Source organism: Lygodium microphyllum, chromosome 5 (genome assembly GCF_053477565.2).
Source record: "Lygodium microphyllum isolate KBCC chromosome 5, Lygodium_microphyllum_v1.1.10, whole genome shotgun sequence".
NCBI classification, from domain to species: Eukaryota; Viridiplantae; Streptophyta; class Polypodiopsida; order Schizaeales; family Lygodiaceae; genus Lygodium; species Lygodium microphyllum.
In genome coordinates this window covers 141,505,283-141,577,371 of record NC_141139.1, presented here as the reverse complement: position 1 = coordinate 141,577,371, position 72,089 = coordinate 141,505,283, and the positions used below count along the sequence as shown (strand labels likewise).

The 72,089-nt window shown below is 44.2% G+C and overlaps 1 protein-coding gene across 1 annotated transcript; it reads left to right on the top strand.

The window, feature by feature from the left end:
- Positions 1–38,696: 38,696 nt before the first annotated feature.
- Positions 38,697–49,848, top strand: LOC148036467 (uncharacterized). The gene is made up of 5 exons (XM_087678453.1): positions 38,697–39,469; positions 39,579–39,642; positions 48,250–48,414; positions 48,505–48,585; positions 48,722–49,848. The coding sequence occupies exons 1-5, from the start codon at positions 39,096–39,098 to the stop codon at positions 48,938–48,940; spliced, it is 903 nt and encodes a 300-aa protein (XP_087534579.1). The 5' UTR covers positions 38,697–39,095; the 3' UTR covers positions 48,941–49,848.
- Positions 49,849–72,089: the final 22,241 nt, after the last annotated feature.

The window sequence follows — 72,089 nt, the reverse complement described above, 5'->3', positions numbered from 1 at the left end:
TTCTTCCTTCTCTTCGTTTTCTTCTTCTTCTTTGACTGCGACTAGATAGGCCTTTTGGGACCTCTTTCTGGCATGGCAGAACTTCTCGGTGTGTTCGGTCCTTTTGCAGAAATCACAGAAGAGTTGATCCTTCTTGCCTTTGTACCTGTTGCCAACATATAATGCATGCTCATCTCTAGAGGTACTTGGTTCTTCCTTAGTTTTTAGCTTCTTTTTCTCCTCTAACAGTGATGCCTGGATATCAAGAAGTTCAAGGTTTGGCATATTAATTAGAGTTGTTGATACATTATTATATTCAGGAGGCAAACTCTTAAGTAGAACATCGATGCAAACATCTTCTTCCATTTTAACGTTGATTCCTGCAAGTTGGGTTAGAAGTCCTTCCATGTAATTTAGATGTGTGTCAAGTGATGTGGTGGACTTCATTTCAAGCTTGAAAAACTCAATCAGGAGACCATACTTTGATGATTTAGATTGTGCACCGAATAAAGTGTCAAGTCTCTTCCATGTATCTTGTGAAGTCTCACAATTATCCACATGGTGGTCTAGCTCCAGTTTGATAATGGCATGAGCCTTATCATCATTCTTTTGCCAAGTGATAGCAAGATCCACATCACGAGGCTTCTTTTCTTTTCCAGTGGTAATGGCCCAGAGGCCCTTCTTCATCAGGATCAATTTGATGCGGGTCTGCCAGGTATGAAATCCGACTCCTTTGAAACAGGAAGTTGGAGAATCTTTGCCCATGTTTGACTTGAGGGACTAGCAGAAAATCAGATTTAGACTTATCAAATTTAAGCAGCAGAAGAGTTGGTTAAGATGTGTCAAGAGACACAAGTGTTTAGATCACTAAAAATGAGTGTCAATAGACACTATGTTTCTTCCATGAGTCTTTCAAACCTGCAAAAATCCTTCAAGTTCTTTGAGATCTAGATCTTCCCCTTATTGATTTGATGCTGGGACTTTCAGGTTTGAGTGGCAGTGGGTTGTTCTAGTGGCAGAAGAGAGAAAATGATGAGATTTTTGAGCTTGGTGAAGTTTGGCTATGGCTGTCTTGTCAAAACAGGGACCAGCGATTGGTAAATGAGCTCCCACGAGCTCCATAGGTTGAATATGCTCAAACCCTTTGAGATGCAAGACCCTCACTAATGGATCTAACTCCCCCTAAGAGGGTTTGTACTTGTCTTGCTCGAGTTGAGAGATCTAAGCCTTCAAAGTGGTTGCTGTCAAAACTATATCTAGATTTGGAAAAATGCAAATGCCGATCATGGTGTGCATCAATATCCTTGATTTTTGTGCCAAGAAGTTGTGTCTTGAACTGAAAAACAACTCTCGAGAAGAAATCTTGAAGAGATATGGCCTGGTTGATGAGATATGGCTGCTCCAACAAAGGTAGGTAGGTGCTGTCCATAGACATAGTTATGGCAGCGACTCTGAAAAGAGGAAATGGTGAAGCTATAGTTACCCAATCACAATGATTGAGGTGCCAACAAGGATCTGTGGAAGTAGAGAAACACTTATCTAGAAGGAAGTTTAGAGAGATTTGGCCTGTGGAGAGAGATATGAAAGCTTCAAGTTGACAGGGTGCTGCTAGCTATGGCTGCTATGGAAGCTTCATTAAAGGTAGGAATGCAAATGAAGTTGGAGATAGGGTCCAGTACTCAAACTAAGCTAAGCAGAGATGCAAAGGAGCTGAGATGAGTGAAAGGAGAGTTGGGCCATGCTCAGTTGAGCTCTGATACCATGTGAAATATGCGAGATATAGAGGATGGCAGATGCGAAAGCTATGGAGGTTGAAAGAGGAAAAAGAAACTCATGAAGACATTGACCCTGACTAGGAAAAATTGTTACACAAGTGAATTAGGTTCCAAGATTGCAAATATCTCAACACTTAAGTGCCACAATCACTCCACCTAGGGTTTCCATACCTAGCCCTGCCCCGCATGACACATGCTTAGGGCACATCAAGGATAGGACATACCTAGCAAGGTAATTCTTGCCTATGGTTCGACCTATCACCCTAATCCCCCTGCACTGCACCTCCCTTAGGCACAAGCTAGGTCCTCAAGTGTGGGACACCACTGAGGGCTTAGGTTAGATCCATCTCCCAATTCTACAAACACGGGCACCATGCACTCCATGGTAAGGCTGAGACACCCCCAGGTAGTGCACCTTCTTTTCTTTCCAGGTACAACCAACGGCCCTGACCACCAGGTTTAGAGGCCCCATCATCCATGCAATGAACTCCCTATCTTATGCGACATGTCATCATGTAGGCACAACAAAGCAAGGGGTGGACGCAATAGCTCCAGTCAAAAAGTGAATGAGGAAGCTCATTTGGAACATCATAGAAGAAGGCAGCCATGGAGGGCCAAATGATGGATCTGTCCAACTATATCTTCAATTTTAAAGATGGATCCGCACATCCACCTCTCCCCACGCAAGGATTCATCCAAATTTATCTTCAATTTCAAAGGCATAAATCCCTCCAACACACCTTTCAACAAGGCTTGTATACAAACTCAAAACACCACCTGGCTACCCCAACAACATCGCCTGACTCACTACCTAGTAGTGCCATGGAAATGACACTCAACTAGGAGGGGGGTAATGTTTACTGCAAAGCAAAGAAAGTGGAAAACAAGGCATCAACAGGAAAAGCGCAAGGTGGAAAAAATAAAAAGATGCCCTACTAGAGAGTGGGCCCAGAAGAAATCTAAAAGAATGGGAATAACCACCAGGAGTGCAAGACTCAACCATGGATGCCGCAAAGTAAGAACGTACACCTTTAAATATAAAGGCGCATCCAAAACCTCTGTAAAAGAGCACCAGGGGCTCTCGCCCGTGCAAATTGTAAAGGTAGATAGGTAGTAGGAAAGAAGCTAGGAAGATAGGAGAACAATGGAAAAAAGGGCTTAAAGGCTATGGCCGGCCATGTAAAAAGGGGATGACTGCCCAAGGGAAAGAGGGTGTTGTATATAAAGTTCAAAAAGTGAATGAGAGCTCATTCTTGTGTGTAGCCAAAAGTAGCTCTTCTTCTTCTTCTTCTTCTTCTTCTTCTTCTTCTTCTTCTTCTTCTTCTTCTTCTTCTTCTTGCTTGCTTCCTTGAGCTTGTGTTTGAGAGTGGAAGTGTGAGAGTGTGAGGGAGTGAGTGTGTGAGGGCGAGGGACCATGGGGGAGAAGCTCTCCATCTTCTCCTCTCTTATTCTCTTCTCTTCTCTTGCTTGTGGCGATGGAGCTTGGAGCGTGGAGCTTGAGGATTGCACTTGCTTGAAGCTTGCACTTGGATCGTGGAGCTACCGGAGTGCTCAGAAGAGGAGGCAACTCGATCGGGCATGGAGGTAAGCTCACTACACTCGTAGAGATGGATAGCACGTTGGCTATGTGAGAGGTAGCCATTAGTGCTCACCTTGGAATGCTCGAAACAGTAAGCGGGGTCCGTGGGTCGTCTTGGCAGTTAGCTTGTGTTCGGCTCTACAAAAGGGGTTCCCACGTCTTGTCTCTTGTAAGGAGAAAGCTCCCATTATAGTCAGTGCGCACTTTTGTTGAAGAAGGCCTGAGCAAAACAATGGCTACAAAGCGAGGGAAGGTTTAAGTGAATGTTAATCCCACATTAGATGATGGAGCTACGGGTCAACGAATCGCAACACTTAGTAGCCATGTGCATTCAATTAATTTTACTCTAGTAGAAATCATCTTAAAGGAATAGTAAATGCAGATTGATAACGTTAAGTAGGAAAAAATTATTCATGCTAAAATTCATGATAATAAGCCACCAATTATGTTGCATTAAAAATCATGTTGGAGATTGTATTTATATTCAGTTAGCAAAAAAAAAAGAGGATTTTATTACACTAAAGGCATGTTATAGAATGTAACAATTTGCATAATAAACTTCACATTAATGCACACAAAAATTAGGAAATTTTGTATTGGTTTTTGTTCTTGGAGCATTAAATTTTATGCGCTAGCATTGACATGCATGATAGATAAAAGGAATTGATAGATGTTTGCACTCGAGTGCGTAGAAAAATGATACAGACTGTCAGGGATTGACGTTTTACATAAAAAATATCACGAAGGAGACTTGAATCTAGGAAAGTTGCATCTTATGATGGCTTGCTTCATTGCATGTGCAAAGAGTTAAGTTCTTTTTCTCTTGCATAACTAGTGTATTCAATTTTCACCTCACTTTTGCAGAGAGGAAGGAGTTGAATGAGATAAAAGTATTGTTCTTTTTTTTTCACAAAATTACATTTACAACCCATGATTGCAATGTGCAAGAATTAGGTTACTTGCATTCACTGAAGTATAGAAAATGTATCTACAATAAGGAATACTTGAAAGACATACAAGCTCTGATCTGCTTGAGATAATGACATAGATAATTAGGCTATTTAAAATTTTCCAAGTAAGAAGGTCAACTCACTTAGAGACTAGTGATTTCTCTTTCCACACTTATTGGTGAGAGCATAAATGCCCACAAACGTGCGAATATTCATAGCAAACTAGGGTTTGCTATCGTAGAAAAATAAAACCCCATGATAGTGGTGGTCATCCAAACTACGGTAGAGTTATTCTTATCGTACAAAAGAGTGAGATAAAGAGAAGAGGAGTGACCCTAAATAGGGCCTAGAGTGATCTAGGATGACTTAATTCGACTTATGCAAAAAATCTAAATCTTAGAGGATTAGGGTAGGGTTTCATGGGGATAATAATAAGGATGGTAGCATCTACTAAAGGCAATTTGCAATTCCTATTGCAAAGATAATCAAGGGATGAAGCATAGATTACTTATCCAGGAGTAAGAGGACTTGTACCTAGAATACCTCAGTCACATGAGAGATATGGATGATAACATCGAGGATTTGATGCAAACACATCATGGCCAATCTCAACAAGGCAAGAAAAATCTGACGATTGAATGCTAAGCGTTCAAAAAGAAACTCCACCTTAGTAGGTGTTTTGAGCCACAACCCACATTATTGTTTGTGCTTGTAAATTTTAGGAGCATTATTTGTGAAAGGATTGTTAGACCAAAGCGCTCATAAGAATCTTGTATAATGAATCAGGTTAAATTCCTAGAGGGCATGCCAAGCCACCCTTAGCTAGCTGCCAACCCTATTCAAGGGGGTTCTGAATAACCATGATGGGAATGTGGACCATACCTGTCATGAGAGGTCTCTCCATGGATTAGTTTGAATCGTAGGAGGATACTTGGATGCCAGGGGGGGCTCTGGTTGTAAATTCCCTGCCTCTGGGTCCTACTCAAACGGTCTACATGACTCTAGATGGATTCTCAAGGCCCTATTACTAGTACAAGGACGTAAACTTGGAGGATAATAAGACAAATCCTTACGGATTGCGGGAATCATCCTATGGATGGGATTTGTATCTCGGTTGAAGTTTTAATATAAAGATTACTTTTCAATAAATTTGTCTAAGGTATTTTCGTATCACTGCATAAAATTACGTAAAGAAACATGTGACTAATAGGTCAATTAAGGAAGCTGCTTGAATGTGTTACCACTAATGTGCCTTAGGTAAGTAGAAAAGTAAAGCTATCAAGGGAAGCGGGTGGGTGGAACCTCCGACGGGTCCATCCTACGACAAGGTGGTCCCAAAAAACTAAGAGGCTTCTTAACATTAAAATCGTGATGATGTATTGACCTTAGATAATGTAGGGTCAAACTCGGAGCTCATAATCATTTTAGGGGATCAGAATGGGACTTTACCCTGCGGGTAGAGAGGTTGAGAGATGCATCCCTCTCATTTCCACTCTTTGAACCAAGTGTGATATGAGTCCGCCTTGGTTTAGATGCTTTGCACAAAAGTAGATCACTCGTTCAAAGACGAGGCTAGAAGATTGTAGTATGACTTGACCATTAGAAACCCACAAAGATTTAGGTCAATCCTAACAGGGTTGGCCGATACGCTTCGTTGCGGAGTAGACTTGGGATTCGCTATCTGACAAACACTGTGACATTCTGTGGGAGTGCCAGGCAATGTCTTTTAGATCAGAGTCCCGATGGACTACTAAAACATGTCGTGACCCCCAGACACGTTACAATTGGTATCAAAGCAAACCAACAAATAACACAATCAAGATAAGAATAAATCAGGAAGAGTGATGTGATGTTTTCACTAGAAAACATTTTTCTTTTACTCACTTCTGGATTGTTGTTGCTTCCAGACCTACAAGGCATGGAGTTGGTTCCTGATATTTCATATCATGTTCAGGATTGGTATGAATTCTTCAAGTTATCATAGAAGAACCAACATGATGGGAATCCTTGATTGGCTCTGCAACCCTTCACCGTTGTATGTGGAAAGGCATTGGACTTGGAGTGGAGGTTACTGCTACATAGATGCCAACTGGTTTGCCTATCTTGAAAACAATCTGAAGAGGCCAAAATGGTTTGAGGACTTGAATATTGTCAAGTTATTCATCTTCCATGAGGCGCGTGTGAACTCGATCCTACACATCGGGCACCGACAAGTAGAACTAACTTGCTACATCTATGAGGAGGTGGTCAAAGTCTTACCACCAGATAGAGTTACAGTAATGGGGCGAAACGAACGTCGTGGCTATCAAAAATAGGGATTTCATGAACTTCCCATGACTTACCACTTCCTGAGAATCCATTCCCCAAACCCATATTACTATTTTGTCCCTATAGCTGAATCAAATAAGGAATTATTAACCTGGCACTGATGTATCTCTTGAAAGAAAAATCATCCCAACCTATCTCTATCTATCCCCAAATAATTGTACTTAAGGCTTATGACTCTTTATGGATAAATGAGAATTTTATGATTATCTGTCTTGTTGCATAGTATTGATGATAAATAATATGCGCATTGAGATAAGTTGTGAAGAGATGTATAAATGCAATCTTAATGCGAAAGTTTAAATTGAAACCAAATACAACCCCAAACTCAGAATCAGAATCCTGTTCCCTATGGTAGAGGCACAAGAGAATAGGTTTCTTCTCAAACAAATCAAGCCATCGGAATTTGATGGGAGAGGGAAGATTGCTAAAGCCGATGTCGAAGTATGGATTGAATCCATGGAGGATTACTTTAGTGCAGCAGGAACAACACCTGCAAACTAGGCTATGATTACTAAGATTAAACTCACCGGCGAAGCTAGGCTCTAGTGGAAGCAGTGGTGTAAAGACCAAGTGGTCAAGCACAATAACTTGGGATAAGCTAAAAGAAGCAGCGCAAGGAAGGTACATGCCACCTGCATATAGAACTTAGAAGATGAATGAGTTCTTTAATTTGAAACAATTGGGCCTGCCTTTGGAGGCATACTACTCAAAATTTGTCTCCTTGTTAAAATACGCCTCGACAATGAGTATTTTCCAACAAGTCTCTAAGTTTTGTGATGGGCTGAATCCACCAATGAACACTCGATTGGAATCAATGTGTCCTTTGACTTTACAAGATGCACTGATAAGAGCGGGACCCATTGCCCAAGAAGTCTAGCCAAAATCTAGGAATAATAGACCATGGTCTCACAAAGACCAGAATCTAGGGATGTTGAAGGCTCAATTTAAAAGGGTGCAAAAACAGAGTCAAGGAGGCCAACGAAAGAAGTTGAAGACAAATGCAGTTAGTGACTTTGTCCCCACTCAAAGAAATGAGCAAAATCTGTGATATTTTTACTACAAGGAACTTGGGCACTTCAAAAGAGAGTGTCCCAAACTTAGCAAAGATCATTGTCAAGGGAAATTCTGTGGGAAGCCAGGGCTACTTGTGGCCGCGATTGTGCACCAATGGGAAATGAAAAAATTTCCAATATCACCATTAAGGAAATCAATGAAGGAGAAGACCCGTCCATGGAAGCTGAGATTGAGAGGGCATGAGTTCATGCCACACTCCATAAAAAGGGACCAAATCACCAATTTTTGGTGATCCAAACTCCATTGTATTACGAAGGAAAAAAATTCAAAACCCTGATTGACTGTGGCAATACTCATTCTTTCATTTCACCAGCTTGTGCAAGAAGGTTACGGATAGCCACTGTAGCTGCACCTACTTTGCTTGTCAAACTAGCAAATGGGTATGAAATTACTTACACTAGACAAACTGCTAAGGTGGAATTCCTACTCGAAAAAGAGCCCACATTTGTTAAGATCAAGGTAATGAATCTAGGAGTCCATGAGTGTTTACTGGGGATGGATTGGCTAGTTTCCAACGATGCTCACATCCATTGTGGGAAGGGCCAAGTTTCCTTTCAGAATCCTAAAGGTGAGTTAGTTACAACTCAATGAGAAGCTGGTTAACCAAATATCCAACTAGCTAAGGCAACGCGAATAGCTCAAGGGATAAGGAAAGGATTACCTATCTATCTGATCAAGCTAAACAAGCTGGAACAGGTAGAGGACTCCAATGAAGAACCTTCATGGTTAAAAGAGTATACGGGTGTATTCCTGGAAGAATTGACAGAATTACCACCACCTAGGGAAGTTGATGATGAGATTAACTTGATGCCAAATGTTGCACCAATTGCAAAAAGGCCCTACAAGATGTCCCTTCTTGAAGCTATTGAGCTATGGACCAAGGATACACATGCCCCAGTAGTTCTCCTTGGAGGGCTCCAGTCTTGTTCCAGAAGAAGAAGGATGGTACACTTCGCCTTTGCATCGATTATAGAGGCCTGAACCAAGTAACAATCAAGAATAAATATCTTATCCCAAGGATAGACAAATTACTTGATCGATTGCAGGGAGCAAAAATCTTCTCCAAAATATCCTATCCCAAGGATAGATGAATTACTTGATCAATTGCAGGGAGCAAAAATCTTCTCCAAAATTTATTTGAGGTCAAGATACTACCAGATCCACATCAAGGATGAGGATATTCCTAAGATGGCATTCAATACCAGATATGGTCATTTTGAATTCACATTAATGTCCTTTGGATTGACTAATGCCCTTGCCATATTTAATAGCCTAATGCATGGCATTTTTAGACCATATCTCGATGATTTTGTACTTGTCTTCTTTGATGACACCTTGGTTTATTAAGAAAGCAGGCTGCCATAGTGTGGACGCCCACCGAACAATCAAGTTTTGATCAACTCAAGTATAGCTTAGTGATAGCACCAATTTTGAAACTCCTTAACTTGAGCAAGGAGTTCGAAGTGGTCATGGATGCTAGCTCACTTGCAGTAGGCTGTGTACTAATGCAAGAAGGTCATCCTATAGCATATTCTTCGTGAAAAGCTAAAAACCCATGAAAATAATTATGCTACTCATGACCTCGAGTTGTTAGTAGTTATTCATGTGCTCAAACTTTGGTGACACTATTTGGTTGGCAACAAGTTCTCTTTGGTCATTCACAGACCACAAGAGCCTCAAATGGATCTTCACCCAGGCTGACCTCAATATGAGGCAACATCATTGGATTGAGGTTCTGCAAGGATATGACTTTGAGATCAGGTATAGACCTGGTAAGGAGAATGTGGTCACTGATGCCTTAAGTTGCAAGGCGTTCCTCAACTCTCTTATTATGGAGGAACCTTCAATGGTAGAATCATTAGTAACTATGGTGTCAATGCCTAGTAACCCTATCCTTGAATTAGCTAAGGAGGAAGCTAGCCATGACCCAAAATATCTGAATATGTTAAAGGAGATTTTGGAAAAGGACCAAAACCCCAGACTTAAGATCAAGTATCAAGAATTATCTATCAACGGGGGACTTGTCTATTTTGGGACAAGATTATGCATTCTCTCAAGCAAGAAACTCAAACAGAGAATACTCTGGGAAACACATGACTCCCCCTTTTCACATCATGCCGAATATGTTAAGACCCTCAACATGGCTAGAAAGAGCTATCATTGGGAAAGACTGAAGGGAGATATACTCAAATATGTCACGGAATGTTTGTCTTGCCAGCACATTAAGGCAGAGCATGTCAAGATGCCTGGGAAGTTGGAACCTCTTGACATTCCTCAAATGAAGTGGGAATTTATCAACATGGACTTTTTTCTTAGGTTACCTTCAGTTCAAGGAGGATACAATTCAATTATGGTTATAGTAGATATGCTCACCAAGGTTGCACATCTCATTCCAGTCAAGACAAACTATATGTGATAATGCATGGATCTTGAGCATGGCTGCAACTATGGAGGTTGGAAAGTGGTAACCAGAATCGTTGCAACATGGATAAGTGACACTAACTATTACTTGAGTGAATTAGGTTCCAAGATTGAATGCTTAGACTCATAAACACAATCTCAAGTAGGATGTGACAGTGGCATAGAGTGTAGTACAAAGTACAATCGCATTGCATTGAAAGATGAACCAAGTACATGCTTTTATAGCTTTTCCAGCTTCTCCACTCTCCTCACTATGATTATGGGATACAAGTCTCCTCATCATGCAACATACTACATTTGACCTATTTTCCAAAAGCCCCCCCACCTAAACCCCCCCCTCAAATGATGATTTCCTAAACTTGCTAGCTTTTGCCCCCCCTACATGATAACATGGACCAGGGGACTAGCTCTTCGGTAGCCTAGTCAAGTCAAGCTTGAAATTTTACATTTTTGGCAAGGGTTTTTTCAATACAAATCCACTAAGGAAAAGAAAGCATCCACTATGGGAAAAACATGATCCACTATGAGAAAGATACGATGAAAATTTCTTTAGAATGATCTGTCAGAGTTATTGATGGTGGGGGAAGCACCTTCTTCTTCTTCTCCTTCATTCATAAATTGACCTTGATGGTGATCATCTTGCACCTATTGTGCTCTCTTCTTCTTGTGGAAATATTCATTGGCTACATGGCCAGTGTTGCCACAATAATGACAAACAATTCAGTCCTTATTGCTATTGGTGGTGAATCCTCGACCACGGCCTTTTGCTGCATAAGTACGCTTGGTGTACAAGAGATTATCCCTTGAGTCGGTTTCTTTTACATCCTTGCTTTTAAATTTTCTTTCTCCATCAAGCAATGAGTGCTCAATGTCTTTGAGGGAGAGACTGGGAACATTACTTAGTGTTGAAACAAAGTTCTCATATGGTTCATGATTAACATTGGCAAGTAGCATTGCTATTGCCTTATCCTCATTGATGTTCTTTTTAAGAGTTGCAGGATGAGTTTTAAGGCTCTTGAACTTATTAATGTGCACAATCATAGAGGAACTATCTTTTACATCAAACTTATAAAATTGCATGAGTAATTTTACCTTTGAGTTCTTTGCTTTGGTGTGCCAAAGATCCTATCAAGCTCTTCCCATGCCTTCTTTGCATCCCCAATGCAAAAAATATGATATAATAAATCATCAAATAGACCCATGCAATAATACCTAGAGCTTTGTTGTTCATCTTCTTCCATGCCTCTTCTTAGGCTAAACTTCTACAGCACCTTCATCTTTAGCATCTTCCTTCTTGTCATCAGCATCTTCTTCCTCGTCTTCTATCAAGTCCCACAAGTCTTTGCGCATGAGGTGGTACATGGTCTTTTCCTTCCAGGCATGAAAGCCTTCCCCATTAAACTTTACTATCTGCTCTAGTTTAGTCATTTTAGAAGGAGGTCTTACCACAAGAATTCTTGGGAAGTGTCTATCCTTTTACAAGAAGATTGAGATTTACAAGGGATTTGATCAATGCGACTTTAAACCATTACACAAACTGAGAATAATCTTCGAAGTAGGAATCAGAAGGTGAGTTACTGTGAGTAAGCTGAAAACTCAAGTGCAAAGAAGCACTATTTGAGTATCGATAGATACTATGTATTGAATAAAGACCTTGATGTTAAACTTGATGTTGATGCTTATGCTTCTCAAACCTTCCTCTTACTAAATTTTAAGACTACACTTACCAAAGACTGAGAAAATCTAAGTGGCAAAGACTTCAATAGGATGAAGTGAGAGAAAATTTTGAACTATTGTAGCTATGGAGTTCTTCTTCAGTTCTTTTGTTAGGGTTTTCTAGCGACTGGTTTTTTCATTTTGGTAGCATGACCTCTAGACAATCTGAGATGAGATTTTGTCTAAAGGTAGCCTAGAACATGGGCTACAAAAGTCCTAATGTCATAGGAGTAATGGCAGTGGCCTTCATCAACACAAACTATATGACTATTGTCAGGCGTAGATCTAGACAAATTGACAAATTCCTACAATGCTGCTTAAACAAGCGACCAATGTCTGCCTGCCGTTTGTGATGTGACAGGAACTTGCGCAGGGAGTCATGGAAGAGATTCCTAGAAGGATGCTAGTGAAGATATGGCTTAGTTTCTTCTCCCTGAGTCTTCCAGCAGAGAACAGTATAGGCTGGCTATGGCAGACCAAAGGAATAGAATAAAAAAGGGAGTAAGAGATGAAGTTATGTGCTTGGACTAACTTTGCCAGAGGTTGTGAGAGATTAAGAGAGTAGTGAGGAGAGTTAGCCTATGCTCACCATGGCTCTGATACCATGTGAGAATGCATGGATCTTGAGCATGGCTGCAGCTGTGGAGGTTGGAAAGGGGTGACTAGAATCATTGCAACATGGACAAATGACACTAATTGTTACTTGAGTGAATTAGGCTCCAAGATTGAATACTTGGACTCATAAACACAATCTCAAGTAGGAGGTGACAATGACACAGAGTGTAGTACAAAGTATGATAACATTGCATTGAAAGATGAACCAAGTACATGCTTTTATTAGCTTTTCTAGCTTCTCCACTCTCCTCACTGTGCTTATGGGATACAAGTCTCCTCATTATGCAACATACCTCATTTGACCTGTTTTCCAACACTATAAAGCTTCAAATATTGCCAAATTATTCATTAAGGAGATATTCAGACTCCATGGATTGCCCAAAAGGATCATTAGTGACCACGACTCCCTCTTCACATCTCAGTTCTAGAGAGGGATATTTGAGGCCATTGGGACTAACTCTGTTTCAGTATGGCCTATCACCCTCAAACTGATGGCCAAATGTAGAGAGTCAACCAAGTCATTGAAGATATTCTTAGAGCATATTGATACCCCAAACCCAAGAAATGGATCCAGTATCTACCATTGATAGAGTTTTCCTATAATGCTTCTTACCAGCAAATCATTCAAATGACACCTTTTCAAGTATTGTATGGGCATGACTGACATACTCCATTGAATTTTTCAGATCCTACCTTAAGGTTAGAAGCTTCCAAGGAAATGCTAGAGGATATGGATGAGCAGGTCAAGGCCATTAGAGCCGCAAAGGATAGGCAAAAGGCCTATGAAGATCTAAATAGACAAGAGCATCTCTTCAAAGAAGGAGATATGGTTTTTATTCATGTACGACCCAAGAAGAGCTCCTTATCATTGGGAGAGTTTAAAAAGCTAAATCCAAGGTATTGCGGGCCCTACAAGATCCTCAAGTGCCTAGGGCCCAATGCCTACAAACTCCAACTCCCTGAGAATGTAAAGGTTCACAATGTATTTCATGTTAGCCTACTAAAGAAATATGTATCCAGTCCTAGCCATGTACTCAATGATCAACAAGTTGTAATGCCAAGCCAAGGAGTCCTTGAGCTTTGGCCAGATAGAATCCTAAACATTCCGGAGAAGCGATTGCAGAGTAGAACTCTCAGAGAGTACCTCATCCAGTGAAGGACTATCCAGAAGAAGATGCCACATGGATTGATGAGAGTACTCTCAACCAACAATACCCCCCCATTCCTTTTGAGATGGGGGCATCTCGATCTCTTAAGGGGGGAAGGATGTAATAACCCCCCTTCCACGTGTCCCATGGGGATCCCCCCTAAAATAATTAAAATTATTCAAAAAAAATTACTCCCCCTATCGAAGCCACCAATTGGCAAGAGGGAGGGGAAGTAAAAGTAGAAGACGACAATGATGACGATCAGGAGGAGGGGCACACGTGTGCCACCTCCCTCTCCCCCACCTCAGGATGAAACGATACCTGCCAACCCCCTGTCAAGCTATGAAGAGAGAGAGAAAGAGAGAGAAAGAGTCTTTGAGAGAGAGAGAGAGAGAGAAAACTTCTAGAAGTTTCCAAGTTTCCCCCCTTAGAGAGGGGTTCCCACGCCCTGTCTCTCGTAAGAAGCAAGCTCCCATAATAGTCCATGTGCACTTATGTTGAAGAAGGCCCGAGCTAAACAATGGTTCCAAAGTGAGGAAAGGTTCAAGGAACACTAATCCTGCATCAAATGATGGAGCTATGGGTCAAGGAACTGCAATAGTTAGTAGCCATGTGCATTCAATTAATTTTACTCCAGTGGAAATCATCTTAAAGGAACAATAAACACAGATCGATTACGTTAAGTAGGAAAAAATTATTCATGCTAAAATTCATGATAATAAGCCACCAATTATGTTGCATTAAAAATCATGTTGGAGATTGTATTTATATTCAATTAGCCAAAAAAATAAATTTATGGATTTTATTGCACTAAAGGCATGTTATAGAACAAATTCTCATCACAAATTTTCTAAAATAGATTTGAGTTGATTTACAGCAAAAAAATGTCATTATCTTAGCTTATGTGATGCTCTCTAGGCTTGGTATTTGATGCCTAGATGCTTTGGGGATGTTTGCCCAATGTTTTGAGATGGTTTGGGACTTGGTTTGAGCTTCCATAGCTCGATTTATGCAGAGATTTACTGCTGTACATTATTTGCAGCAAGGTTTTATCAGGGACGACTTATGCATAATGCTCTTTGTTGACATTTTGGTGTCATGTTGGATGTATTGATGCTTGGTTATCATGGTTTATGCCCGAATATGCTATTTGAGAGCTAGTGAGCCTTGATTTGGATGCAGATACTCCGTTGTTGGTTGGGATTTACGCTACCTTGGTTGACATGTTATTTTACCTCCAGTTTGGTTATGTATGGTCTACGGATGCTCCCGACTACTCGGGATGATATGCTGATATATTTGGATGATGCCACTTTGATGTTTATGCTCTTGGATGCTTCTTCAGCAAAGAGTAGAGCTCAATTCTTGGTTCACTGTCATTATCTTTGCAGTTGGCATTTCATTTGACAAGGTTTATGCCCTGTGCTACCCATTATGGGATTGATGTCTGATGTGGACGCTTTTGGGTTCACTGCAGTATGGTAGATGTTTGGGCCTGAATTGACTTGCATTTGAGAATTTTGTGGAGTAGTTTGAATTTGGTCGGCTTATCACTTATGCAGCTTGGATACTATTTGGCCCTTAATGCCTCCATTATGGATCTTGGATTTACTTGGATGCAGATACATGTTTGAGCAGTGCTTGCTCCATTGTCTTGGCAGTTGATTACTGAGCTTTCATTGCTCATTGATGCTTGGTTCTTTGGGGGTTACTCCTTGATCAGTGGACTTCTTGACAGTACTTGGGTTTAGCAATTATGGCTTTGTTGCTTGGGTTTAGCAATTATGGCTTTGTTGCTTCTGTGTTGCCTAGCTTCTATGCTAGTTGGGTTGCTTTTGCTTCTGTGATGCCACTTTGATGTTTATGCTCTTGGATGCTTCTTGAGCAAAGAGTAGAGCTCAATTCTTGGTTCACTATCATTTTCTTTGCAGCTGGCATTTCATTTGACAAGGTTTATGCCCTGTGCTACCCATTATGGGATTGATGTCCGATGTGGATGCTTTTGGGTTCGGCTGTAGTATGGTAGATGTTTGGGCCTGAATTGACTTGCATTTGAGAATTTTTTGGAGTAGTTTGAATTTGGTCGGCTTATCACTTATGCAACTTGGATGCTATTTGGCCCTTAATGCCTCGATTATGGATCTTGGATTTACTTGGATGCAGATACATGTTGTGCTTGCTCCATTGTCTTGGCAGTTGGTTACTAAGATTTCATTGCTCATTGATGCTTGGTTCTTTGGGGGTTACTCCTGATTAGTGGACTTCTTGATAGTACTTGGTTTTAGCAATTATGGCTTTGTTGCTTCTGTGTTGCCTAGCTTCTATGCTAGTTGGGTTGCTTTTGCCCATACAGGTTAGAGAGTAGTTGCTCTTGATGCTTACCTAGCTATGCACTTTGTCTACTGTCATGTACTTTACAGAGGCACTTATTTGGATGTTGTTGTACAGATACTTGGGCTTTTCTTGGAGTTTGACTCTTGCAAGATTTTTTGCCTCTTGCTAGTCTTGGCTTGACTTGGCTTTTCCCAGATGGCATTATGTACTACAGAGCTATGCTTATGCATATGGTTATGGGCTGATTTTATAGCTGAAATCCATATGCTCTTATGATAGATGTCTTATGCTTTACCGTACTATGGTTGGTTATGTCATGCAGTTGGTTATGACTCTTCTTCATGTGAGAGCTTTTGCATCCTTGGTTGATGCCTTTATGTCCTCTCGTCTGTTGAGGTTTCATGAGCCTTTGCAACATGCTTCTACCCACTGATGTACTTGCAGATTATCGTCTTCATAAGTAGGTTCCCTCGATTAGGATAGCCCTCAACTCCTTCAGCTCCGTGGATGCTATGGATAGCCCTATTCATTATGACTTGAATTCCTTGTTGTCTTCTATAGGTTCTTTAGTTACAGATGTTGTATGCTTCCATTATGGAAAGCTTGGGAAAGTTAAAAGAAAATATTTTAGATGGATTAGAGAGCAGCAGAGATAGAGATGGACTTGACATGAGTAGGAGTCAGCGATGCAACAGGTGTTACCACTCTTTCTAGTGGTGAGGTACATGCAGTTACCCATGATGATGCAGTTGAGCATATCCTCTTGTCATCTAGTTTCCCTACAGCTTACTTGCTCAATGATCAGGCCTATGTCTTTGATTGGCTGTTGGATTCTTCAGCCTCTTGTCATGTTACCCCTCATAGAGCATGGTTCTCTTATTATAGGGAGGTTGACGGATGTATTGATTTGGGCCTCGAGCAGACTTATGCTGCTTTTTGTACAGGGAACATACACCTAGCTTTGATGGCAATGGTTTGCTTTAATATTGTCAAAATTTTAAAGAAAAAGTATATTCTCTTGTTAATTACATGAATGTATCATTGATAGGACACCGTGTCTGACTTTGGATGGTATTACACCACACGAGGCATGGAGTGGCATGAGACCTTGCTATAATTACTTGAGGATGTTTGGCTGTCAGGCATTTGAGAGAGGGATGCATCGCTCGACCTCTCTACACCTAGGGTAAATTCCCATTCTAGTCCCCTAAAATGAATATGAGCAAGGGTTCTACCCTAAATTATCTAAGGTCAATACGCCATCGCGATTTGAATGTTAAGAAGCCTCCCAATTTTTTGGGACCACCTTGTCATAGGATGGACCTGTTGGAGGTTCCACCCACCCACTTCCCTTGATAGCTTTAGTTTTCTACTTATCTAAGGCACATTATGGTAACACATTCAAGAAGCTTCCTTAATTAACCTATTAGTCACATGTTTCTTTACATAAATTTATGCAATGATACAAAAACAACTCATACAAATTTCTTGAAAAGTAATCTTTATATTAAAAATTCAACTGAGATACAAATCCCATCCATAGGACGATTCCCAAAATTCATAAGTCTTATTATCCTCCAAGTTTCTGTCCTTGTACTAGTAATAGGGCCTCAACAATCCATGTCGAGTCACATAGACCATTTGAGTAGGACCTAGAGGCAGGGAATTTACAACCAGATCCCCCCTGGCATCCAAGCATCCTCCTACGATTCAAACTAATCTATGGAGAGACCTCTCATGACAGGTTCGGTCCACTTTCCCGTCACAGTTATTCAGAACCCCCTTGGAGAGGGTTGGCAGTCACTGGGGGTGGCTTAGCATGCCCTCTAGGAATTTAACCTGATTCATTATACAATATTCTTATGAGCACTTTAGTCTAACAATTATTTCACAAACAATGCTCCTAAAATTTACAAGCACAAACAATAATGTGGGTTGGGGCTCAAAACACCTACTAAGGTGGAGTTTCTTTTTGAACTCTTAGCATTCAATCATCGGATTTTTCTTGCCTTGCTGAGATTGGCCATGATGTGTTTGCATCAAATCCTTGATGTTATCATCCATATCTCTCGCGTGACAGAGGTATTCTAGGTACAAGTCCTCTTACTCCTAGATGAATAATCTATGCTTCATCCCTTGATTATCCTTGCAATAGAAATTGCAATTTGCCTTTAGTAGATATTACCATCCCCATTATTATCCCCACGAAACCCTACCCCAATCCTCTAGGATTTAGAGTTTTTGCGTAAGTCGAATTAAGTCATCCTAGATCACTCTAGGCCCTATTTAGGGTCCCTCCTATTCTCATCATCTCACTCTTTTGATTTCCTTGTAGAAATCATTATCAACTACCTCATCTATGATAAGAATAACTCTACCGTAGTTTAGATGACCACCACTATCATGGGATTTTATTTTTCTACAATAGTGAACCCTAGTTTGCTATGAATGGTCGCATGTGTTGAAATATTTGCAATCACACCTACTTTAGTCCCTTTGTGAGGAGCATTGAGGGCTCAGGACCAGAATCCCATATGCACAGTAGGAGAAAGTATCACAACTCAATTCCTATAAAGCATTGTACTTGCACTCTTTTTCTAATGCAATGATAGTACTCTTTTCTTTCCATCAAAGTGTCATGTCACTATCAATACACAAGATTGTGTTTATGATTCCAAGTCTCAATCTTGGAACCTAATTCACTTGTGTAACAATTTATCATTGTCAAGTTCAATGTCTTCATGAGTTTCTTTTTCCTCTTTCAACCTCCATAGCTTCCGCATCTACCATAATCTAGATCTCGCATATTTTGACATGGTATCAAAGTGCTGCTGAGCATGGCTTAGCTTGTTTTATTAGATCTTCACCTCTGGTCCATCTCTACTCAGTCTATGAACTCACTTTCCATCTCCACCTTCAATCTTGCCTTCATGGCTGCCATAGCCATAGCAGCACCCTGTCGGATTAAAGCTCTTGTATCTCACTCCACATGACAAATCTTACTGAGCTTCCTTCTGGAGAAGTGTTCCCCCACTACTGATGCTTCTCTGTCATCTCAAAACTTGGCATTGCCTCATCCACTACTCAGCATTGTCAATTTTCTCAAGTTTTGTTCTGTGGCCTCCATAGCCAAACAGGACCTGCTGCACTTGGAGCTTCCATATCTCATCATAGAGCTCATATCTTTGGAAGCTTCCTTCTAGAGAGTTGTGCCTTTTCTTAGGGAGAAGATTCCTATCACCTGACGCCTTGACATTGGCCACTTCAAAACCCAACATTGACGAAATTCATGGTTGCTTTCCAGAATGCGCCTGTTGCCTTTCATGCTACTAATGCCATCTTGCTACAAGTTGCAATGTTGATGATCACCATAGGGCATTGATAGCCCATCATTCAAGCTTCATTTTAATGTTTTAAAAATGATCCACTGTAGCTCCCATCAGCAAAAAAACAGGGCTAGATCAAAACCCTAATCCAGTAAGCCATAGTCAAACTTCACTGAAGCTCAAAAATCTCATCATTTTCTCTCTCTTGCCACCTGGAACAACCCACTGTGACTCAGATCTGAAGGTCCCATCATCAAATCAAGAAGGGAAAGATCTGGATCTGAAAGAACTTGAAGGATTTTTGCAGGCTTGAAAGGCTCATTTGGAAGATTGATGGGAGGGGTGCATTGGGGCCTTGCCCTTGCCTAATACTATCCAGACTACTTCAATTTCTAAGGCCCTTGTGCTGCTGCTTGGCTCTCCTTCCCTCCAAGGGCTCATGGCGGCTAGCTCTTCCATACCCAAAGTCTCCTCCACTGACTTGTGCATGGCCTCGGCTATGTCTTCATCTTCCTTTCTCCTCAACTCTTCTGCCTCTTTCTCTCCTTTTCTTTTTCTCTCTTCTTTAGCCCTCTTGGAATCTCTTTGGACCCTCTTCAGCTCAGCTCATTCCTTCTTTGTCATTGTTTCTTTTATTTCCTTCTATGGCTTCGATGGGATTCTCTTCTTTGGCACCTTGGGCTCTCTCTGGCCAGACTGTGTCTCTTGCTCTTCCCTATCACTTATAGTCCTCTCACTAGATTGCACTTGCTCGGGGTGTGGCAATCGGTCAGGGATCTCCCCTACTTCCTCTTCACCTCCTTATGTGTCCTTCAGGGCCTCCTAGATGATGGCCATCAGTACTCCATCAAACCTAATGGTGGATGCCTTGGAGGAGGACTTTTTTCAGGCTGACCTTATTGTGGAGATTGAGGACTCCCCTCCTACTACTATTGTGCCTAGTCAAGGCTTTTGCTGAGCTTTTGATGGTCTTTCGCACAAAGGCATTCTAGTCCACCTCATTGGGGATCCAACTACAATGCTTTCCAGCAATGGTACCCTAACTCTTTTCATAAGGGCATTGTATCTTTGATTGGAGAAGAGGGTATGAACCATCTTTGCCTATAGTTTGATTTTAAGATTTAGGATGTCTGCCAAGCTTGCCCCATCCAGTGTGCACACAGCAGCCTTGCTCATCCCCAGCATGCTATACACATCCCTCTTTGGGCATCTCTCAGTCTTGCAAGTCAAACCCAGGGCCTTCTCCACCATTGCAAGGCTCAATTCCACCTCTACTTGGTGGGCTTCTTCCCCTTTTCTTATCATCACCATGCCACAGTTTCTTTTGGTATTGAAACTCCTATACATACTTCTATAGGCTGCACTAGTCCACGAGTTGTTTTATGGGCGGCTCTTCCATGATGGTGTCTTCTAGGTTTAGGGTGTGCTTGAACATAAACTAGCTGTAACCCCTCATTTCTATTGTCAAGCCATACTTTGCTTGCTCTTCCTGCGTGAATGGGAGCTTGCCACCTTTATCTTGCCATGCCATTTAAGGTTCTTGTCATATATCATGGCCCACCATTAGTTTTCTTGAGTCAACTTCCACAAAGAGGTAGATAAAACATACATGAAAGCTTCTTGAGAATGTGAAGTGCTTAAGTATAGAGTAAAATTTCCACTTCAAGCAATCCTCACGATTCAAAAGTATCCATGATAATTTTTCCCACATTCTAAGTCTTGCCATTTCAACATTGATTGATGCTTAAGACATGTTTGTTTTCTTCTTTTCTAGTTTTTTTTAAAATGCTTATTTCCTTTCTAATGATTTGAATCCTTCCTAGGATTAGATAGCAAAGGGCTAAGGACATTTAAGTGCCTTTGGGTGGGACATGACCTTGCAGAAGCCATGCATAGAATTGTGGATTATAATTCAAGTGAGCATGGTGGTCCATATCATGAGGTCTGGTGCCTACATGTTTAATATAGGTTAGGACATCAATGATGATAAGATCACTAGAGTTGATCCTGCTAACAATGTGTAGCTCTTCTTCAGTAAGGACTCGATCTAGGTAAGGGTGGCTCATGACATGATCTTCCAATGATTGATTTTGCGAGTGATGGCAAATAGCCTAAAAGAGGTAGGAGCTACGTAAGTGGGATCATACTCAAAGTTTCTAATGGCACGACGCTGCTCAACATTGGTCATGATTTGACACCCTTCTTGTTCCCCCACTGAAGTCAAATAGCGTACCATTTGTGTAAGAAAGAGGAGTTGTTGGCAACGAGCTGCTTCAACTATGCAATTTCTTGGTCCGTGTGGCAAGCACTTTGCTCTTGATGTAAGATGTGATTAGGCATTGTTTGTGTGCTTGTTCAATGGAGAGCTCGATGGCAATGAGTTCCTCGGCTGCCTAGGCAGTTTTGACAAATACGAATTCAGATTCCTCCAATGAGTAGGGTAGGGTTCACACTTCCAAAGGCTCATCTAGAAGACCTAAGTCCAACCAATCGTAGCTCTTAGCAAGCATCATAAACATGGCATCCAATTCATCTCCTATATTCTCAGCTAAGTCGACAGCCAAGGTTAGAATGGATCTCTGTTGGTAAGAGGCTCTAAGGCCAGTAGGTGGGTGAGGTTTGGTGGGGCTGGATAGTTTCACGGATGTTGGGTGCATCTCTGGTTGTGGTTCTGGCTAATGCAATTCTGGCTTTGGTGCACTAGGCATGGCCAGTGTGGTGGGTAGCGCTCTGCTAAGTGCATGGGAAATGGTTGGAGTACTAGCAGGGCGAGATTGAGGCAATTTAGGAGTAGCGGGTTGCGGTTTAGGTCGATAGACTTGTTGAGTTGTGATGGGTTTAGGTTTTGGAAGGGCAATAGGCCCTACAGCATGTGGTTTTTGTGGTTTTGATGTTTGATTCATCTTGATGCTTTGTGTGGTTAAGGTTCAAGGCGGCATTTGGGTAGTGTGCTTGGCCATCGGGGCTTTAGGTACCCAAATCCAAGTATTACCCTCATAATAACCTTGTGCTTGCAATAGGGTTTTGGGGACCCATCACGGCTTGACCATTCATCGAGGCCTGTAGTTTCTTTTGGGCCTCCTAAGTTTTCAAGGAAGGTTCCTAGCCTTGCGAATCCATGGTTGAGTGCTCCTAGGTGGCGGTCTTGGATGTTTCAGTACCCATTTGAACTGGTGTTCAAGGGTTTTAGCTTAGTGGTCGGCTTTTTGGTGGTGCTAAGGTTCAGTAGGGTGTGATGAATCACGACCCCCCTTCTGAGGCTTGATGGTGGGTTTCTCTATCAATGGCTTTGCAGACTATGATGAGGTTGCATAGCCCTTGTTGAAGGCTATTATGATTTCTACATTGCTAATGGCTAGGTGAATACACTGTGACTGGTAGTTGACATTACAGTGAGCGTGCTTCTTAAAGGTTCATCCTAACAACAATTCCGTGCCTACATCTTTCGTGTTTGGCAACACATAAAAGACCATGGGCAAGCTCTCAGACTCGATACAGACTGCAACTTTTCACTTTCCTAGAAGTGCAAATGCATGGCCACCAAATGGGCTGAGTTTGGTGTTAGTGGCTTGTAACTATGGTTTGCCGATTTTAGTCCAATGATCGTAAGTCAAGATGTTAAGGTCAGCGCCCTCATCGATCAATGCATCAATGGCATGTGTCTACTAGGCTATAATGGTCATGCACAGGTAAGCCAAAGCTATGGCTTCCTCATTCTCATCTTCAACCTTCGTAATGGTGGCTACTCATACATTGATAAGAGCTTCTAGCATCGGGGATTCATGAAGTGGATGTGTGGGGGATAGTACTTCTTGATGCTACTACCTCAAATAAGCCTATGCCCTCACCTTCCAGGGTTTCAAGCTCTACATTACTGGTCTGGCTTATGGTGCAAACTCGAAAGGGTCCTAACGCCCTAAACTTCATTTTCTACTTATGTCCCTTGACCGAGTACAATAGTACCAAGTCACCCTGTGTGAAATTGCATTGCTTGACGTGCTTGTCAAACTAGCCTCTTGCATCGTGCATTTTCACAAATCAGCACGTGGGTGGCTAGAAGTCAAGCGTTCTAGCTCAACTAAATGTTTTTTCCATGCTTCCTTTCCCTCCCATCTTTCTTGAATAGCGATTCTCAAGCTAGGAACGAAGAATTCTATGGGTAGAATCGCCTCAACTGCTCCATAGGTCAACCTGAAGGGAGTCTGTCCCACAACCATTTTATAGGCTGTCCAATAGGCCCATAAGGTTTCCATTAGCTTGATATCCCAGTGGTTGTACGAATCAGAGACTACTTTGGTCAAGACATTTACCAAAATCTTATTTGTTGATTCCCCTTTTGGCCATTTGCCTGAGGGTAATATAGTGAGGATTTCTGATGGATGATTAGAAAGGTGGACATAGGAGATGAGCAATCACCTCATTGATGAAGTGTGTGCCTTGATCATTGACAAGTTCAATGGGGCAGCCAAATCGAGAGATTACATGCTCCCATAAAAACTTAGCAGTGGTTCGTGCATCGTTCTTTCGGGTGGCTCGATCTTCTGCCCACTTCATGAGATAATCGGTGGTGGCAAAAAAACGATGATGTATTTGGCTTGTGAATATTGATCTACAAGACTGATAGGGCCCATGAAGTCAATCCCCAATTTCTCGAATGGTTGTCGTGCTATAATGGGGCTTAGCTCCATTTTGTCCTTGAAAACTAGCACCTTGGTCCATTGGCACTCGTCACAATGTTTCACAAATCATACCGCATCTCAAAAATGTGTAGGGACCACAGTTTTGAGACCGAAGCACCTTGCAAGCTATCGTATCTCCATTGAAGTGTCCTCCTACAATTCCGTTGTGTGCCTCAACTAGTACACCGTGCATCTCATGTTCACACACGCACCTCCACAGCAACCCGTCTTGCCCTAGCCTATAGAGTTGGCCTACTATTAATTGATAGGGTTGGATTTTGAGAATGAGCCACCTCAATTGGCCTTTTTATGGGTCAATCAGGTAGTCTATGCTCCAACACTTGGACTATGTCGACTGCCCAATATGGCATCAAGTCAGCTCTAAACAAATCTCTTTTGCTAGATAGGGCAAGTAGATGTGTGTTTGGCAATTCGTCTCCAATGCCCTATCCACCTGCTTCTCCCATGGGTATGTGGGACATATGATCAGCCATATACTATTGTTTTCCATTGCACATGACAATGGAGAAGTCAAATTCAAGAAGCAAAAGTAACCATTGCGCTATGCATCATGTAGCACAAGGTTTGTTTACTAAATACAGCAAGGCTCGATGGTCAACAAAGAAAATAAAGGGCGTAGCTGTGGTCACCAAGCCAGCACAACAAAGCTCCCACTGTGAATTTCAAAGCGTCAATATGAACATGAAAGGTTATGTTCTAGTCTAGGGCTCTTAAGATTGGTGCGTTGGTTAGAGCCTTCTTCAATTACTTGTATGTGTGCTTGCATTCCTCGGTCCACTTGAATATTATCAGTAGCTTATACAAGGGTCTAGCAATCAATGCATAGTTTAGCACAAACCATTGATAGTGCCCCATAGTATGGCCTAGGAAGCATTGAACTCCCTTGTAATCAATTGGGGGTGGAAGATCAACAATAACCCTGACTTTTGAGAAGTCTGTAGCAATGGCGTTCTTGGACACCACGTGCCCTAGGATGCATTTGTGATTTACCCATAACTGGCACTTTAAGGGGTTTAACGAGAGGCAATATAGTCTGCACCGCTCAAAGAATGCTCGGAGTTTGTCTAAGTATTCCTTCCAATTGGAGAGAACACACGTCGTCAATGAAGACCTCTAACTCTTTCCTAAACATTTCTTTGAATATTGCCCACATGAGTCTTTGAAAAGTAGCAGGTGCGTTAGTCAACATGAAAGGCATGACTATGTAGGCAAAGACACCCCACTTAGTGGCGAAGGCACTCCTGTGCCTATCATCAGGGTGCACTTGCACCTGATTGTATCCTGAGAAGCTGTCCCAAAAAATTGTAGGCCTCCTTGTCTGCTACTCTCTCAAGCATGTGTTTGGTATATGGCAATGGATAATTGTTCCTCTTAGTAGCAGCATTCTCTTTCTTGTGGTTGATGCACACTTTGATCTTTCCATTCTTCTTCAATACAATCACTATGGGAGAGACCCAATCTGTGTGCTCAATCTCATAAATGAATCCTGCCCTTAGGAGCTTGTCAATTTCTTCCTGAACTGTGTGTGCATGCTTGGGATTCATAGGGTATGCTCGCTGCTTGACTGCATTGCGTTGGGGATCATGGGGATATTATGAGTTACAACACTAGAACCTACCCCTTTCAGCTCATCGAGGAACCAAGCAAAGACATCCATGTACTCTCGCAAGAGAGCTATGAGACTTGCTTCCTCTTCCTCGGTCAACAAGTCATAGGCAATAAAGATAGTTGGGGTATCTTTCCCTTTTGGTGTGTCTGGGCTTAGGTGGTTGTGGCACCTCAGGATCATTGTCTGAACTTACCTCTAACTCTCAGAATCAAACTCTCCGTCTTCATTAGAAGAGGGAATCTCGCTTGGTGGTCGGGGACAGTAACTCTTTCCTAAGCACAAGTGAAGCGTTCAGTTGGGCAATGCCTGCTTGTTCGTAGTCAATTTCCCTCACGTGCTCCAGGCCAGGCTAAGTCGCAATCCATGCGCATGACTCCTCTCTCGATTCTAAAGGCATTCTTCCTACGTGATTTAGAGTTAGCTTGAATTTGCTCTATCACCTTTCCCTTAGTGTCATATTCTATTGTGGCCAACTTTCCTTGGCTTCCATCACTAAAGAAACAACAATCCTCGCATTCTTTGCTAGAGTCATCCTCCTCTGTGACTACTCATCATCTCCTAGGTCTTGATAGGGTCTTTCCTTCTTGTCAATGGCTAAGGCCCAATTGTACATTAAGTTTGAGTCATGCACTTTGGTCCATCACCACTTAGGTTCGTCCAAGAGATCTTGAAGAGGTTTAAGGTTAGCGGCTAGATTTCCCACTAGCTTGCTTGTCAGATATTTTAGGATCTCTAGGAGTTCTCGCTTGTTACTTGGGGCATGGATTTTGACGGGGTTGGATCATCCATGCAAGCTTTTGGCCATCATGCAGATTGGCACTGAGGGTGCGTCTTTAGGCTTATTAGTTGTCTTAGCAGCTTACTCGTATTCCTCACTATCTAAGAATGGCGGGTCAATCATGGCAAGCATGTGCATCCAATCTCGCTCGACCTTGGGACAGGGGATATATTTGGTCAGTGGCTCGTAAGATTTCCTAATTTGAGCATCACTCCTTAGCATGGTGGAGATGGCATCTAGGTCGAATAGTGTGGTCTTCCATGTATCCATCTCTACTCTTATTACCTCTATTTGATTTCCTAGAAAGATCAAATTGTTGCCCCAGTCTTCTATGACCCGTGCATTGTGCATCTATGGCCGACCTAACAAGATGTCATAGTCCACCCCCTTCATGACTACAAAGTCAACAAAGAATTGGATTCCCGCAATCCTCAAGGGCCAATTCTTTAACAATCCAAATGGCCACACTTTCATTCCATTGGCTAGGGTGACATTGAACGTAGCATTCTCAGCAGGCGGGTTACCCTAGTCCTGAAGTATTGCATGGCTCATCACACTAACTCCTGCTCACGTATCCATAATTCCCTTTCTCGTTGTGTCTCCTAGTGCTAGAGCCGGTAAGACTGCATGCATTTTGGTGCCTTCCTAAAAAGCATTCACATGTAAGGACTTTGGCATCAAGTGCAGTGTCAGGCTAGGTATCCGAGTTACCACATCATGATCATGTAGATCAGCTACCCCTTGCTCCATTAGTCCTTCAACACTACTTCAATACTTGCCATAGTGTCAGATGCTACATAAGCAAATCTCCTCGGCTTAGAGTCATCAAGGTGGTTACTAGCATGGTAAGGAGGCAGTTAGCTGCTTGCCTCTCTCCTAACTCTGCATTTCTTGGCCAAAAGCCCTGACTAATTTGCTGGCTCGTAGCGTGTAGGCTCTGTTTAAGTGGCATTCTTTGCGGTATAGCCGTGTTCCTCGACTTTGGTCATGGAGGTGAGACTAGTGTGCTTACACTTGAGAGATCATCTAGCTCATCTTCCAATATGGGCTCAACATCCTTTAGGTGCTCCTAGGCTTCTTTTACCCAGTCCTTGATCTTTTCAATGGCCTTGAGTTGGCACTTCAGGTTGGGGTACTCCCTGACCTTCAGACTCCCCTTTTTGGGCATCTTTGGAGCTGATGTTTCTACATGTGCGTCTATCACCTTTTTTCTGGCAGGTAGTGTCGTAACATTCTCAATTTTTAGCGTGACCTTTGCATCAGATTCTTTCTCCTTCGCCTTCAACTTTTCTATCTAATTGAGGCTGCATCTAAGTTGCAGTGATATGTCGACCTACTTTGTATGCGTACGGGTCATGACATGCAGCAAGATGGGTGTGTCCTCTCCATTAAATGTCTCAACTCTGAACAGTCCCAATGGAACAGACGGCTCATTTTTCTCACTAGAGGGTGGACTTCGTCTAGGCATTCGGCAAATAGGTGAGTGATTCCACACTCTAGGCATCTAAGATTGGTCTTTTCTCGATTAACCTACTTCCGTTCGGGGCAGCATGAGGAGATATGTCATGGGTGTCCAAAAGTCAAGATTGGTTCTTGGGTCTGCCCTCTAAAGGCTCTGCCTCTACCTCTTCCTAGCGCCATTACTGGTATAGGTCGGTAATCCATAAGGGTTGCATTGCCCTCTTCGTCATACGATATGTAGGGATGCATATAAAGCTCTTCATCATTCGCCTCCTCCACGTAGTGGACTAGAGCATTGCTTGATGGATGGGTTACGTAGGGTCCATGTGGTCTAGGTATGCCTGTGGGGCTTATCTCATCCTTGGAATGGTTATTTGTCATCATTAGGTGCCAGGAGAGCCAATGGAGCTCCCTTTTTGAAGAAGTTTTGCGGCCTATTTGCTAGGTAAGGCTATCCGTATAGTTGCGAGTATGGGAGTCTCCTCGATAGTCAACAATACATGAGATCATGACCAAACCTACCACAATTGGCACAAGGTCGGGACCTCGGGTCCTGACACTCGGTCGGTAGGTGGTTTCCACCACAATACATGCATTGGACGTGAGGGCATGTAGGTCATCTCATCATTTCTTGTAATTTGGCTAGCTTTGTCTTCATCTCCGCTAGCTCTTGACTTCCCCATGCCCTTTCTTTTATCCTGAGAACTTGGTCTTAGAACTTGGGCTTGATCTTTTACTTGACATTGAAACTCTTTTGGAGTTTCTAGCATTTGTCTCCTCTTGATTGAGCTCTTGGAGCTTCTCTCTTTGAGCAGGTCGTCCACTCTGATTGCCTCGTCAAAGACCCTACCTAGCGCGTCTTGCTGCAAGCTTGAATCGCCTGCCAAGGCCTTGTAGAGTTCCTCGCTTGTTGATGAAGACTATGGAGATTGCTCTTTTGGCAGGTTGCTTACCAGTTGGGATCCTCTTGAAGAGACTCCGCACGTGGGTGACATAGTCTTTGATGTCCTCCTTGTCTTTCTACTTGCCATTCATCAGCCACACCAAGAGGTTATCGGAGTACCCAAGCTTAGAGAATCTCTTAATGAAGAGACTCTTGAGGTTATTGAAGTCAGTACGCTCAGTAGCGTCTAGAATCGTGTACTAGGTCCTACCCTTATCTCCTAAGCATAGACCGAAAGCTTGTGAGCGCAAAGTAAGATCAGTGAGGCCATTGGCCTCGTAGACTTGTTCAAACTACTCCATGAAGCTATATGCGTCATCATTTGGCTGGTACTTGTCAAGCTGTTTATCCACGATAGGGATTCTTAATTGGCTCTTAGAGGTCTGGTTGACACCTAATCCTTCAAGCAAAAAGGTTGCCATTGCAGTGGCACTCTACTTCGTGGAAGCATTGTCTAGTAGTCGCTTCATAAGAAGCTCACTCAGCATGAGATCTCCTTCCATCACTCTTTCCCTTTCTACGTGAGGTCCTGTCCTATTTCAGCTTGCTAGGGCTAGCACTCAATGAATCTCGCGTATTTCTATATTCTGTTGTAAGCTCTTGGCTTGCTGCTCCTGATTGTAAGTCACTATGCCCTGCAAGGCTTCCCGTGCTAGTCTCCTCTCCTCTTTGAGGTCCGCTATGATATCCTCAAACGTCTTACCATGGTGCTCTGCCTAGGTTTGTAGATCATAGTTGGCAACTAGCCGTTGGATTTCTATCAGGAACCCACCTAGGTCAAGCTCTTCATCCCATCCATGGTTAGTGCTTGACTCTGCCATGTTTGCTGACTCTTTTTCCACTAGGGTGTCGATGAGATTGATCAAGCCAGGTAGATCCACTTCTCCAATGGTGTCGATTTTTTCTTGGTCCTATGCTTGGGGTTCTTGATCACCCGACTACGTTTTAGGGTCTTCTCTTCCTAGTGGGTTCATTCAGATGGTTAGGTCTGAGTGAGTTCCTTATTATTTACAGACACTCCTCAGCTTAAACTCACTCGGTCTATGTGTATGTGCTCTCTTCCATCCACTGTGTGAAATCGGGCTCTTGGCTTTTCAGTGCACTTCAAGTGATAAAATCAATGTGGGGTATGAATGTAGAATGAAAAATGCAACTCACGCTATTCCCCTTTTTGTTCGCAGCCTAATGTGGCTGTAGGTGCATTCTCTGGTCGCTCCTAAGAATTGTCTAGGGTCTCTACTACTCCTCTCTACTAGATCATGGTGGAATTGTGGTCTATGAGTTGGTTTTGGCTCTAAGTGGGGTTGGACTCTCGACTAGGGCACTAGAGGAGGATGCCTCTAGGCTGTAGGTCACGATTTCCTGTGTTCTCAGTTTTGTAAGCCGGGTCGTTTATCTCGGGGGGTTCTAGGGTCTAGTTTAGCTGGTATTGGTCAAGGGCTGGGTGGTGGTCCACCGATTGTGGGTGGTGGTCTAACTCTGGTGGTTGGATGGTCTGAGTCTAATTTTGAGTCAGATTGGGTATGTACGACTGGACACAAAGTGGTCCGAATGACATGTTTGATTGGGGTTGCCTGACTGGATAGAACGTCTGTCTAAATGGCACCAATCCAAACCGACTAGTCTTGGTCACGACTGATCAATCAGATGGTCCGATTAGTCTAACTCTAGGAGTCGGACACTGATCGACGGTTGGTCCCAACTATGGCAACGGGCACAAACACAAATGCCAATGCGATCGATGCTAGAGGTCCCTAGGGTTTACCGCCTAACCTGTAACCTTGAAGAACAAGCAATTAGATCACCAGGAAAGCCTGGAGGTACCTGGAATGAAAGATTGGACTCAAAATCAACACACTCGATTCATTCTGTACCTGCAGCTCTCTCTCTCTCTCTCTCTCTCTCTCTCTCTCTCTCTCACTAAAGTGCAGAAATGAGCTCTTCCCTATTGGTTTTGGGCTTTTAGGGTCCTGTCTAGCCATCCTTAACCTTCTAACTCCATGTCTTGCATGCATTAAAACCCAAAACTCATTTTTTCCCTTTTCTTTTTCCTATTACGTCTGTTTCACAGTAGCAAAACCCTATTATTACCCTACAAGTTCTTGGTCCTAATCTACCTAAATGCAACCAAAATCACAAGGCAATCCCTGGGCTAAAGTAATCTACTTGTCTACTCATCAAAAACTCCAAACACTTACTTGTTTCAAAGATCTAAGCGCCTAAATCTCCTACCTATATCAAGCATTAGTTTGGGGATGAAACCCTACTTCAATGCTCAATTCGAAGCACACAAGCGCTCAAGGCTCGAATATGTTGGTCTCGGCAACGGAACCAAAATGTTGGGAGCTCACGCTTGACCGTCAAGACCCACAAACTGCTTATTGTTCAAGCGTTTCAAGCCGAGCACTAATGGCTACCTCTCACATAGCTGACGCGCTGTCCTTCTCTACGAGTGTAGTGAGCTTACCTTGATGCCCGATTGAGTACCCTCCTCCTTCAAGCACATCGGTAGATCCATGATTTGTGATGTGAGCTCAAGAAATCTTAAGCCTCCACCTTCAAGCTCCATCCTCCATAGTTGCATGCAAGACAAGAGAAGAGAAGAAGAGAGGAGATGATGAAGAACTTCTTCTCCTTGATCCCTCACCCTCCCACACTCACTCCCTCACACTCTCACCTCTCTCTCTCAAGCACACACAAGCAAGCAAGAAGGAAAGAAGAAGAGAAGAAGAGGAGTCCACTTTGCCACACACCAAAGAATGAGCTTCTCATTCACTTTTTGAGTTTATATACAAAGCCCTTATCCCTTTGGGCATCCATCCCCTTTTTTACATGAGGAGCCATTATGACAAGGTCCTCTTTTCCCATTCCCTTCTAGTTGACCTTTCTCTTCATCTATGCCTATCTACCCTTTACAATTTACACAGGAGGGAGCCTGGCGCTCTTTTACAAAAGTTTTATGGGTGCCTTGCATTTAACAATGCACTTTTGCTTTTGACTTAACTTTTGAGGCTGCCCTTACGCTTTTGGCCATTTCCCTTCCTGCTTCTTTCTTTGTGTATGCATTTGTAGTTTTCTTGGACTTCTTTTTCTCCATCTCGAACTAGGTTAACATCTACCTCCATGCTTCTTACTAGTTGATCTCTCTACCAGGTTGGATTGTCCAACTCCCATTGTCCATCAGTTAGTTTCCAGATTGTTTCCTTCTCCTCTCCCCCATCGATGTTGGTCTCCATTATCACATACTACGCAGAGAGCCCATGAAAAAGGGGGTTACCTACAATATTTGCATATGAGCTGTGAAGGGATCCCATCATCCTTGGTTCTTGAAAGAAGGGGACTGGGGGTGTAGGCTACATGATGGGGGCGAAGGTTGCCCAAATTTGGGGAAGGACAAGAGGAAGATTTGGGATGTATCCGTCCACTAGGGAAGAGACTCTCAACATGCCGCTAGGATGTGACTCCATGCATGTGGAAGGGAATGTGTCTCTCCTCCCCTCCCCTGTAAGGGCTTTGAAGCTATACCATGGCATTGCTACCAGAAACACCTATACAGGAGTAGTAGTGACTTTGAGGCTTGCTTGGTTTCCACTCTAGGTGTGATACCCTATATCCAGTGGTGAACCCTCATATGTGCAACATCACGAGGGTGTAGTCCTAGGATGTGCCTATGTTGTACCATTTCTTTCATTGAATAATACAAGAGTATACCTTGCTCTCACATATCATGTTACCTTTCTGTGCCATGTTGAGTAAGTGAACAAGTGCAAGTGCATTACACTTGGTATCAGAGCAACTCTTGCTCAAAGTGAAGGAATGCTCATGGAAGTAGGAGAGGAGATCCAGTGCCCAAAAAAAAAATCATGCCGAGATGATCCATGTTGTGACGCCCCACATTGTGTAGATCTTTGTAGTGTCAACCCCCTTTGCATTGGCCCCCATCGATCCCCAATGTGACGACCCTCAGCACCCGACACAAGTTAACATCTGAAGATGTGATGCGGCTTCTCCGTGTGGCACAACCACCATCCGAAGACAAAACACAGCTTCTCCACATCAACAGTACCAAAAATCGAGGAGCGACTTCCCACGACAACATGGAGGACGACAGAGAGAATGCACCCATCCTAAAGGTTGAAGAGGGGAAGAAGAGACGAGATCAAGAATGGAGAGTAGCTCAAGAGGAGAAAGTAGCCAACCTAGAGAGACAATTAAAGGGCATGTTAGGCTTGTTGAACTCAATTTGGAGGAACATGCAAATGAAGGAGGAAGAAGAGGAAAGGAGAAGAAACTAAAAGTGGAGCATGGTTACAGAGAGTGGGTGATATAGCAATAGGAAGAGGAGAAGAGACACAAACTACAAGAGGAGATGGATAGGTTGGTTGATAGGTTAGGTAGAGAGGAGACATCTATAGGAGAGCTCATGATACAAGGAAAGACAAGGAGAAGGTAGCTGAAGTAGGCTGCAAGAAGGATAATAAGAAAGACAAAAGACAAAACCATAGGGCAGAGGAGGAGAGTGACAGTTCCTGAGATGGCTACGGCAAGTTCAAAATGCCCTAACCCACCAAGTACAAAGGAGAGAGAGACATGTTGATTTTAAAGAAGTGGATTGCAGAAGTAGACAGATACTTGAAGTATGCTAGGATCACTAAAGACATGAAGGGAGAACTGGCAGTCATCTACTTAGAGGGGGATGCTGCTAGATGGTACCTACTGAAATAGGAGCAAGGACGCACTATTTTTTCATGGGAAGAACTCAAAGACTACTTCATCCCAAAGATGGAGAAATTCAAAGTTAGAGATGAATAGAGAAATCTCAAGAAAACACAAGGAAAGATGAAGGAGTATGTTAGCAAATATAGGCAGTTGGATGCTATAGCTACCCAACATGGACACTGATACTAAATTATATGTATTCCTATTTGGCATGCAAGAATGGGCCATAAGAGATATGGAGAGACAAGAACTAACTAGTTTAGCTGAGGCCATGAGGATGGGCTAAAGACTAGTTGACCTAGAAGGGAGAAGGACAACCCAAGGGAGCCAAACTAGATTCAATACCAACCTCACCAACAACTCTTGGATCTTGAGACCCAATACCCCTAGAGACCCCTTCTCGAAGGTGCGGGGTCAAGTCCCTAGTCGCGTCACAATCTGCCTTGGTGCCAAGAGAAGCAATTGGATGATGGGGAAACAACCACTATAGACCCAACTCCGAGTGCATCGTATGGGTCCATGGGATGAAATACATCATGGTGGAGACCCCAAGGCTCAACCACATGGATTAGACATTTCAAGTGTGGGGGATCCCACTATCAAAATAGATGCCCTATATGGATGACACAACCTCATCAAGCGAACCTAGGATAGCAATCATCACCATTGCATATGGAGGAGAGCAACCACAACCCCCATGCATCCTCCAAGAAATCCTTAGCGGAAGTGAAAAGAGCTTAGACCACCCAAGGGTGTGGACAATTAGTGCTCGTCCCTAATGCATAGTGACCCACGTAGTAGCAATCCAACACTTATATCTCAAAGGCACATTGAATGAAGGGGATCAAGCTATCATGGTAGACATAGGAGCCACCCACAACTTCATCACCCCAGATTGTGCAACCAAACATGGACTCAATTTATCTAAGGCCCTATAAGGGTTAACAATAACCTTTACACAAGGAGAAGCTAAGGAAGTTAAATAGGTCTTTGCAGTGCAAGTAGAAGCAGGGAAATGGAAGGCCAAACTCAACTTCTTAGTCATTCCCATGGATGATTTTGAAATCATTTTAGGCATGGAGTTCTATGACAAGTATGTCATTGCAATGTTTGGGAAGGGAGTTAATTAGATGATGCTAGATATGCAAGGAGAAAGCATTAGAGTACCCTATGAAAGAATGCAACTGCCAAGTAGGACATCAATCAAAGTGCATATGAAGGAGAAAAACCTGGAATCTCATGCCAAATGGAAAAACTAGTATCTAACAAACCAAGAGCACCAACCCAAGCACCACCTCACCAGGTTACCCATATTAGGCCTTGCATCATGACTTGAAATGCCAAACAAGTGGAGAATTTAGTAAAGCAAGGAGACATGATATATTTATGCATGATTTGGCCCATTGAGTAGGAGGTCACCAAGAAGCCCAAACCCCAAGTTGGCAATATAGAAGTGCAAGCAATCCTTGAGGAGTATGAGGTTGTGATGCCAGTAGAACTACTGAAAGGCTTACCACTCAAAAGGAGAAGTAGACCACAATCTCGAGCTAATCCTAGGGGCAATCCCACAACCGGCTAGAGTCACCTATCATATGAATCACACTGAACTCATGGAGTTGAAGAAACAATTATATGAATTGAAAGAGCAAGGTTTCATATGACCCAACAAATCCTTGTTTGGTGCCCCAATGCTGTTTGTCAAGAAGAAGGATGGGGGACTCTGACTATGTGTAGACTATAGGACCCTTAATAAGATCACCATCAAGAACAAGTATCCCATGCCCTTAGTTGAAGACCTCTTAGACAGACTACGTGGAGCCAAATACTTTAGTCGTATAGACCTTGGGTTAGGATGCCATCAGATTCATATAGTAGAAGAAGACAATTCCAAAACATCCTTTCGTACCTGATCTGGAAGCTTTGAATGGCTCATCCTAGGTTTTGGATTGAGTAATAGGCCAGGCACCTTTTTGTGTTCTAATGGACGGAGTCTTCGGACCCAAAATAGATGTCTTTATCATTATCTACATAGATGATCTCCTAATGTATAGTAAAACTCTAGAGGAACACGAGAGACACTTATGCCTAGTTTTTGAGAAGCTGAGACAATACAAACTGTATGCCAAGACAGAAAAATGTGAGTTTGTAGTGAAGGAGTTAGAATTCCCAGGTTTCATCGTAGGCAAGGCCGGCAGCAAAGTAGACCCCAAGAAAGTAGAAGCAGTAAAGAATTGGCCTATGTTAAAGACCATGAGGGAAGTTCGAGAATTGCTAGGGTTCACAATGTTTCGTAGAAGATTCATCAAGGATTATAGCCTAGTAATTGCACCATCGTCCAACCTCACCAAAGATGGTAATTCCACGTGGGGAAGTGAGGAACATGCCGCTTTTGAGTTGACGAAGAATTGTATAAGCCGAATCCCCATACTCAAAGTGCCCAACTTTACAAAGCCCTTAGAAATCTCCATAGATACATCAAATTATGGCATTGGGGAAGTGTTGGTGCAAGATGACCACTCCATAGCTTATGAATCCAAGAAGTTCACAAATGCAAAAACTAGATGGAGTACACATGAGAAGGGGATGCTACTAGTGATTCACTGCCTTAGAAAATGGAAGCATTATGTTCAAGACAAACACAACATATCACTCAAATACTTCCAGTCCCAACCAAAGTTGTCTACCAAACAAGCTTGATGGCGAATTCCTAGCAAAGTTTGACTTGGAGATCAAACACAAGCCAAGCTCCACCAACAAGATAGTAGATGCTCTAGGTTGCAAGGCCGATTTGAAAGCCATCTCAGTGTGGTCAGTAGCTTCCTCAAGTTAGTAAAGGAGGCTTTGGGACATGCCCAAGAAATGCACACGATTATAGAAGATGTGAAAGTTGACAAAACACTGCATGGCATGTATACCCTAGAAGAGGGAATTCTATTTGTAGGCAAGAGATTGTACATTCCCAACCGTATGGAGTTGAAGAAGGTCATATTACATAAAGTGCATGATGGCAAGTTAGGTGGGCATAAGGGACAAATCAAGACACTTGAAGCACTCAAAAAGCAGTTCGTTTGACCAAACATGAAGAAAGAAGTCATAGACTATATCAAGACGTATCCTACTTGCCCACTCGTGAAGGCACCACGCTCTAAGCCAGTAGGATTACTTCAACCAATGCCAATACCTAGCTGGCCATGGAATGACATTAACATGAAATTTATTGTGGAGCTCCCAGAATCCCATGGTTACACCAGCTCATAGAATCCCATGGTTTACACCATTGTCTTTGTAGTGGTGGACTATTTCTCTAAGCAAGCTCACTTCATACCTGCTAAGCCACCATTGAATGCCAAAGAGGTAGCCCACCTCTTCTTCACTCATGTGTTTAAGTTGCATGGCTTACCCTTAACCATTGTCTTAGATAGAGATGGTAGATTCATGAGTGACATGTGGAAGGAACTCTTTAAGACCCTAGAAACACAATTGAGATTCTCATCCTCCTTTCATCCCGAGAGATAGATGTGAACCAAGGCATTGAAGACTATCTCAAGAGTTATGTCTGAGTGAATCAAAAAGGTTGGGCCTTGTACCTTGATGCATTCAAGTTTCACTATAATAGCTCAATCCACTTTGCCATGGGCTACACATCCTTTGAGTTAGCCATGGGAAAAGAAGTCATCACACCCCTTGCCTTAGCCTGAGAAGCTACCAAAGCTAAAGATCAAGATGCATAAGAATTCTTGGAGAAATGGAGAGATCGCAATGAAGCAGCTAAACAAAGTTTGGAAAAGAGAAAAATCACCATGACAGAATAGGCCAACAAGAAGCGTAAGGTGGTACTGTTTACCAAAGGAGACATGGTCCTCGTAAGCTCCAAGCATATGTCTCTCCCAAAGAATATGAGCCCCAAATTCAATCACCGCTACTATGGACCGAATGAAGTAACATACAAGCTCGACTTACTAGAAAGCATTTGCGTAGAAAGCATTTGCGTCCATAAGGCATTTCATACCCACCTTCTATGCAGGTTCTATCATGACAACCAATGGGGGCGGCACGTTCCACTGCTTCACTCCAATGGCCCCTTCAAAGTAGCCTTCCTTCAGCGTCGGGAACACAAAGGATACTCGAAGTACCTCACAAAGTGAAAAGGGTGCCCTCTCAAAGAAGCCACTTGGATTTTGGAAGTGGAGGCTCATGAATGTGGCAATGAAGCCATCACCACCTGGCTCAAGGAGAATCCCAACAATTCTTCCAACGCCTCTTGAGTCCTCACTTGCCTTATCATATGGCTAGTAATGCCTCCACTCTTTAAATGTAATTGAGTCGAGGGTGGATTAAGCCAGGTGGTGGAAGACTAAACCAAGCAACAAAGCAGTCTAGATGGGCAGACATTGACTAGCTTGATAGGAAAATATGTGTTAAGACCCCCAAGCCATAGTGTGGGAGACACTGACCAATATGATAGTAAAGGCTGCATTAAGACTTGGCTAATGTGTCAAGTCCTAGATTGGCAAACAATGGCTAGCTTATTAGAAGAAGTTGTGCTAAGATCCCAAATGAGTTAATAAACTCTACCCTTAGATTGCTGAGAACAACAATCCAGTAAGTGGAGGTGAGTGTAAGGACTTTGTAGCTATACCATGGTGTTGCTACCAGAAACACCTATATAGGGAGTAGTAGTGACTCTGAGCCCTGCTTGGTTTCCACTCTACATGTGATTCCCTATAGTCTGTGGTGAACCCTCATATGTGCAACGTCACAAGGATGTAGTCCTGGGATGTGCCTATATTGTATCGTTTCTTTCATTGAATAATACAAGAGTATACCTTGCTCTCACATATCATGTTACCTTTCTATGTTGTGTTGAGTGAATGAACAAGTGCAGGCGCATCACATCCCCCTCCTTCCTCCCCCCCCAAAGGAGGAAAGGCTCTTGAATTGCGTAACTAGTCCCAACGTGCTAGGGAAGATGTTACTCACATTGCTCATGTAAGCACCTCCGAGAAACAAGAAGTCCAAACGAAACTTTCCATTCCGTTCGCCTCCTTAAAGGTTGTTGCATTGCTTAGCAAATACTTGTTTTTCCGTCCCGACCATTAAAGCAAGGAAAAGCTATGAAAGTAGCCGATTTTATTAAGTGCAAAATCTCAAGGATTTGAACGGCGTTTTGAATTTCCGTCGGTAAAAAGCACACACTGAAATGTCGTTTTCGGCGGGTAATGGAGTGTTGCATCTGCCACCAAAAGAAGATGTTTTTGCTGAAGCATCTGTGCAGTGTGGTGGGGCAATGTGGTGTGTTGTTAGCCTTTAGGCGATGTGTATCCAATTGCAAAGTACAATGCCGTTAGACATGACGGCTGCTTTTAACGGCGACCTGTAGTTCGATTGCTGCTCTCTCTCTCTCTTCATCACCTCAGAACCTGATCACACAGAGAAAGGGACTTCATCATTCTGCGGTTTTCGAACACTCCCAGCTACCGCATTTTCGTATTCTATGATTCAATACATCAGTAATCAGTACATCAGCAGGATTGTAGAAATCAGTACTTCAAAAGGGCTGTAGAAATCAGTACATCAGAAGGTTTGGAGAAATCAGCACATTACTAAAATGCATCAGCTCATATAGTCCCTGAATCCCTCATGGAAGATACTCAGTGTGAGCAAGACTCCTTGAGACAACCAGATGTCATGACCATCCTTGCCCAGCCACCTCCCCATGGTGATGGGGACCTGCCTTGTTCCACCCCTGCCAAAAAGAGACAGTTCATTTTTGATGGAAATTGCAGTAACTGGCATCAAAGCCCCATTTTTGTAGCGTATGACGGTGGAAGAAAGTCCACCGATGGTCTGACCATCCTGGACTTCGACCTAGACTGTGCAACAGTTGCACCGCAGAGAGATTCTGTGCCTGCTGATGTACACGGACAATTGACTGAGGTTGGCGTGCAGAGAATGTGGGAAGGTGGCGTGTTTGATTGCTTGGATGACAGGGAGATTGCTTTGCAAACCCTTTGGTTAGTGATCACACCTCCATTTTCATTGCTAGCTAGTTATCATGTATACAATTGCTCATACTGGTCTTTGTTTGCTCCTCCATCAACGACTTACCTTATTTGTGGACAGTTGCCCATGCATCACTCATGGGAAAAATCTGAATAGGGCTGGCTTTGGTAGCTGCATCAGCAAGGCTAGTCTCTTCTCCTCTCTATCTATTTTAGGATGCTGTCCTACGTGTATTTGGTCTGTGTGATTAATAACCACTGTCTGCATGAATTTTCTTTCAATCAAGTTTGTCAGTCTATCTATGTCACGTTATTCTGGTTCCTCCCTATCATATGTGCATGAATTTTGCAATCAAGTATTAAATCTATTAAGCTTCCTATTCCTGGTGTAAGTTATAGATTTTATTATCAAACCATATCTAGTGGCAGAGCGTGGCTGTGGTTGCATGGATGATTATCATACAGATGCCATCCATTTCTTGACTGTATTAGCAGCGATCCATTGGTGTTGTAGACGCCAATAATTTCATTGTAGCATGGTGATCATAGTATTTTGAATAGTTAACAAGCATTCATTTCACAAATGAAACAGGGGTTGAAGGATGTAGTTTTGTCTCCAAATCTCACAGTCGTGAATGTTGAGTCCCAGTTTTATAAGAATGAGTGTGGTAAGTATGTAGGATAGGGAGAGCTTTACAAAGCCTTTGTTAATCATGAGTCCTTAACTGAGTACTTGGCACACTGACATTTTTTGAGAGCTGCATTATTAGAAGAGGGCTTTCCTTCAACAGTGCAAATGTGTGGTCAATACAGCTACAGAACCAGATTGGAAACTTGTGTAAAAAACCAATGTTTCCATCAAACGCATGCAGCGTTCATAAGGTGGCATGCTGCTGACATGACACACTCATCCAAAAATATTGATTAGAAAGGATGTCAAACTGATGCGTGCAAAGAGTTGGTTAAAGTTTGAAAGGTTCAAGCTTAACATCATCCATACTGAAGTGTGCTTCACATTTCACTTAAGGTCAACTTGGCATTGCAATTAAAGAGTATAAAATCTGTGATGGTTTTACTGTAACAACTCAAGTAGAAAATGCAAGTGATAGAGGAGATAGAATGCACAAGGGGATGGAGCTTAGGCACATTCTCATGCTTCTATCAACCCTCTCTTTATGGGGGAGGAAGGTGGCAAGATTGTTTCTCTCCTCCCTTCTTTGAGACAATGGCAAGTTATCTCTTCTCTCCCATTGAGATGCCTATAAGATAGAGCTTGAGCACATGCTCAAGCTTACATCAACACTTTCTATTTGATATGACTTTTTGATACATCTTTTAGACAGTTTGAGAATGTGCTCAACCCTATCCAACCCTCTCTCTTTGTTGAGACTTTTGAGATAACTTTGGAAAAGAGGTTGATTACATGGTACACTTTATATTAACCCTCTCTTCCTTTTGGGGGGGAAAGGGGGAGGTGGGGGAGCTAACTTCGCAAGATAATGAGATAGGGCTTAAGCACATGCTCAAGCCTATATCAACCCTCCCATTTTTATGTGTCTTTGAGATCTCTTTGAAATAGAGCTTGAGAGGGTTGATATAAGGCTTGAGCAAGAGCTCGAGCTCTATCCCACTATCTTGTTGAATTTCCCCCCTTCTCCCAAAGAAAAGAGGACTGACACAAACTTGGCCATGTGCTCAAGCACTTTTCCAAAGTTATCTCAACAATATCTCTTTTCATGTGCTGTGATTGAACTATGTTATTGAACCCTTTGATCATTCAAGCTGGTTGACCATGAGTACCACAGGTATCTCTTGCTCTCTTTATTCTCCCTCATCATCTTGCATGTCATTGATCTCTTTTACAATTTTCCTATCTAACTGGCTTTAGATCTCCTCACCATGGCCTACCTTAATCTTCTGAGGCTTTCTTTCCAATCTTGGTGGATGCTTTTGGTCTTTGGTTCGTAGTTGCAAGTTATTTATCTTTTACTTCAACCTTGTTTCAAGATTCTCAGATTCACTCCACATCTTTGGTGCTCCTAGAGACTTCTTTAAAGGATGATGGTTTCTAACATGCTTCATTGAGTTTTCTTGGTGGTTGCTTTTTGATGGCATTGGTGGCCATATCTCTATACTACACAAATGAGATGCTATCATGCTTCTCCATTGGTGATCTTGTTGACTGATGTAGAGAGTCACCTGTGCTTTGGTGGTATTGCCACTTTTGTTTGGCTGTTGGACAAATGGCTGCTATGTGGATCCTTGCCCCCTCGGATTGACTTGGATGGTGGTTTAGTGCTAGGGAGGGAAGGCCAACTTCTCCTATGGCATGACTAGGCTGGACCAATGCTTGGCAGGTTTGCCTATGCGAGTCTTGGTGTTGGCTGATCTCCTTTACAATGATACCTATTCTGCATCAACATATGCAGGGATGCCCTTGTTTTATAGTAGTAGCGCACTGCATGCTCCTAGTTTGTTCTCCTATGGGGGGATACTTATATGGTTTGGTTGAAGGTAGGGAATCCATGGTCACAGTGTGCTTTCTGCAGGGCTTTTGTTGACAAACAAAGAGATCCTTCATCCAACTTTTTCCATTTTTTGCGATCTAGGTTGGAGTATGATTGACATTGACTTGATGCTTTTTTTAAATCCATGGTCACGGTGTGCTTTTCACAAAGGCTGTTCGTGGGAGACATAAAGATCTAGGTATTTCCACTTTTTGTGATCTAGGTTGGAGTACGATCAACATTGACATGGTGCTTCTTCTTTAGATGTCTTTTGGATTGGGAGTCATGACCCAAAGCTAGACTCTTGGAGTATTTTTGATGGTGCATTTAGCTACTTCAAGCATCTTCTTGGAGTATCATTTGTCATTGTTGTATGTACTATGATGTTATAGGTTTATGGTAGAACGTCTACTATGGTGTGGGACAAGGTAGGGGCTCCTAGAGGCTTGTATGCCTATAAGCAATGTATTTTAATTTCACTGATAACCTATGATTTGAGACAAGGTGTTAGTGGTGTACATTTCATGGGTGTTAGGCTCTTTTTAACACTTGTTATTCGGCACCTTTAGGTGATTGAGTGGCTCATTTAGGGCTAGCTCTTTTGTCTTGCGTTTTGTCTTGTAGCTACTATGATGTTATAGGTTTCTAGTAGACCTATTTGATTGTGGGACATGGTGGGTGTATGCCTACCATCATTGTATATTTCATTATACTAATAAGCCATGCTTTGAGTCAAGGTGATACTAGTACCTCCACTCTTGTATCAAATCGCATCCATCTAGAGTGAGGGAGACTAGAGATATTGTTGGTCATCACACATGCCACCACCTGTTTGGTTTATATGGTATATCTTAGGTCATGTGATATGGATTCTATTGCCCATTGTTTATTCTTTGAGATTTTGTATTCTCTCTTTCATTTATCATTCTTCTCAATGTTTAGTAGTCAACTTCTTCTGCTTCCGTTGCTCATTCTAACATCATGACCTTCCTCCCACTTATCATATTCTTCTAGTTATAGTAGCGGATCTCTTTATCCTAGTAAAAATCATTCAAGGATGCTGTCCACTGACTGCATTCGTGGATGTGGTTAATAGTCCTTAGAATTGATGGCTTATAAGCCCTAGTTGCTACAAGTGTTGGAGGTGCTAAGTGGGGACCCTCTATGCTTGACTTCTTGATCTATCCTTCTTAGGTTCAGATTCATGCTAGAGAGATGTCAAACTGATCTCCTATATCCTCACGCGTAAATTTGTGGTCGAGATGTACTTGGATTGTTTCATTATAGAACCCCCTTTGACTGTAACAAATCGTTATGTCAAGATACTAGTGTAAATGACCAAGATGAGGTACATCCAATGAGTGCTGCAATTCAGCCCTTAAAGCTGCAATACACGACTCATCTGGGCCGATCACTAGCATACCGTTCATATAAAGAATAAGAATCAATAAATTCTTGCCATCTTTACAAACACAGAGTGAGTTCTCAGTAGGTGATTTGTTGAAGCCAAGAACAATCAAATGAGCATGTATATTCTTATACTATGCCCTAGGTGCTTGCTTCAAGCCATACAGTGCCTTAGGCAAACTGCACACCTTGCCCTTTGTTCCTTTTGGAATCAAATCTATAGGTGTGTGACCTAAATCTTTTCATGTAAGTCATTGTTCAAACAAGCAATCTTCACATCCAATTGACATGCATAGCAATCAAAATGAGCAGCCAAAGCCATGCCATTGTGAATGGTAGTCATATTTGAAGTGGGGACACGTCTTTTCATAGGCAATTCAAGGCTATTAGGCATATTTTTTGGCCATAAGTTATTGTGGAGTGACACAAAATAGGATCATGTCGGAGATGGCTAGGTCCATGCTTGAGCATAAAGGCATGATGCAGTCGCCACAACCATTCGTACCTGCAACAAGTTACCTATATCTGTTGTTCCTAGGAAGACCTTGTTTAAGGCTTGTCATGGGTAGGCGGCTTCACTGTGCACTTTCGAGTCTTCGGATGTGATGCCTACATACATGTGCCAAACGATGAGGGGAAAGTTGGATGTCAAATCCAAGCAGCACATTCTGATTGGCTATAATTTGTAGAGTAAAGGCTATATGCTGTTTGACCTTGATCAAAGAGGTGGTATTTAATGAGGATCATTCCCTTTTGCTCCTCTCTCCTCCTCCAGATGATGCATCTTCTTTTAGTAGTCATTCCTCTTCATCGAGTCCCTCTCCCCCATCGGCTATCAATGCCCCACCTCTCCCTTTCATGGTAGCTCCCCTTCTCCCTACCTTACAGGTTTCTTTGTTGCCCCGTTCGCCTTCTTCTTTATTGGTGTTTTCCGTGGCTCTTGTCCCACTTTAAGAGGGATCTTAGGTTCTGGTGGGGAGGAGGGCACCCTTCAGGCTACAGCAGCTCCAAAAGCTCCCCAACCTTGTCCATGTGATCAATCTATCTCTATCTCTCAGATTTTGGTGGTGAGGAGGTTGCCTAGAGGATACCCTTTATATTACAGTAGCTCCACGGGTCCCCAAGGCTCCCCAACCTTGTTCACATGATCAATTTATCAATATCTCTCCAAGAGCTTATATTCACGTGTTACTTCTTTGCTAGAGACATCCACCAAATGAAACTTCTTTGTTGGTGATTGGTATGTTTATGGTAGTAGCAATAGTAGGAGTGCACTTTGAAGTTTGTTAACTATGTGCTTATGACAAAGATTATGGAGAAGAGAGCTTACCACCATTCAAGAGGCTCTTGCACAAGAGACTTGGCATTGAGCTTTGCAGGAAGAGCTTGATTCCATTGATTGGAATCATACTTCTTGGCAGTTGGTGTTGTGTCCTGCACGAAGGAAAAACATTGGTGTCCAATGGGTCTACAAGGCCATGTTAATGGATCCTAGGACAAGCGTAAGGCTAGGTTGTCGATCCACCAAAATTAAGGCATGCATTAACATCAAATTCACATTCATTAATGCTAATTTTATTGGTTAGAAACACTCCCAAAACGAGTTATTTTGTGTAAAAGGCATCTATTTTATTCACCAAGACAAATCTCAAAAATCCCCTAGAAAAGGACATGTTGTGGCAATGTGGCATCCGTCTATCATTGTTCATTTAGTCTCATCACTTTCTGTCCCTCTTCTTCTCTGAGTGTTCTCCCTTCCCATCAGCTTGCCATACCTTGTGTTTTGCAGTATTGCCCAACTGTTGTAGTTGCCACCCAATCAACTGCCATCGCTGCCTAGCTTGGAGGAGTTTTGCCCAGTTGTTGCCTAGCTTGCTGCCATTGTTGCCAGCTAGGAGTTGCCGCAGAGCTGATCTCTATCGTCACCAGCCCATTCAGAGTGCCACCCGTTGCCACCTAGCTGATCTCCATTGCCACCAGCCCATTCAAAGTGCTGCCAGCTGCTGCCATCATCAACATCATTGCTGACAATGTTTTGCTCCAGCTACTTGCGTCCACTGCTAGGAGAAAAGCCAGTTGACACCTTCATCATCTTGAGTGATTGATTGTGGAGTTTTGAGTTTTCAGCTAGCAACCTTGTGTTTGCCTGGAGTCTTCATTGACAGCCTTCTGATTAGGAGGACCATGTTTTTCTCCCTCCACCATTGCTCACATCTATGCCAGGTCTTCTTCAACATCCTACCTCTCAAAGAACTGCGTTTTGCTCCCTCCACACTCCTTTCATAGATGCTGCCACCCTTCAGCAACTGGGGCAGTGGAGTCATCTTGAGCCACTTCGGTGTCATTGGCTCCTTGGTTCTCCTTAGCCTCAGTCCTAGAGACATAAAGGCCTTAGTTCATTGCATCATGCTTGTGTTTCATTCGTTCTTATTTGAGCTCACTCCTTGTGTTTGTCGTACACTTTGTTGTCTCAACTGCAAACCCTACTATTTCTTTACATAGTATTAGTGCAAAGGTGCTCTTGAGCTAAAGATCCTTTTCATGACAACAATCCAAGTAAAATAGTTAGTTCCCTTAAGCTTGTCATCAATAGAGAAATGTAGAGGTGCCATTGAGATGAGGTGCAGGGAAGATGAAAGAAGAGGAGGTGTGAGAGAGCTAGGCTCAAAGACATAGTCCAATACCACGAGTTCAACAGTTCGAGCAATCAACCTAGAACAGAAAGAGAGGAATAGAAGTGAAGAGAGTGTAGTGATAGGGGCATGACAACTGACACATTGTGTGGTGAAAAAGCGAAATGTTAGTGTGTTTATTGGCAGAGGTTAGGGAGTGCTCTAGCCTACCCTGCCTCTCCTTGGTCTTCTAGTGTGTCATCTACAGAGGGGTCTCCCCTTTCTTCTCATGTCGTGTGATCCCTTCTTTGAGTATGTCCAGATCAAGCTCAAAACACAATTTGGCGGAGAGTAGATCTGTGAAAAAAAGTTGAAAATACCACACAACAGCAGAATCATCAGTCATAGGAGAAAAACATTAGCCGTCTTGGGAAAAACAGGAGCAAATAATAAGTGCAAATACAGACAGATCAGAGAAGAACCAGGGATCAACAACAAAAACGCAGGCTGCAAACAAAACAGCAGCAAACACAAGCTTTTGGAGCAGTCTAGGTGTGAAACAAACCTGAAATAGTAGCCAAACACAGCGGGCAGCACCAGAACCAAGAGGGCGCAAGCTCTGATAGAAAAGAACATTGCAAGAACACAAGAACTCAGAAAGAATATACTCACGGAATGGAATCCATATATCAAGGCGCAAGAACAATTCAATGGCATGGTTAGTGACTTGTGACTCACCAATAGTGTGTACTAGTCCCCTCTCCTCAGCTGGAAGCAATTGTGCTGTAGGATGTGTATTTGATGAATCAATCAGGAGGAGGGAGACTGCCAATAAATAGGCAAAAAATTGCCACACATAATGACCAATCGGACAGCCATAAACAAGCACCTAAATACTAGTTGGCCAACCATAAATGGCTGTGGCATAAATTAGAATCCCACACTAATCTAGACTTTGACACCCAAGAGATGTACCCTGCTAACACCTCTAGAGTTTGACTGGGTCCTTGATTTTGTTCATTCATGCTTGTTTGGATATCTCTACTTGTGTGGCCAATCCATGAAGAAATTTCTCCTTTCTCGTTGGCAGGCCATGATGTGGGTATTGCATTTGTTCTCAGGGTATTCTCTATGAAGAGGGGATCACACTCTCTGGAAGTTTAGATTCGGATTGGGTAGGCGATGTTCAAACTCGCAGATCTACCACATGTTTTGCTTTTACTCTTTGATCCAACATGATCTCTTGGAGCAGCAAGATACAGCCTACCATTGCTCTTTCTTTTGCAGAGGTGGAGTGTTCAGCTGTGTGCTCTTCAGCTCAAAAGGCAGGCCTCGGCAGTTGTTGGTGGAGATCGTGTTTCCTCAACGGTGATCTAGTCTTCTTCAGTGTGACAATCAAAGTGCTTTAGCCATTGCAAAGAACCCCACGTTTCATGTTCACGTGAAATGCATTGAAGTTCAATACCACTATGTTCATAAGTGTATCTTGGATGTGCAGATGTCATTGTGCTACCAAGGACAATGCTGCTGACAATCTTCATGAAGGCCCTTCCATTGTCTTCTATGCTTCATCACATGTGCCCTCTTGGCAAGTTGGCCTTCAGCCACACTCCTATAGCCTGAGAGGGGGTGTTGCTAATCATGCCATTTTTGGCTATTTATCTCCTGTCTGTGAGCCACTAGGTGAGTTAGACAGGGACATTAGGAGTTCTAGCATTGCTTGCCTTGTCATTTTTTGTCCATTTCTGCCATCTATGCCCAGGATCATGCAGTCCCCATTTTGTGGGCAGGTCTGACCATTTTTCTGGCCTAGGAGGACCAGTCTTTCTAGGTTTGCCACATTTACAGCATGGATTTAACAGGTTGGTCAGTTTCAGCCCGATTGCCCCTACTTATAGGCTGACTGGGCATGTTATTCTTCACTCAGCCTTCTTCATCGCCATTATTCTCTTCCTCATTGTTAGCTATTCTTTGCTTCTACTGCTGTCCTGCAGCCTCACTGATGTGGCACTCAAGTTGGCCATGCAAGGGCTCTGTCTCTGCAGTCAACCTTCATTCAGATTTCAGTCAGGTTTTGTTTTTTGTAAATGTGTGAGAATGATAATAACTAATTGCTGTGGCAATCACTAACTTTGAAACTAAATATCTGAATAGTCATGAGAAAGGCTTAGATTTTAGCTATTGACAATTGATGGACAGAACGTGGTGGGAGGAGGTTTTAGCACAAACTGTATTTACCAAAAACTATTTATATTGTGGTGTGCAGAGTGGGATTCACTTTCTACTAATTGTAGGTGTGGTTATCAACTACATCTTATTTCTATGTGCCTATGGCCATCTTTTCTTGTACTTTGCACTGGTTCTCCTGATATCAGTGGCAGTATATGGCACTTATTATCGGATACAGATAAGGAAAAGGTTCAACATAAAGGTAAGTTTGCTTGAGGGGTTCAGCCTCCCGTCTATACTTCTTTGCTGGTAACATGATTCCCATTTCAACAACAATTTACATGGCTTTCAGGGAGGTGATGTGAATCAAGTTATCAATGCCATGGATGATGGTGTAAACCACATTCTTTGTTGCCTTTGCACCCTTTGTCAGGTCAGTTTGTAAAAAGGTTACTTAATATGCCCTTCAAACATTTCTTTGAAATAACTACTGGCAATGAGTCTTTGAACTGCTTAAATGGCTTTGTCTTTGAACTGCTTAAATGGCTTTGCTGTTTCACTTACTGCAGGAGGCTCGGACATTGGAGATAAATAATGTGCATGATGGGAACTGGCATGGGAGAGGCGACAGGATATGGGTGGGCAGGTGTGGGATGTATGGAAATGAGGATAATCAACATCCTAATTTGGAGCTACCTTTGCCTGTAGATGTTCAAGAATGCTCTAGCCACTCTTGGAACCCAAGCCAAGAAGAAGGCAAGTCTCTGGTGAATAATTCAGGGAGCTAATGGCAGTACTATTGTAGTTTGTGTATTTCTTTGCTCTTCAAATTGGGGTCTCACAAGTCACAAAAGAGGACTACTACCCCCACCCCCACATACAGGGTTCTGTGTCTGTCAGCTGTTTCCATCTCTGGCGGATTTGGGCAACCTACTTTACTCACAAGCTCTCTTGCAGTATGTGTTGAGATTCATGTGCTCAATTTTTAAGCACATTCTGTCACGTTAACCGAAAAGCATTTATAGCCTGTCTTCCTCTAGAGGCAGGCATTTCTAAAATCACAGGATGCAGTCCCACATGGAAATCTCCCTGGAAGCATTCATAGCCTATCTTCCCCCAGAGTATCAAAATGATGGTAAGGCAGGCATTTCTAAACCCACAGAATGCAGTCCTACATAGAAACCTCCCTGGACTTTACTTGTTCCTGCAGTCAAAAATCTTTCAACGACTTGTGGATCCTGCAGCTTGCAAGATTAAATCATTAGGTCTCAGTTTTGTGACATCTATTGTCACACGTGTGACGTGAAGATTCTTTGCCTTAATTCGCAGTAGCGTTGTATTGCCTACATGTATCTTCCAAAGTCCAGTTAAGGAGAACTGTTACTGATCGATTCAGAAGTGGTTCTGTTTGAACAAATCTGTCATAGTTTAGAACCTGGTGCACATGAGCTAGTTTTTCTAGGGCCTTCTATGAAGTCGGATGCTAGTGGCTCTGCTCTTACTTGCAGGTTGCTATGGTTTGGGCATTGTTGCATGTAGCTTGTCATTTGATGTGGCAAGTGCTGTATTCATAATTTTGGTGCCAATGTGGTCTGAGCAATACGGCCACATCTACTATAGCACTGCTAGTACTATTACTTACTTATATTACGCAGCATGACCAATATATCAAGACTATCTACGGCGGGTGGTAAACTCCGTAGATAGAGCTCTGCTGCAAAAACAGGAAAACAGCTATCTTTTTTCTTTACTAAAGTTATCATGTGGTAAGTAATATATTCCAGACAATCCAATCCCTTCCAATCCGCCTGCTGCTTGTTCGTGGAATACATCTATTTGAATGGAGATCATATTTAACCACAGTAAACCCAGATCTCCAGAAGGAGCATCGACCCTTCCCCTAATCCACAATACGTATCTAACAATTAAAAGCTATTACTTCTTTTTGATTGAGATCGAACAAATGGCTTCGATTGTACTGAAGTGGGCTATGGAATTTCGATCCCACATGCCCTGAACCATCTAGGGTCCTTGTGTGGATTTGGTTGGTTCCCTTACTCAAGGATGTTCCTCTACCCTTATTTGAAGACTCTAGCTTCTCCCTACGCTTAGATCTTACTTGCCTATTATGAGGTGGAATCTAAGCCTATGCTTAGATTTACTTGCTTATTATGAGGGCATCACGCTTTGTGGTGGGGAGTTTTGTTGGGGAAATCAAGGCAAAAACAGGTACTTGGCATGGTGGCATCGATAGGGATGGTGTTAAAAAAAGGACCCAGTGGTGGTTTGGAATTAAAGACAAACCTAGATGTTGATGCCTTGAGAGCCAAGTTTTTGGTTTGATGTTTAAGGCAAGAAACCCCTTGATTTGTCTTGTTGGAAGAGGTTTTAGCATGTGGCATTGTGAAGTTTTGTGACAAATGGGGGCTTAACTAGGTTGACAAGGAGGATAGGGGGTCTAGAGATGGGCTTCCGGTGAAGCGACAATAGGATACAAGGGATCGTCCTCCCATTCTATGCTTGTTCCTACAAAAGTAGTAGGGATAGAGCCTTCACATGACCTTTTAGAGGAGGATTCACTATTTGGCACACTAATCGAGTGGTTGAAGTGAGAAGGGCTTTCTCCTCTTGTCATTGTGTCTCACTCTTTGCTTCTTTTTCAACCAAGTAGTGGGGAAAGTGGTAGATCACCTTTTCATTTTTTCATAGGGAACCCTCTTCTATGATATTTGCTATACAATTTTCTCTCAAGCACAACACCTCTTGATATTCAAAAGAGGGGGGATAGTCCTCCTTGAGAGTTGAATAAATGTGGCTCTTTTAATTTATGATATTATCTTGTTGAATTGAATTTGTTTTTAACCATATTTAAACAAAATGAAACATCTATTTAAAAGTATAAATTAGATGGACAACACTCACAAGTTTTTAAAGCTAATTCGATTTGGTGAAAACTTCTTTTACGACCTAAGAAGAGTACCTTGCAAAATATAATTCCAAAAAGTAGAAAGTTGCATGGTTTGTATCTAGATTTCAATTGCCTTTGTTAAAGTGGACCTTGCAATGATGAGAGAGAATCAAATGAGCAAAAGTATATTAATTCTAAGTACAAATACAAAAGCAAATTAATTATACTAATATACTAAGTAAGTGGAACACAATACACTAACTAATTAATTACTAGTGAATTAGTTATACTAATATACTAAGTATTTATAACATAGTACACTAACTAACTAATATACTCAATTGACTAATACACTAAATTTTGGGGTGTGGTATGTTAGAGGAGGGAGATCTAATGGTGGTGGTGCCCTTCATCAACACCACCTTATCATAGTTTGTGGATTGCTTTGATTTGGATTGTGTCAAGGGTTCATGCATATGGAGAGAGAGAGAGAGAGAGAGAGAGAGAGAGAGAGAGAGAGAGAGAGAGAGAGGGCACATTGTCATTATAGCATGTGCATTTGCCTTTTGCATGAGTTCTCTAAAGAACAAAGTCATAGCTTGTGCTTTCACCTTTTGCATGCAGTCTCAAAACCAATATCATTCTACACTTTTGGCTTCTAAGTCTGGTATGTCATGCTTTTTGATTCGTCTCTGTCATCTTCATCTCCTTCTTTCGAAATACACTATCGTTTTGTGCTTTTATTTGACATTGTATTCAACAAATTTTACATGTTTTGTTGCTTTAACTTGAATCTAAGCTTCAAATTTTATTACCCATTCAGCACAGTCCAATATTCTCACTCAAACTACACATGGCTTTGGTAAGGTGCTTATTACACGTGGTTCTTTCTTGCATGTTTGATTTTTTTTTCTTTTTAAATGTTGTTTCTCGATTTTAACAACTATCATGGAATTGGAATAGTTAGGCTTGGGATTATTCATGATGGAGAGACCATGTGTCATTTTTTAATGGAATAATCTCATGTGAGTGTGGTCTATCAAGAGTGGATGAGGTGGGCAATTGAGAGATAGGGACCCACGATGACGAAAAGATTGCAACAAGGTGAAGCTTCCACGGATGCCACAAGAGCTGCCATCATTGGCATCATGTTGACCTCTACTTAGGTCATCATCATAGTTGTCAAGAGCTATGGACAAAGATCCTTGCCAATTATTGATGGTAACTCGACCTTTCGATGTGACAAGCCCTTGTAGCTACACCCATTGCTTGTCATCACAACTCCTAGCTTCCCTCATGCACCCACACACCCTATCCACATCCTCCATCCTTAGCAAGATTATCATTGCTAACTTCCTCAACTTGGACTCTATGAACTAAAGGTTGTGCAACGAGAGTAGTGAAGTAGAGAGTTGGATGTTGGCATTATCATTGATGCTACATATGGTTTATATTTGTTGTGTCAACACCTTTGCACTTGCATCATAAATTTTGTGTTGGGAACTTTGCTCTAAAAAGATTGTCTCCACTAGTCATAATGTTGACAAAAAACTCCAAGCTACCACCTCTATTCTATAAGCATTGTCGTCTTCAATGTCATGGCCACCTCTTAGCTCAGATGTGTCAGCTCTAGGATTACCTACGGGGGATTCTCAAAGTACTTTTTGACTTGTCTCATGGTAGGGTGAGCATTTGTGGAAAGGATGGCATCACATGATGGTCATGTGTCGGGCACCCTCCAACTAGTGCACAAGCATTGATCTTCCACACCATCGTCATCAATGTCATGTGCATCAACTGTTGAGAAACACGGATCTAGAGCTAGTTGGCTATGGTGGACGCAAGTCAAACACACGATACATTATCAGAGTGAGAGATTGTAACTCAAATGAATTAGGTTCCAAGATAGATTAGCTTGGACTCATAAAGACAATTTTGAGTAACTCAAACTGATAGTGTCATTGCATGAAATGAGTGTCAAGTACATGCCTTTATAGTTTTTTTTGGATAGTACCACTGTACCTCACTGTGCATATGGGATTTTGGACATCTCTTCTTAGAGCTTCTAGAGCATACATCTTTGTCATATCTCTCATACAAAGCCACTTATGGGCAAGCCTCTTTTGGGCACACATTCAGCCTCTATGGGCATACATCATTTGCTATTCTCAACATCAACATGCATGAGTTCAACTCAGACGTTGGGATCGAGAGCCTAGCTATTCGAGAGCTAGTGACATTGGTCGTATGATGGGAGCCACACCTTGCAATTGTTATATCATCAAATATGTTTGAAATTGCCATTCCTTTTCAAGTAGGTCATTTATGAATGTTTGCAAATTCCAATTTGTGATCATTTGAGCTGTCTATGCCTTTGTCGAGGGTGCGTGTGCTAAACTGGTGCAAGATATAAAATAAAAACAAGGTCCATGACAAAGAAAATGCTTTAAAGCATAAACTATTTGAACTTTATGGCAAGAAAAGATCTAGATGTATGACAATAAAGCGGCACTCACTATGGCCACCCACATAGCAAACGAGGCATCTCAATTAAAGTTGATACCGATTCACTAAAAGTTGGGTATGAGGACGAGACATCCACTGGGATTACTATTGAGGGCAGATGGAGTCCAGAGGTGTGTACGATGAGGACTCTGGTAATGGGAAACCCAACCACGCCAAGTCCAGCAGCGCTGGGAGCTGGAGCCGACAAACAGAAGAGGACACTTTTGCTGTCGTGGAGCCGCTTTTGCAAATGCCAAAAAGCTCCGTCGGTGGTGTCCTATCGAGGCGGGGCCTCCGGTGCGCAACTGAGCATCAGATCCTCCAGGCCCGGCGAGATGAGCGGATTCTTAATTTGACGGTGTCGGTGTCGAGAAGCCCTTTGGCGAGACTATAGTCACTATCAAACCCTCCCGGATGACTTCGGCAATCTGCGCTGGACTTACGTCACGTCCCAACCTTATCGCAAACGACAAGATCAACTATCCCATCTTTTTTCTCACCTACGATTGGTATCCTCTCGTGAATACTTTCATGGGGCAATAGAAATGATAGAAAATCTGACAAGGTCGTGGCAGTTGCCGTAACCTTCATACCTAATTATTATGAATTTAGTTTCAAACTAAGTATTATAGTAACTAATCGTTAATTACTAATACTAATAACTAATTAGTGATTTAAAAACCAATAATGTTTATATTAATAATAATTTTACATGCTAATAACTATTAGCTTACCCTACTAACTTTAATCTATACTTTATAACAAGTTGTGCATTATTAAACATATTGACTTTAACATTGCTAACCATAACCAATGATAAATATCTACATACTCCCTCTCTACACACACACACACACACACACACACACACACACACAAATTATTAATACAAATAGCTAATTAATTACCGATAACAAATCACCGATTTGACTTTAACATTGCTAACCATAACCAATGATAAATATCTACATACTCCCTCTCTACACACACACACACACACACACACAAATTATTAATACAAATAGCTAATTAATTACCGATAACAAATCACCGATTTAAAAACTAGCAATTTAATTGTAATAATTTTGCATGCTAATAACTATTAGCTTACCCTATATTAACTTTAATCTATACATTTTACATAGTATTACTACTAATTCCAACTATACTATAAATTATGTACTTTTAAACATATTAACTTGGACATTGCCAACCATAACTAATGATAGATAACTACCTTGCTCTCTCTCTCTCTCTCTCACCTACATTCTCTCTCAACTAGCGAACACATGGCGGATCACCTATTGGCAGATCTAGCTGTAAGTACTCTCTCTCTCTCTCTCTCTCCTACATTCTCTCTCAACTAGCGATCACCTATTGGTGGATCTAGCTGTAAGTACTCTCTCTCTCTCTCTCTCTCTCTCTCTCTCTCTCTCTCCTACATTCTCTCTCAACTAGCAAACACATGGCAGATCACCTATTGGCAGATCTAGCTGTAAGTACTCTCTCTCTCTCTCTCTCTCTCTCTCTCTCTCTAAAAACTAGCGAAGATCTTGTGGATCACTTGTTGGCGGAACTGCAATTGCTAGTGATGGTGAACACATGGTAGATCAATTGGCAAACACTTGACAGGATTGCAACTATTGGTGGAGCACTACTAACAATGGTGAACACATGGTAGTAGAAGAGAAACTTTGGTCCTCAAATCTCCCTTTTAGCTAGATGGCCCATGGTCGATCCAAAAACAATGTTAGACCTTCATCTCAGTAGTGCAACATGAGAACCTTATGTAAGTAAGGGTGCATGAGGGAAGGTGAGGTGTGAATGGACTAGAGGATAGGGGAAACCCTTACCCTAGCTCACTCAAAGGCTATACAAACATGACTGAAGTTCATTCTCAGTAGATAATAGTGTACTTGTTGTACTTTGAACAACTTAATAAGCAATATCTTTTTCTTGTACTTGAGCTCTCCTTCTCATCTTCGTGAGTAGCATATTTCTCTTCTTCACCACTAATTTTGATTTTCTTCACATGGTATGCGGAGCTTGGTTGAGTGATGCGAGTTGAATGTGCTTGCATCTCTATTGTCAAGGTTGAGACCCCATATCCAGCCATACCCATTGAGCTTGGAGGGCCTCTTTGAGCCTTAAACTAAGGATTTGCTCCTAAACTCTAGGCGTCCTAGCTCGACACTTTAGAGACCCAACATTCATGCACAAAAGGGTGGCATTACTCCTTTCCTCAGGAGAATGTATAGTTTGTGTTTTTTGCTTTGGATGCCCATGAGTGGGTGCACTATTGGTGGCTACCATAGGGCTTTGGTAGCTTGCTAAGAGGGCTAACTCCACCTAAGAGGGTTTGCCAAAATTCCTTTTATGTGTTGCTCACACTAAGTAAAATCCTAATTGTTAGTCTTTGTGGCAACATGGCCAAAAAGTTTTAAGCTTTCTTTTTTCAAACTTAATCATCATGGTTGCCACTAACAGTGATTCTAATCACTGATTAACCATCTTTGGAGTTCATTGCATGTCTAGAGGCTCAAAACTCAGAGCATCTTAATCCGAAGGTGACTCTCAACCGGACTCCAACACAAGCATTTCCCTAAGCTTGGATATTACTATTCTTAAACACTACTAATCAATCTATTGGACATTGCTTGTTGATGTTTATTAGAAATCTGAATGTTAAGTCTGAGATATGAATGTCATTTAGCATTTTAGCACGGTCACCATATCTCATTAAGTGACATTGTACATTGTAAAATTTTAAACACAGACCATGTCACTGCTCCTCTCCAAATGTTGTCTTGTTGATTTTCTAATCATATTCTAAATCACTTTCAACATGTTACTTATTTGATTTAAACATCATTTCATTTGCTTCTGCTCTTATTGCTTGCTTTGTAAAGGATTAGACATTGCCATTGCCATGTGCAATTGGTAAGACCTTCCTATCATGGCCTATGTTGATGTAAAATCTCAAATTCTTAAGTTTAATGGGAGAGATTTCCATCCATGGTAAGTATTAGTGAAATATAAAATGATGGAGAGGGATTATTGGCCCTTCATCAAAGGAACCAAGGCCATTGACCCATCCAACCCTATAGATGTAGATGATGATGAAAGAGCCCAAGCTATAATAATGTTTCACTTGGATAAATCCTTAATCCACCACATCGATCAACTTGCAATTGCAAAGGAGAAGTGGGATGAGCTTGAGAAATTGTATGGTGTAAGGGGAAAGAACTCCAAAATCTTCCTCAAAATAGAGTTTTTCAGCTTGGAATACAAGCAAGGAAAATACTTGGAAAGGTTCATTTCCCACATGAAGGGGCTAATGGTCCAACTAGCTTCATTCCAAGCTCAAGTTTGTTGAAGAAGATACCATCGTAATACTTTTAAAGGATGAAAGGAAAGTCTTTCCAACTCTTGTAACTACTCTAGCAATGTACCGAATCCTACACTTGGAGGTGTCATTTAGTCTTGTCTGGATGAGGAGAAAAGAGATCAAAAGGAAGGTAGCACTAGTTCAGCATCTACCTCAACAACCCGTGATGAACTCTTAGTTCATACAATTTCCACTAAAGTTCTTTTGCAATAAAAAGGGACATATTGTAAATAACAACAAGAAAAAATATCCCAATAAGATGAAGTGCAACAAATGTAAGCAAACATGACATATCACCAGTAAGTGTCCTAACTCCACTAAAGCACCAAAAGAATTGGAGGCCAACTATGTCTCCAAAGCACCTCCACCTTTTTTAGTACCCTTTGTACCATCTTTTCATAAACATCCTTATAGCCTACTTTATAAAGGCATCCCACTAATTGATTGAGCCCATGCTATGTAATCCAATGCCACCTTGGCATTGAAGGGGGATGTTAGAAATATAGCATAAGAACCCTGTGTAAGCAAGGATGCATGAGGGAAGGTGAGGTATGAATGGACTAGAGGATAGGGGAAACCCTAACCCTAGCTCACTTAGAGGCTATATAAACATGGCCAAAAGCCATTCTCAGTATATGAGAGTGTACCAATTGTACTTTGAGCAACTTGATAAGCAAGATCTTTTTCTTATACTCAACCTCTCCTTCTCATGCTTCTTGAGCATCACATTTCTCTCCTTCACAATTGATCCTCATTTTCTTCACAGCTACTAGCAATGGAAAACACATGGCATCGGATCAACTAGCTGTTAACCCCAACACGAAGAGAGCGAAAGAAAGTGGAAAAGACGCAGGGCAAAGGCGGAAAAAAGGTAGTCCGACGGAAGGAAAAAAAAAGGAGAAAAGGACAAAAGCGCAAGGACAACCTTAAAAAACCAAGGCAAACACGAAAAGGGAAAGGCGCATAAAAAGCACACCCTAAAATCTTGTAAAAGAGTGCCGGGCTCTCACCCGTGCAATTTGTAAATATAGAAGGGTAGTGAAAAGGAAACAAGGAAGATAAAAGGACAATGGAAAACAGGGCCTAGGCTATGACCGGCCATGTAAAAAAGGAAAAAAGGGGATGACCGCCCAAAAGGGAAGTAGGGTTTTGTATATAAAGTTGAAAAGGGAATGAAGAGCTCATTCTTTGGTGTGGCAAAACTAGTCTTCTTCTTCCTCTCTTCTTCTCTCATTCTTGCTTGTGTATGCTCTTGAGAGAGGGAGTGTGAGAGTGTGAGGGAGTGAGTGTGTGTGAGAGTGAGGGATCAAGAGGGTGAAGCTCTTCACTATCTCCTCTCCCCTACTTCTCTTCTCTTCTCTTCTCTTCTCTTGCGCGCGCGGCTATGGAGGATGGAGCTTGGAGATGGAGGAGGCTTGAGGATGCTTGAGCTAGCATCGAGAATCGTGGAGCTACCGGAGTGTGAGAGAGAGGAGGGTACTCGATTGAGCATCAAGGTAAGTTCACTGCATTTGTAGGATTGACGGCGCGTCGGCTAGGTGAGAGATAGCCATGAGAGCTCGCTTGGAACGCTTGAAACAATAAGCGGTCCGTGGGTCTTGGCGGTTGAGTGAAAGCTCCCACATTTTGGTTTCGTTGCCGGGACAAACGGATTCAAGCTCGAGCACTCGCGCGTCTCATATCGAGCATCGAAGTAAGGTATTCACCTTGAAACGGAGCTTGAGATAGGTAGGAAGTCGGGTGTTTTTTATCTTCAGAACAGGTAAGTATTTTGGAATAATCTGGTTATTAATGATTGGAAAACATGGAGAAATTAGTTCAGTGTTCTGCTTTCGATTCAGGATGTGTTTAGGATAGATTAGCAGTAGGAAATCACACACGAAGAGGCAGAGGGATGTTGCTGTGAAATAGGGGGAAAACCACAGGAAACGAAAGGAAAAAATGGAGTAAATGCAAAGGTAATGGCATAGGAAATGCCAGGGAAGGAATCTGTAGTGTGTAGGGCAGAACTAGCAGGGTATAAACTCTGGGAGGGGAAGAGGACCCCAGTTCCAACCAACGGAGAGCGAGAGAGTTAGAGAGTGAGAGAGTGAGCGAGCTGGGCAGCCGTCCGATCGACCAGAGCTAGGAGGACATCGCATTCGGCGACTCCCAGGTAACCGATCTCCTCCGCACCACTTCAACTCCGTCGCTGGTTAATCGCATGACCAATAGGATAAAACACCTAGTGAAAATCGAGCAAATCTGTGTACGCAACTCATCGGACCGGCGGAATCGGACGTCCGACCCAGTGTCCGATTCCCAGAATCGGACACTCGGACAACCGTCCGATCGGAATGACCCGTCCAATCACTAGGCTGACGAACTGGTCCGATCGGACGTGCCACGTGGCACTCAGACCAACCGTCCAATTTTTAGAATTGGACGCTTGGACCAACTTGTCCGACTCAAACACTCGGACCACTCGGACGCTCTGACTCGGACCCACCCTGTCCGATCGGACGAAGTAATACACGTCACCAATCGGACCACCTGTCCGGTCCGATTCCCAGAATCGGACCCATCCATAATCGGACCACTAGGAATCGGATCACCTGGTCCGATCGGACCACCCAGAATCGGACCGCCTAGAATCGGACCCTCTTGGCCGATTCCTCGAACACCTGCCCGTCCGATTCTTGAGAATCGGACACACGGACCTTAAGACTACCACTCCGCCCTGACATACCTGGTCCGATTCCCACAATCGGACCACTGGTAAATCGGACGTCCGATTCCCAGAGTCAAACCAAAACAAAACCAGACCCATCCAGGGACACACTGGGGCACTCCCCCAGCGACCCACCCCCACGTGAGCGACAGGAAGTAGCATAGGACCCTTGGACCCGTAGAGCGGCCAGGACTAGAGTAGCAAAGCCTATCATGCCCAAAACGAGCAAGAGTGAGTAAGACGTCGGGGAATCACTCACAGCACTCGGGTTGAATTTCCGCACTTGAAGAACACTTAGGAAAGCCGAAAGCCTGATTGAGCACAAGTGCACGAGGAACAACACATTCACGAGTGACCATAAGTTGAGCGTTGCATTCAAAAATTAAAAAGAACTCACTTAGATAAATCGCCCAAAAAACCCACCAATAGGAGAAGACCCAAGGTGTATGCAAACACGCGGAGCGCAAGGTAGGATCAGGCAAGGAGCGACAACGACAAGGATCTGACTTACAACCAGGCGCAAGAATCCAACCATGACAGAGGGAGGCTCAGATCATCGGTTTACAAGGGAGCTAGATGTTAGCGCATTTCCAGAAGCCATACAACAAATGGTGAGCAGTTACGATGCGCATGCCAAGTACGAACACCGTGGCAGGATGGCAGAGGCAATCATTGCGGACCTAGAGGAGGAGAGAAGGCTAGCCCGCAAGGCATTGCAGGGCATAACCAAGTACAACAGGGACCAATAAGCCAGGAGCCTAAGGCAGAGCATGGAGCTGCATGAGGTGCAGCAAGTGCTGAACTTGGTTGGCCGAAATCGGACAGACCAGGAAAGAGCACTAGAGGAAGACCTGACGCTGGGCGAGCTCCTCATGAAACGGCTGCTTGATAACACCGCGGTGGAACAGAATGCCACTGCGCTAGCAACCTCACTACTCGCAGGGCTAGGGGCAAACCAGGGCTCAAAGAGCCAAGCCAAAATACCTATTGTCGCCAAGCAACTCGACAAGTACCAGCCACCGGACGACCCGTACAGCTTTGTCGAGCAGTTTGAGCAAGTCTGCGAAGCCAATGGCCTCAACGACCAGGCCCAACGTTCGCAAGCATTCGGACTCTGCTTAAGCGATAAGGGTAGGACGTGGTATACGAGCCTAGATGCTATAGAACGAGCCAACTTCAATAACCTCAATGACCTTTTTGTCAAGAGGTTTGCTGAACCCGGATACTCTGACAACCTGCTAGTACGCCTGATGAACGTCAAACAGAAGGAGAGGGAGGGCATCCGCGACTATGTGACCCACGTAAGAAGCCTCCTTAAGAGAATCCCCTTAGGCGAAAGACCGACTGACAGGGCAGTGTCAACCGTATTCATCAGCGGGATTCGGGATGAAGAATTGTACAAGGCACTAGCAGGCAACTCGAGCTTGCAACGGGACGTGGTGGCTAGGGTTTTTGAGGAAGCCATTAGGGTTGATGACCAGCTGAAAGAGCGGAGCTCCAGGAGCTCAAACCTAGAAAAAATCAACCCACGGAGTTTAGAGCGAGCGCCAACCTCTAGCGAGCGATCTAACGCATCATCCCAAGATAAGGGGAAGGCCACCGAGACGGACCACGGCGTCAAGACGGGAGCTGGCCAAAATACAAGACATGTTGAGGCGACCGACGCGTCCGCATGTCCAGTGCATGTACTGTGGAGGAAACCACCTGCCAGCAGAATGTCAGGACCCTAGGTCAAGACCCTGCGCTAACTATGGAAGGTTCGGCCACGATGCCGCACACTGTAGACTACCACGAAGACTACCATATACGCAACCCTACGGCCAGCTCTACCCGGCTAACAGGCCACAGCCATTCTTCGGAAGGGAAGCCCCGCTAGCCCTACCAGCGCCTAACGACATGAAGCCAGCAGTCCCTAGGCTGGACATAAATCCTACCGGTATTCCTAGACCGCCTGGTCCCTATGTGACCCACCCACGAGCGATGCTCCCGTGCACTACGTAGAGGAGCCCAGTGACGAAGAAACCTACATATACCCTTACGTCTCGCATGACGACGAGAGCAATGCAATCCTCATGGATTACCGACCGGTGCCGGTGATGGCATTAGGACGAGGATGGGGTAGAGGCCTGGGAGGGCAGCCACAGGATCCGATCACTTGTTGGACGTGTGGACATCCCGGTCACGTCTCATCACGTTGCCCAGAAAGAGAGCAGCAAAGTAGGGACAAAGCTGACTAAAGGTGCGCGGAGTGCGGAATCACCCATCTTTTCATAGACTGCCCAAAATGGAAGCCGCCTTCTGGTTCAGCTAATTTGCCGTCCGTCCCGCTGGGACTGTTTGGTGTTGAAAACCCCGATGGGGAGGCCACACCTATCCCCCTACAAGTGATGACCCGAGCACAAACGAAGCAGGCCGGCGTCTCTCTGTCAGGACCTAGCAATCTCGACGCGACCTCAGTAGGAAAGAAGAGCCGTAGGCGGAAAAAGAAGAGATCAGAGACTAAGGTCGCACTGAAAACCGACAGCGTTACGACCTTACCCCAGGGAAAGAAAGTCTCAGACGCAGAGGCAGAGACTTCAGCCCCTAAAACAACCCAAAAGGAGAGCGCTAAGGTAGGGGAATACCCACACCCCAAGCGGCAATTAGAAGCCATAGAAAAGGTGAAGGAATGGGTGAGGGAGGCTCAATAGCACCTCAAGGATGTCGAACCCATCACGGAGGACGAGATTGATGATCTCTCCAGCATGAGTGCGCCGTTATCACTACCTCAACCCAAGTCTGTCGAGGCTGCTACGCCATAGGCAGTGCCGTCAAGGCCAAGCCTAGACGTGACAGACCCGCAAGACAGCCGCGGCCATTGGCCCGGACAGTCTGAACGAAGGAAAGGATGAGTGTTTAGCAATCTCCTAACCACACTAGTGACCACCCCTGTAACGGTTGGCCTGGGGGAGCTGCTCAGGCAGCACTCTGCCCTATGGCAGGACCTCAAGCATTGGGTTGAGAGACCACACGAGCAAGCTCCGGCAGATACTCAAGATCAGGATGCAGAAATGCACTTACCAAGTTTGACGCTACACTCCGGCCCTAAATCCTTGCACGTCAACGCCTTCTGGGAGGGCTCGGAGATGCACGCAGTCCTGCCAGTCCTAGCCCTGGGAGACGCAACGAGAAAGGGGATTGTAGACACAGGAGCTGGGTTTAGTGTGCTTAGCCACGCGGTGTTACAGAAGTGGGGAAACCCGCTTGTCGAAGCTGCTCGGTTCAACGTCACGCTAGCAAACGGTATGCGAGTGAAACCATTCGGGGTCTTGAAGAATTGGCCAGTGAAGATTGCAGGAGTCCAGTTCTCTATCGACTTTATCGTCATGAAGGGAGTGGACTATGATATCTTGTTGGGTCGACCCTGGATGCGCAATGCTAGAGTTATCGAAGACTGGGGTAACAACTTGATCTTCTTGGGCAACCGAACTAACGCTGTGAGAATAGAGATGGACACGTGGAAGACCTCGCCAGTCGACCTAGACGCCATCTCTACTCTACTCAAGGGAAACACCCAGGACAAGAAACCCTATGGGTCCCTAACTAAGTATATTCCTTGCCCAGAGGACGAACGGGACTGGATGCACGTTCTCGCTACACTCGACCTGCCGTTCTCAGATCATGAGGCGTATGAGCAGGCTGTCAAAACAGTTGGCAAGCCAAGAGAAACACTGCCTACACCTGTCTACATGATGGCAGCAAGCCTCCATGAAGGGCCCAAACCTGTCGCTTTCCAAGTGCCTACCAACAGGAGAGAACTCCAGGGAATATTGGGGCACTTAACGGACCGACTGGCACGCAAGGCAGCCGCCAATCTCAAGCCTCTCCAAGACCTCTTGGAAGAACCCGAGTGGAAGTGGACCAGGGTACACGAACTGAACCTCAGGTACAATTGGGCGTTGGTCCCCGACCAACAAGACGAGGCAGAGCAGGCCTTGGGGGACGATGAGCAGTCTACCGAGGCAGATTCTGGTGACGAATACGAAGATTGCCAACCCTTCGATGAAGGAAGTGAGGGTGAGATGGACACCGTAGAATATGACACCGAAGGGCGAGAGATTGAGCTAAGCCGCAGACTAGACCGGCCCTTAGAATGGACCAAGGAGTCATGTGTGCGAAATGCGATCGTGCTTGGTTGGAACAGATGGGAGCTGTGGATTTTAAGCAAGCCGGCCTGACCCAACCAAGAACGACAGCAATGCTTAGAACCGAATCGCCATCCGAACTGCGGCCGCCAGGGGAGACCACCTCCTCTAGTGAAAATGGGGAATTCGACTCTGAATCTGAAGTTACTTCAGATGATGACCCAGAAATCCCTAGGCCACCCATGACCAGACGCACCAAGGGAGACTTACCCATCCACCTGAGGCGCAGACGGGTACGGCAGAATGAAGCTAAGCATCCCAACGATGCGCGATCAGAGGAACAAAGGAAGCCACAAGACCTCCCTAAGCGCTTTTCGAAATTCAAAAGAGGGGACAGGGTGGTGGTTCTGCTAAGTGCCAAGCGCCAAGGGCAAACCCGCGAACCAATCGAAGGACCAGCCAAGGTCAAGGAGGTAAACCTAGCCCTGGAAGGGGAAGTACCCCGACCAGTGTTCATTGCCGAGTTCTTGACCACGGAAGAAGAGTCCAGCCTTGTCACTCTTTTGCGGGAGTACCGGGACGTATTTGCTTGGTCTTTAGATGAGCTACGAGGGGTAGATCCGAGTGTTGTGACTCACAACATACCCATGACAACGGATGCAACGCCGGTTAAGCAGCGACCATACCCCATGAATCCAAAGCACGCTCATGCTGTCAAGGAGGAAATTGACAAGCTGATGAGAGCCGGATTCATTTACGAAATTGAGCACACGGACTGGGTGTCACCCATAGTCATTGTGATGAAGAAAAACGGCAAGATTCGAGTGTGCGTCAATTACAAGAAAGTAAACGTCGCGACAAAGAGAGACAACTACCCCTTACCGTACACCGAGCACATGCTTGAGAGGGTGGCAGGTAAGGAAGCCCACAGTTTTCTGGATGGCTTCTCGGGGTACAATCAGGTGCAAGTGCACCTTGCGGATAGGCACAAGACCGCCTTCGCCACTGAGTGGGGCGTCTTTGCATACGTAGTCATGCCATTCGGGCTAACCAACGCCCCCGCCACCTTTCAACGCCTCATGTGCACCATATTCAAGGACATGCTTCGCAAGGAGTTAGAGGTCTTCGTCGATGACTTGTGTGTCCATTCGGCCTGGACTCAACATCTCGAAAAACTCCGCGCGGTCTTTGAACGGTGTCGTTTATACCATCTCTCCCTCAACCCCCTGAAATGTCAGTTTTGGGTGAAGCACGGATGCATCTTGGGACACGTGGTGTCCAAGAATGGCATTGCCACACTTCTATCGGCGGTTTGTACTGAACTACGCGCTGATCGCTAGGCCATTGTACAAACTGCTAATTGTCTTCGAGTAGACTGAAGCATGCCAACGAGCCTACGAGGAACTGAAAAAAGCCCTAACAACGGCACCTGTCCTACGATCCCCAGATTGGACTATGTCTTTTCACATGCACATTGACGCCTCTAAGTTTGCCGTGGGGACAGTGCTGTGCCAACCTGGTGAGCATAACTTAGATTACCCAGTGAGTTTTGCTAGCAGGCAGCTCACCGAGACAGAGATGAATTATTTGACAACGGAAAGGGAGGGATTAGCCATGGTATTCGCCGTGAAGAAGTTCCGGCATTACCTACTGGCCACCCCCTTCACCTTCTTCGTAGACCATCAAGCCCTGCTCTATCTAGTCAACAAACCTTGCGCTACAGGACGTATAGCCCGATGGCTTCTCCTGCTCCTGGAGTTCGACTTCTCAGTGGTGGTACGGAAGGGAAAACAACACTACATGGCTGACCATCTGTCCCGTATATCCACAGGAGAAGCTGCTGGACAAGGCATCGTGGATGAGTTACCAGACAACCACTTATTCCACGTATCCAGCGAAAAAGACCTATTCAAGGCCGATCTGACGCCATACTGGGTAGACGACATAGTCCAAGTGCTCGAGCATGGGCTGCCCGAACGACCAATAGAACGGGCACGGCTTAGGCGCTTAATCCTGAAAATCCAGCCCTATCAGTTGATTGCAAGCCAGCTCTATAGGCTGGGGCAAGACGGTCTGCTACGTAGATGTGTATGTGAGCATGAGATGCACGATGTGCTCTCAGAGGCGCACAACGGTATTGCAGGAGGACACTTTAGCGGGGACACTACAGCACGAAAGGTGTTGCAGTCCCAGCTATGGTGGCCCACACTCTTCCGCGATGCCTCACAATTTGTCAAACATTGCGACGAGTGCCAACGGAAAAGGGTCCCGGTCCGTAAAGATCAGATGGAGTTAACCCCGATTATCGCTCGCCAACCCTTCGAAAAATGGGGGATTGACTTCATAGGACCCATCAACCCCGCGGCATAATATTCACAGGCTAGATACATCGTGGTGGCCACGGATTACCTCACCAAATGGGCGGAGGCGAGGGCCACGCGGAAAAACGACGCTAGGACAACTGCCAAGTTTTTATGGGAGCGAGTAATCTCGCGTTTTGGTTGCCCCATAGAATTGGTTAGCGACCAGGGAACACACTTCATCAACGAAGTGATAGCCCATCTCCTATCCACCTTCCTCATCATCCATCGCAAATCCTCACCATACTACCCTCAGGCTAATGGCCAGGCTGAATCAACCAACAAAATTCTCATCACTGTCCTAACCAAAGTAGTCTCAGCCTCACGAAGTGACTGGGATAACAAGTTGATGGCAGCCGTGTGGGCCTACCGAACAGCTTATAAGACGGCTGTCAGACAAACGCCTTTTAGGCTAACCTATGGGACTGAAGCTATTCTCCCATTAGAATTCTTCGTCCCTAGCCTGCGGATAGCACTCCAAGAACGATGGAAAGGGAGGGAGGCATGGACGCAACGCTTGGTCGAGCTAGAACGCCTGTTAGAGGTTTGTCTCCTAGCCACCCATGCGCTTATCTGTGAGAAAGCCATATGCAAAAGCTGGTTTGACAAACATGTCAAGCAATGAGAGTTTGAGCCGGGTGACCTAGTGCTCCTCTACTTAGTTAAAGGACACAAGCAAAAGATGAAATTCAGAGGTCTCGGACCCTTTAAGGTCCGCATAATCAGCCGAACTGGTAATGTCGAGCTGGAAACACTGGATGGTGAGGGAATGGGCTTCTTCAACGGCAGTCGAATCAAGAAGTACTATCCGCCCACTCATCTGCTGCATGAACAACCAATGGTGGAAACGCCCGTTAAAATATGAGTAGCCACACTTACGGAAATCTGCGAGAATGAGGAGGAGCCTATAGAACCCGCCTACCTCCGCATCACGGTCACGGCCAAGCAGACGTGCTCCTTCAATGCCCTGATTTGACGAGGGGGCGGATTTTAACATTTTGACGCACGAGCATTGGACCCAACTTGGCGCACCAATGCTTCATCCCACAACAGCCAGATTGAACCTATACGGGGCCCAATCCTACCCGATCCTCGGCACGTGCAGAGTTGCCGTTTCTATCGAGACTGAAACTATTCCCATGCTGTTTTATGTCTTACCCGATGCCAGGAATGCAAGCACAGAGTCATTGCTCGGGCAAACTTTTAAAAACAGACCCGTTGCAATGTTGATTATGAGTCGCAACGCATCCACCTAACAATCGGGAGTGTGCCTATTGTCACGACTTTCAGCAAGGGCCTCGTAACCCCAGCACCGCTCACGGGGCCACCGATAGAAATAGCCACACCTAGGACTAAGGAAGAGGGCCGTGCATATCTACTACCCCCAGATCCCCACGCACCGCGGCCCACCACATCCAAAGCAAAACCCCAACAGACTCGCTTGCAATGGGTGCCTAAGAAGCCTCGAGACCAGCCTAGAACCAGACACGCGTGTCCACGGAGCACCTACAAACCTAAACCTAGGAGACCAAGACGCCATCATCACAAGCGCCGCGTGATTAAACAAATATGGGTCCCTAAAGTCCTCCTGCATGCACAAGGCTACTATGAGGGGAATGCCTCGCTGTGGATCCCCAAAATCCCAACTGACACAGGCCCTGGTTCTATGTCAACCTCAAGGCCTTGTCCCCTGACACCTCAAGAACACGAATCGCAGGGTCCACCCTAGTCATCCGACTCCTTTGCGAGTCAACCCACGGGCGTCACACACGCCCAACGACCCAAGCAACGGCCATCACCACAGGAGACATCACCCAACCAACCCAACCCGCAGCTCAGCAACCCTGTTGACTGTAGTAGCATAGCCCCTAAGATCAAACCCGACCCATCCGTCCAACCAACGCTCAGGTTGCTGACTCAAACAAGCCCCCAGCTGCAACTCTGTACTGACAGAACCTCCAGCTCCAACAAACCCCAACCACCCGCCGACCTTAAGCCTTCCTATGAACGGAAGTCATTCCTAACGCTGGCCGCTGACCTCACCGAGGATACGGGGGATGATGTCATGGACTGCATCAAACAGCTCGATGCCACCTTTGTTGCACTGGCTCTCAGCTATGACCGCCTGGACTTGGAACTATTAGCAGAACCCCTTGCAACTGACGTGCGAACTATGCCTTGCTCTTGGGAGACTTTTGAATTCGCCTTTGCACAAGCTTCTCGCTCTGCCGCGCTGAGCTGCTCGCTCGCGAGGTCTCCAAAGAGCAAGCCATTAAGCAACGCCTCATCCCATCATTTGACCCACGCACGACGTCCGGCCTCACTAGCCAAGAAACAACAAGGTTGTCCCACCTGGCGGACACGGAATCACCCTTCTTGAAGCAGTGGTACGCTCTTCGATTGAAATGGGCAGTTGAGGGATGCCGCATAATGACCAACGCCGAACAACGCCGAGCCATCAAAACGGCCGAGTATGACCCCACATACGTCGCGCCTACCTCGTATCGAGTGTTAACCACTCTTCGAGGTCGGACCATGGACGATCATATGTTAGGGCACCCCTATCTCGACCGCATCCTGACAGAAGAAGAGCTCCACATTGCAAGTCGGGTCAACTCCGGTGATTTCCTCACCGATGTCCTCACATACATCACCCACGTAGGCATCCGACCATGTGACCTGGACTACTCCGCACACTTAGAATATAACCCCAACTTCTATGATTGGCTCCTCCACAAATAAACATGAACGCCTTGGGCCCACAACCTCCAATCCTGGGACGGATTTTTCTTTTCCACAAGGGGGATGGGGCAGTAAACGGGGTTAAAACTAAAAAGTAAACCAAGCATGAAAGTTAAAACTAAAAAGTGAACCAAGCATGAAAAGGCTCCAAATTGAAATGCCATGTAGAAATAGGTGATAGAAGTTTGAAAGGAAAAATCACAGTTATGAACGATAAAATCTGCTATGGTCATCCAGCAAATTGGTTGCCAAAAATACTAAAAAGTGAATTGACTGAATGTACAGGTGGCGACCATGGCAGGTTAAGACAAAGCTGGCAAACTCCCTTTCTCGGAGGAAGAACAAGTGCGGTACGGCCTCACTGTGGAAACCAGAGCATTCAATCAGCTGAAGTTCCGCCACATATTCAACTTGGAAGACGTGGTTATTGAGGAAGCAGCGGTACGACGGATCATAGAGCAATGCCACTTACAAAGGTATCTGGACGCAGTGGGCCAGAGGATAAACTACACCCTGTGCGCCGAGTTCCTGCGCACCTTCAACAAAAACAGGGGCACCGTCACGGTGCGGGATAGGGAAGCCACCAGACAGGTGCAGGTTGAACTGACCCCTGAACTAATAGAAAGGGCACTGGGGCTTCCGAAGAAGGCGGAGGAGAAACCAAAAAGGGACGTCTATGCCATGTTGGGAATGGACAAAGTGAAGATCCACACCAATGACGGAGTCAACCTGGCAGACATCCCTGATCCAGAGATTCAACTGCAGGCAAAAATGATGCATACCCTATTTTCGAGTCAGCGGTACAATAGCATCATGTCCAGGATCAATGTGCCTCTACTCGAAAGCATCGCTGCTCAGGCACTGGATGAGGTGAACCTCAACGGGTTCGTGAGAAGGACAATTGAGGCCTCGGCAAAGGCCCTGGCAACAGGAGGAAGGGCCGTAGCAGGAGAATCCCCTTCACCTCGATCAACCCACAAAGCCTCATCCTCCAAGGCCTCCACCATAGGTTTTGGAGGCCCCCTCACTGCGATCATCCACGAGGCAATAGGGCAGGGATGAGCGGGAGAGGACAAACAGGGAGATGGCGGAAAAGGGGGCGAATCGCCGTCGCAATCCCAGCCTCAGGCGGAAGAGCAGTCTGATGAAACAGAAACTGACACCGACGAGGAGGGAGAACCCCGGGCTGCACCAAAAAGGAAGGCGGAGCAACGGACTAAAGCCCTGCACGGAAAGAGAGAGGAGGAGCGAAGGAGAAAAGAGAAGGAAGAGCTCGAATGGGCCCGAAGAGAGTCGGTAAGGGAAGAGGAGGAAAGAAGAAAGAGGGCTGAGGAGGAGCTGAGGAGAAGGGAAGAAGAAGAGGAGCTGGCGACCCGTCGCTCCATCGAGGAACAGCAGAGAAAAGACGTGGAAGGAGCAGGCAGTCCATACCAACCTAAAGCACCCAGCCCCAGCACTGGTATGCCGGAACCTGTGCAGCTGCCTCCTGCAGAAGGAAAAGGAAAAGACCCAGTCAGGCCCGTCTCCCCTCTCCTCGTACCACCCATGCAAGCCACCCCCCTCAGGGTGACACCCCCTACCACCGCCGCCCTGGGGCACACCCCAAAGATCGATGAAAGCAACGTGGTCACCTGGTTGCAATTCTTGGTGGAAAGAGAGTTGGCAAGGGAAGCGGCCGGGGCCACCCCAGTTTCAGGTGCCAAAAGGGCAGCGACGGCCGAGCTGGAGCCAGGGCCAGAAGTGAAAAGACAAAAAGTGGAGGAGATTGCCACCACTACGATCATGTCCCACTCCCCACCTCCAACAGGCCACTACGATGACTACGTGAAGGAGCTGCTCACACAATTGCAAACGGCCAGGCAAGAAAGGAGGATGGCGGTGGAGGAGCTGGCAGCGGAACGCGAATCACAAGCCGCCCTCCAACTGGACAGAGTGAGGCAGATAATAGAATATCAAAAGGAAATTGCTGTGCTTAGGGAGGAGGCCAGCACCAAGGAGGCGGAGGAGCTAAAAGCCCTGAAGGAGCGCGACGCTGCCTGGGAGGGAAGAAGAAAAATCCTAATGGAGCGTCTCACCAGGGAGAGGGAGACAACTGTCCACCTTCAGCGCAAGAATGACCAGTTATCTGCAGCCAACTTGGAGGTGCAGAGTCAGCTTGAGAAAATTAGACAAGAGGTTGCAAAGCTGGATCAGTTAAGGGCAGAACAGGTGCGCAGGTTGCAGGCAAGGCGGGACCAACTCAACGAGCAGATCACAGAGGAGCACTGAGAGCAGTTCCGCTTGCATCATGAGCTTGAAGCCCAACAACAACAATTTATGGCGATGACCCTCCAACAGGGGGAAAGCCTGGAAGACATGGAGAGGCGGGTGAAGGAATGGTCCAATCATAACTAGCAGAGAGTGCGGGACTTAGCACGCCGGCTGGCCAAGGCTGAGGGAGACAGGGTGATGGCTGAAAACTAGGCAGTAGCTATGATAGCTCAACAGTGCACTTTTATCAACACGCTGCTCCACACCACCCGAAGGAAGGAGATGGTGGAGAAGGCAAGAAGAAAGCTGAAAGCCAGACCTGCCCAGAAACAGCCTGCCCCTTTCCCGCTGCGCACCCAAGACTCCCCCGCTGAATACCGTGCTGAAATGATTATCTGGGAGCAGCAGGAGTATAGCCGAGACCCCTTCGATCTACGCTTCGAGTTTCCCACCGCCTTGAATAGGGTGCTGCCCATTCAGTTGGTGGAGGATGTCATCGCCATGGGGGCCCGGCTCAAGGCTAAATGGTTAGCAGAGCGTGACGCCCACCCAACTGCTTGGGGGGCCGAGGACCGCGAGTTTTGGCAAGACAAAGTCCTCCAGGTACCTCGCACAGTGGAAGGCTATAATTGCCAACCCACCTGGAGGCGACGCATTTTTGACGTCAACCTGGAGGCGTGGATGGCGTTTTGCAACACCCTCCCTTCAGAGAGGAACGACCCCACCTTTATGCCGTATCCTCGAAGGGTAGGAGTGTGGACTTTAATCCGTCCATCCACAGCAGGTTCGACTTTCCCCTCATTTATAATGCCAATACCACTTCCCATAGGAACGCTCTTCTCTTCACCCTTCCCGACTTGTACAGCTCTATAGATAAATTCCTTAACGAATTCACCTCTTGCCCCGACCCAGCATTCATCACCACCTGTAACTACCTTAGGTTAATTAGA

Coding starts and splice junctions, on each gene's coding strand:
- LOC148036467 (XM_087678453.1), top strand. CDS start 39,096: ATGGAAGATACTCAGTGTGAGCAAGACTCCTTGAGACAACCAGATGTC. Junction 39,643..48,249: donor TTGGTAGCTGCATCAGCAAG/GCTAGTCTCTTC, acceptor TGTGGTGTGCAG/AGTGGGATTCACTTTCTACT. Junction 48,586..48,721: donor GCCTTTGCACCCTTTGTCAG/GTCAGTTTGTAA, acceptor CACTTACTGCAG/GAGGCTCGGACATTGGAGAT.